General features: G+C 43.4%; 2 protein-coding genes across 6 annotated transcripts in view; one reads left to right on the top strand and one right to left on the bottom strand.

The window, feature by feature from the left end:
- Positions 1–10,931: 10,931 nt before the first annotated feature.
- Positions 10,932–37,710, bottom strand: bub1 (BUB1 mitotic checkpoint serine/threonine kinase). Its single transcript, XM_056294243.1, has 24 exons — positions 37,688–37,710; positions 36,590–36,649; positions 35,802–35,943; positions 35,254–35,450; positions 34,580–34,623; positions 33,862–33,938; positions 33,715–33,764; positions 33,285–33,457; positions 30,288–30,412; positions 29,193–29,656; positions 28,680–28,726; positions 28,425–28,544; positions 26,391–26,477; positions 26,057–26,147; positions 25,107–25,200; positions 22,370–22,538; positions 21,942–22,011; positions 20,574–21,580; positions 19,968–20,068; positions 15,135–15,296; positions 14,386–14,543; positions 12,258–12,435; positions 11,470–11,576; positions 10,932–11,127 (listed from the first exon to the last, which is right to left on the bottom strand). The coding sequence occupies exons 1-24, from the start codon at positions 37,708–37,710 to the stop codon at positions 10,932–10,934; spliced, it is 3,942 nt and encodes a 1,313-aa protein (XP_056150218.1).
- Positions 37,711–50,635: 12,925 nt separating this feature from the next.
- The window catches only part of LOC130124925 (heterogeneous nuclear ribonucleoprotein Q-like), a 33,876-nt gene continuing 19,564 nt past the window's right edge, over positions 50,636–64,947 (top strand). For all 5 annotated transcript variants that reach the window (XM_056294283.1, XM_056294282.1, XM_056294281.1 and 2 more), the window contains exons 1-4: positions 50,636–50,749; positions 51,834–52,008; positions 60,929–61,047; positions 63,417–63,638. In XM_056294283.1, the coding sequence (XP_056150258.1) occupies positions 51,834–52,008; positions 60,929–61,047; positions 63,417–63,638 (516 nt within the window). In that variant the 5' untranslated portion in view covers positions 50,636–50,749. The remainder of the gene's footprint in view (positions 50,750–51,833; positions 52,009–60,928; positions 61,048–63,416; positions 63,639–64,947) is intronic.

Below are 64,947 nucleotides of genomic sequence, written 5' to 3'. Positions count from 1 at the left end.
ATTTGTTTCATATATGTTTGGCCTTTAGGGGGCGCTTTTCCCTCTGTTTCATCAAGACGTTTTCTCCCAGATCACTTCCCACTGAGCATGTAAGACGTTTACAGCGGTGCCGTGCAGGAAGTTTCTCAGAATGGAGAGTGAAGCTGTCGGAGTGACAGCCTGCTGGCACTTACTGGGATGATGATGATGATGATGATGATGATGGAGGTGGGGATGAAGATCAATCAAGTTGCATTATATATATATATATAATGCAACTTGATTGATTGAAGATCACGATGGAAACCATGATGATGATGATGATGAAGATGCATTTCCTGTCTGAAACTAAATCCTCATTAATGACTTCGGTCCTGAAACGACCGTGTCAAATCTCTGTGCCTTGTTTTAACAAATAAGAGTGATTTAACATTTTGCTGTTGACAGAAAAAATAAACACCGTGTTCATCAGATTCTGTCAGGGTTTGTTTGACAGCTGGGGTGTTTTACTCAGGGTGGGGTTGGATTGGATCAGGGTTGGACCAGGTTGGGGTGTTTTACTCAGGGTGGGGTTGGATTGGATCAGGGTTGGACCAGGTGTGGGTGTTTGACTCAGGGTCGGGTTGGATTGGATCAGGATTGGATCAGGTTGGGGTGTTTTACTCAGGGTGGGGTTGGATTGGATCAGGGTTGGATCAGGTGTGAGTGTTTGACTCAGGGTCGGGTTGGGTTGGATCAGGGTTGGATCAGGTTGGGGTGTTTGACTCAGTGTGAGGTTGGATTGGATCAGGTCGGGTTGGATTGGAAAGAGGAGTCCTTACAGAAAACTTCATCGGTGGATGGGACATTTGCCAGAAAGAGAAGGAGATTCATCACAAAATCACTTTTTTTCCAAATTCTTATCCAGAGTATGAAAAACAAACAAAATATAATTATAAAATAACTCAGAGTTGTCCACGAGCTTCTCTCTCATGAACGTTGATCATGAACATTGATCATAAACGTTGGTCATGAACATTGATAATGAACATTGATCATGAACATTGATCATGAACGTTGGTCATGAACATTGTTAATGAACATTGATCATGAACGTTGATCATGAACATTGATAATGAACAGTGATCATGAACGTTGATCATGAACATTGATCATGAACATTGATAATGAACATTGATCATGAACATTGATCATGAACATTGATAACGAACATTGTTAATGAACATTGTTAATGAACATTGATCATGAACATCGATAACGAACCTTGTTAATTAACATTGATCATGAACATTGATAATGAACATTGATCATGAACGTGGTTCATGAACATTGATCATGAACATTGACATTGAACATTGTTTATGAACATTGATCATGAACGTTGATCATGAACGTTGATCATGAACATTGATCATGAACATTGTTAATGAACATTGATCATGAACATTGATAAAGAACATTGTTAATTAACATTGTTAATGAACATTTATCATGAACATCGATAACGAACATTGTTAATTAAGATTGATCATGAACATTGATAATGAACGTTGATCATGAACGTTGATCATGAACATTGATCATGAACGTTGATCATGAACATGGATAATGAACATTGATCATGAACGTTGATCATGAACGTTGATCATGAACATTGACCATGAACATTGTTAATGAACATTGATCATGAACATTGACCATGAACATTGATGTGTCTTGCCACGGTGTTTTCGTAGACCGGCAGTACCAACAGACATGTGACGTTGTTTGTGGATGCACAGAACAAAACATGATGTATTTACATCTCTCACATATTTAGAAGGAACTTGTTGCGCTGGACACCACGTGTGACTCATCACCACCAACCTGTCAACACGTTCTTGTGACACGATGACGTCACTCGTAGACTAAGAGCGTAAAAGCTGCGTTTTCTAAGGATTTGTCAAATGATCCAAAGGAGTTGACTCAAGTGCAACGGGACTTGGTATATATCCGGATATATACCAAGTCCCGTTGCACTTGATTCAACTCCTTTGGATAACCATGACCTGGATGAATGAGAACATTCACAGACATTTGTCAAAGGACTTGAATTTCAGAATCAGAATCAGAATCAGAATCAGAACACTTTAGTCATCCCCGAGGGGAAATTGGGTTCTATTACAGACACTCACACTCACACTCTAATAACTAAAAACTAACAAGATACAACATAAGAAAATAGAAACAGAAACAAATAGAAATAAAGGATAAATAAGAAATAGAAATAAGAAATAGAAATAAGAACAAACAAAGAGCAACAAAAAGAATTTGATTAATTTCTATTGTGGACACTTTCCTTGTAAAAAATAAATGTAGACTACATATTTCCCTCAAATTGCAATGGTTTTGTGATTTTGTTAAATCCACCCATTGACCGCCATTTATTTTATTTTATTATTTAATTAATTCATTTTCTATATTTGTAGTGCGCTTAGAGCTCCCCTGGTGGCTATTTTCTGAATGACATGCCCTTATTCAGGCTACACCCCCCTGTCTGGTTGTGAGTCAGTGAAACCAGCTGGTGTAATGTTGGACTGGGATGAAAACTCTACGTGACACGTGGTGGAGTGTCACCGGTCTAAGAGGTCATGGAGGCCATGCTATTTGGACTTAAAATCTCTGTCCAGTAGCCGTCCGGATCCTGAATGAAGGCCAGGCCTTTTGTCTTGCCTGCATGGAGAGAAATGAAAGACACTTGATAATAAAAAAGAGAAAGTGTGTCCCCATTCCTTTCTCACACATATACGTCATGTCCCTCCATCTCTTTCTATCTTTCTCTCAGAAACACAGCCCATCAAAACGTTTGATCCAGTATTCAGCAAACAAGGAACACAACCTCGCTAAGCATGAGCGCCCCCTACTGCTAAGGATGTGTATAATTCCTTCATCAAGATTAAAGATGACACAAACGTATTTTCTAATGGATAATTCCACCCTTTTCTCAAACACCATGAAGCATTTCAGTATTGCACATGGTGTCCAGTACGATGTACGCTGACAGCAGCTGGCCAGTATGATCGTTGTCAACCAGACTACTGAACACTATACTACTGTCCAGTTAAAACTGTCCCACCAGACTACTGAACACTATACTACTGTCCAGTTAAAACTGTCCCACCAGACTACTGAACACTATACTACTGTCCAGTTAAAACTGTCCAACCAGACTACTGAACATCATACTACTGCCCAGTTAAAACTGTCCAACCAGACTACTGAACACTATACTGCTGTCCAGTTAAAACTGTCCAACCACACCACTGAACACTATACTGCTGTCCAGTTAAAACTGTCCAACCAGACTACTGAACATTATACTGCTGTCCAGTTAAAACTGTCCAACCAGACTACTGAACATTATACTGCTGTCCAGTTAAAACTGTCCAACCAGACTACTGAACATTATACTGCTGTCCAGTTAAAACTGTCCAACCAGACCACTGAACACTATACTACTGTCCAGTTAAAACTGTCCAACCAGACTACTGAACACTATACTACTGTCCAGTTAAAACTGTCCAACCAGACTACTGAACACTATACTGCTGTCCAGTTAAAACTGTCCAACCACACCACTGAACACTATACTACTGTCCAGTTAAAACTGTCCAACCAGACTACTGAACACTATACTACTGTCCAGTTAAAACTGTCCCACCAGACTACTGAACACTATACTACTGTCCAGTTAAAACTGTCCCACCAGACTACTGAACAATATACTACTGTCCAGTTAAAACTGTCCAACCAGACTGCTGAACATTATACTACGGTCCAGTTAAAACTGTCCAACCAGACTACTGAACATCATACTACTGTCCAGTTAAAACTGTCCAACCAGACTACTGAACACTATACTACTGTCCAGTTAAAACTGTCCATCCAGACTACTGAACACTATACTACTGTCCAGTTAACACTGTCCAACCAGACTACTGAACATTATACTGCTGTCCAGTTAAAACTGTCCAACCACACCACTGAACACTATACTGCTGTCCAGTTAAAACTGTCCAACCAGACTACTGAACATCATACTACTGCCCAGTTAAAACTGTCCAACCAGACTACTGAACTCTATACTACTGTCCAGCTAAAACTGTCCAACCACACCACTGAACACTATACTGCTGTCCAGTTAAAACTGTCCAACCAGACTACTGAACATCATACTACTGTCCAGTTAAAACTGTCCAACCAGACTACTGAACATTATACTGCTGTCCAGTTAAAACTGTCCCGCCAGACTACTGAACACTATACTACTGTCCAGTTAAAACTGTCCAACCAGACTACTGAACACTATACTACTGTCCAGTTAAAACTGTCCAACCAGACTACTGAACACTATACTGCTGTCCAGTTAAAACTGTCCAACCAGACTACTGAACATCATACTACTGCCCAGTTAAAACTGTCCCACCAGACTACTGAACACTATACTGCTGTCCAGTTAAAACTGTCCAACCACACCACTGAACACTATACTGCTGTCCAGTTAAAACTGTCCAACCAGACTACTGAACATTATACTGCTGTCCAGTTAAAACTGTCCAACCAGACTACTGAACATCATACTACTGTCCAGTTAAAACTGTCCAACCAGACTACTGAACACTATACTACTGTCCAGTTAAAACTGTCCAACCAGACTACTGAACACTATACTACTGTCCAGTTAAAACTGTCCAACCAGACTACTGAACATCATACTACTGTCCAGTTAAAACTGTCCAACCAGACTACTGAACACTATACTACTGCCCAGTTAAAACTGTCCAACCAGACTACTGAACATCATACTACTGCTCAGTTAAAACTGTCCAACCAGACTACTGAACACTATACTGCTGTCCAGTTAAAACTGTCCAACCACACCACTGAACACTATACTGCTGTCCAGTTAAAACTGTCCAACCAGACTACTGAACATTATACTGCTGTCCAGTTAAAACTGTCCAACCAGAATACTGAACACTATACTGCTGTCCAGTTAAAACTGTCCAACCAGACTACTGAACACTATACTGCTGTCCAGTTAAAACTGTCCAACCAGACTACTGAACACTATACTACTGTCCAGTTAAAACTGTCCAACCAGACTACTGAACACTATACTACTGTCCAGTTAAAACTGTCCAACCAGACTACTGAACATCATACTACTGCCCAGTTAAAACTGTCCAACCAGACTACTGAACACTATACTGCTGTCCAGTTAAAACTGTCCAACCAGACTACTGAACACTATACTACTGTCCAGTTAAAACTGTCCAACCAGACTACTGAACACTATACTACTGTCCAGTTAAAACTGTCCAACCAGACTACTGAACACTATACTGCTGTCCAGTTAAAACTTTCCAACCAGACTACTGACATCATGCTACTGTTCAGTTAAAACTGTCCAACCAGACTACTGAACACTATACTGCTGTCCAGTTAAAACTGTCCAACCAGACTACTGAACACTATACTACTGTCCAGTTAAAACTGTCCAACCAGACTACTGAACACTATACTACTGTCCAGTTAAAACTGTCCAACCAGACTACTGAACACTATACTGCTGTCCAGTTAAAACTGTCCAACCAGACTACTGAACATCATGCTACTGTTCAGTTAAAACTGTCCAACCAGACTATTGAACATTATACTGCTGTCTAGCCAGACTACCGAACATTATACTGCTGTCCAACCAGACTACTGAACATTATACTGCTGTCCAGTTAAAACTGTTCAACCAGACTACTGAACATTATACTGCTGTCCAGCCAGACTACTGAACATTACACTGCTGTCCAGCCAGACTACTGAACATTATACTGCTGTCCAGCCAGACTACTGAACATTACACTGCTGTCCAGCCAGACTACTGAACACTATACTGCTGTCCAGTTAAAACTGTCCAACCAGACTACTGACATCATGCTACTGTTCAGTTAAAACTGTCCAACCAGACTACTGAACACTATACTGCTGTCCAGTTAAAACTGTCCAACCAGACTACTGAACACTATACTACTGTCCAGTTAAAACTGTCCAACCAGACTACTGAACACTATACTACTGTCCAGTTAAAACTGTCCAACCAGACTACTGAACACTATACTGCTGTCCAGTTAAAACTGTCCAACCAGACTACTGAACATCATGCTACTGTTCAGTTAAAACTGTCCAACCAGACTATTGAACATTATACCGCTGTCTAGCCAGACTACCGAACATTATACTGCTGTCCAGCCAGACTACTGAACATTATACTGCTGTCCAGTTAAAACTGTTCAACCAGACTACTGAACATTATACTGCTGTCCAGCCAGACTACTGAACATTACACTGCTGTCCAGCCAGACTACTGAACATTATACTGCTGTCCAGCCAGACTACTGAACATTACACTGCTGTCCAGCCAGACTACTGAATATTATACTGCTGTCCAGTTAAAACTGTTCAACCAGACTACTGAACATTATACTGCTGTCTAGCCAGACGACTGAACATTATACTGCTGTCTAGCCAGACTACTGAACATTATACTGCTGTCTAGCCAGACTACTGAACATTATACTGCTGTCCAGCCAGACTACTGAACATTATACTGCTGTCCAGCCAGACTACTGAACATTATATTGCTGTCTAGTCAGACTACTGAACATTATACTTATGTCCAGCCAGACTACTGAACATTATACTGCTGTCTAGCCAGACTACTGAACATTATACTGCTGTCCAGCCAGACTACTGAACATTATACTGCTGTCCAGCCAGACTACTGAACATTATACTGCTGTCTAGCCAGACTACTGAACATTATACTGCTGTCTAGTCAGACTACTGAACATTATACTTATGTCCAGCCAGACTACTGAACATTATACTGCTGTCTAGCCAGACTACTGAACATTATACTGCTGTCCAGCCAGACTACTGAACATTATACTGCTGTCCAGCCAGACTACTGAACATTATACTGCTGTCTAGCCAGACTACTGAACATTATACTGCTGTCTAGCCAGACTACTGAACATTATACTGCTGTCCAGCCAGACTACTGAACATTATACTGCTGTCTAGCCAGACTACTGAACATTATACTGCTGTCTAGCCAGACTACTGAACATTATACTGCTGTCCAGCCAGACTACTGAACATTATACTGCTGTCTAGCCAGACTACTGAACATTATACTGCTGTCCAGCCAGACTACTGAACATTATACTGCTGTCCAGTTAAAACTGTTCAACCAGACTACTGAACATTATACTGCTGTCTAGCCAGACTACTGAACATTATACTGCTGTCCAGCCAGACTACTGAACATTATACTGCTGTCCAGCCAGACTACTGAACATTATATTGCTGTCTAGTCAGACTACTGAACATTATACTGATGTCCAGCCAGACTACTGAACATTATACTGCTGTCTAGCCAGACTACTGAACATTATACTGCTGTCCAGCCAGACTACTGAACATTATACTGCTGTCCAGCCAGACTACTGAACATTATACTGCTGTCTAGCCAGACTACTGAACATTATACTGCTGTCTAGCCAGACTACTGAACATTATACTGCTGTCCAGCCAGACTACTGAACATTATACTGCTGTCTAGCCAGACTACTGAACATTATACTGCTGTCCAGCCAGACTACTGAACATTATACTGCTGTCTAGCCAGACTACTGAACATTATACTGCTGTCTAGCCAGACTACTGAACATTATACTGCTGTCCAGCCAGACTACTGAACATTATACTGCTGTCCAGCCAGACTACTGAACATTATACTGCTGTCTAGCCAGACTACTGAACATTATACTGATGTCTAGCCAGACTACTGAACATTATACTGCTGTCCAGCCAGACTACTGAACATTATACTGCTGTCTAGCCAGACTACTGAACATTATACTGCTGTCCAGCCAGACTACTGAACATTATACTGCTGTCTAGCCAGACTACTGAACATTATACTGCTGTCCAGCCAGACTACTGAACATTATACTGCTGTCCAGCCAGACTACTGAACATTATACTGCTGTCTAGCCAGACTACTGAACATTATACTGCTGTCCAGCCAGACTACTGAACATTATACTATGTTCAGTTAAAACCGTCCAAACTGAAGACAACACGGTACCAACCTTCAGCGGGTTTCTTGACAAACCTCACTCCTTGTTTTTCAGACAACGTGCAGGCAGTGTGAACATCAGGAACAGCCAGGCCAACAGGTCCTGGAAAGCAGAGGAGGGTTGACCACCGCCACACACCCGTCACACAGACACGCGGCGGTACCCAACACCCAACACTGGAACAAAGCTCACCGACCAGCCGGCGTGGGAGACGAGCCCACGTGAGGTTACGAGACCAGAGACTCAATGTAAAATTACAACTTTATGACTGAAAAGGTGAGAATCCATGAATCCTTCGCCTTGTGTGTTATCCGTTTAAAGCGTGACTGTATAGATGGAACCTGCCAGAACTGAACAAGCTAATTAAAAATAATAACAATACTGGTGGTAGTATATTAATAATAATAGCAACAATAACAATAATAACAATAATAGTAGTAGTAATCAGGCTTTGGGTCATAATCAATAACTTCTTACCAAATCCACGTGGCTCCGAATTCCCGTTGTGGTAAGAAAGACTCTCATCTGACTCGGATCCCCAGTTACTCACACACACACACACACACACACACACACACACACACACACACACACACACACACACACACACACACACACACAGGCAGGGTGGAGTGGGTGGAGAAGAGAGTGCAGGCAGGGTGGAGTGGGTGGAGAAGAGAGTGCAGGCAGGATGGAGTGGGTGAAGGAGAGAGTGCAGGCAGGGTGGAGTGGGTGAAGGAGAGAGTGCAGGCAGGGTGGAGTGGGTGAAGGAGAGAGTGCAGGCAGGGTGGAGTGGGTGGAGAAGAGTGTCAGGAGTGATGTGTGACAGAAGGGTACCAGCAAGAGTTAAAGGGAAGGTTTACAAGATGGTGGTGAGACCAGCTATGGTGTATGGTTTGGAGACAGTGGCACTGATGAAAAGACAGGAGGTGGAGCTGGAGGTGGTGGAGGTGAAGATGATAAGATTTTCATTGGGAGTGATGAAGAAGGACAGGATTAGGAAGGAGTATATTAGAGGGACAGCTCAGGGTGGACGGTTTGGAGACAAAGCAAGAGAGACAAGATGGAGATGGTGTGGACATGTGTGGAGGAGAGATACTGGGTATACTGGGAGAAGGATGCTGAATATGGAGCTGCCAGGGAAGAGGAGAAGAGGGAGGCCAAAGAGGAGGTTTATGGATGTGGTGAGGGAGGACATGCAGGTGGCTGGTGTGACAGAGGAAGATGCAGAGGACAGGAAGAGATGGAGACGGATGATCTGCTGTGGCGCCCCCTAACGGGAGCAGCTGAAGAGAAAACCATGGTCAGTTAACACAGTTGGTCGCTACATCTACAAGTGCAAGTTAAAACTCTACCATGCAAAGCCAAAGCCACATATCAACACCACCCAGAAACACCGCCCGCCGGCTTCTCTGGGCCCGACCTCATCTGAGATGGACTGATGCAAAGTGGACAAGTGTGCTGTGGTCTGACGAGTCCACATTTCACATTGTTTTTGGAAATCATGGACGTGGTGTCCTCCGGGCTAAAGAGGAAAAGGACCATCCAGATTGTTCTCAGCCCAGAGTCCAGAAGCCAGCATCTGTGATGGTATGGGGGGCGTGTTAGTGCCCATGGCATCATGGGTAACTTGCACATCTGTGAAGGCCCCATTAATGCTGAAAGGTACATACAGGTTTTGGAGCAACATGTGCTGCCATCCAAGCGACGTCTTTTTCAGGGACGTCCCTGCTTATTTCAGCAAGACAATGCCAAGCCACATTCTGCAGGTGGTCCACCAGCGGGGCTTCGTAGTAAAAGAGTGCGGGTACTGGACTGGCCTGCCTGCAGTCCAGACCTGTCTCCCATTGATAATGTGTGGTGCATTATGAAGGGCACAATACGACAACGGACACCCCGGACTGTTGAGCAACTGAAGTCGTACATCAAGCAAGAATGGGAAAGAATTCCACCTACAAAGCTTCAACAAGTAGTGTCCTCAGTTCCCAGACGCTTATTGAGTGGTGTTAAAAGGAAAGGTGGTGTAACACAGTGGTGAACATGCCCCTGTCCCAGCTGCTTTGGGATGTGTTGCATGAGGGAATATTTGCAAAAAAAAACAATAAAGTTGATCAGTTTGAACATTAAACATCTTGTCTTTGTAGTGTAAACATATCACGTCACGTTGTGCATCTTGGGAGAGATCCTCCTCTGCTGCCCTCCCTGAGCTTTCTTCCTGGTAAAGGTTTATCAGGGAGTTGTTCCTTATCCGATGAGAGGATGTTGTGTTGCTGTAAAGCCCCCTGAGGCACATTTGTTATTTGTGATATTGGCTATACAAATAACACTGACTTGATTAGTGCAGTGACCAGGACATATACCCACATCCGGCTTCCCACCCGCAGACACGGCCAGTTGTGTCTGTAGGGACGCCCGACCAAGCCGGAGGTAACACGGGGATTCAATCCAGCGATCCCTGTGTTGGTAGGCAACGGAATAGACTACCACGCCACCCGGACGCCAGTTTGGAATTTAAAGTTTTTGTCACTCAAAGATTCAGCCAGAGGATTTATCCAGTAAGTAAGCAAGTAAACTTTATTCTTGAAACATCATTTGAAACAGGACTTGGTACATGCCAACAAAACGTAAACTGTCCGAAACTCCAATCTGATGGAACGATCAGAAGTCAACCAGAGGAAGAAAGAGGGGTGGAGGAATAGTGAAGAGAGGGAAGAGAGTAAGAGAAAAAAGATGTGCATCTTGGAGGCAAGGGGGATAGTGGGGGGGGCAGTGTCATCTCCTGGTCCGCATATTCTCCAGCAGGAGAACCACCAGTCGGTTCTTCAGGGGGGCCAGCTTGGAGCTGTAGTTCTGCTGCAGCACGGAGTTCAGTCTGGCCCGGAGACTCTGCAGGCACGGCAGCGAGCGGCAGTCTGGGATGTTCAGCAGGATATGGAAGAACTCCAGCCACAGATCACTGTGGGGATTCCTGTAGAGACAGGGAACAAGTGAGGACAGCAGGTTTGACCAGACACATTAAAATGAGTTTAAAAAGCAGCTATAGACACCCCCATGGCATGTTACGGCTGTCTTAACAAACTTTGGGACGTGGTCTGCTCAACAAGGAAGAGGTCCCTTAGATAAGTGATGAAACGTTTTAATAAACGCTGTGTCCAGATGAACCGATTCAACTTCCTGTGACAGACCCAGGACTGTCTCTTTCAGGTGTAGGCATGGACAGTTTGTGAATTTTGTTGAGATGAGGGTCTCCATGCTGGTAGAAAAGTTAACTTATACGAGGGGGGAAAAAAAAAGACTTCTTAAAAATTACCTTCTGAACACAGCATTCGTCTTCCACACGCCGTTTTCATGTTGCAGCTGCATGTATGTTCCAAACAGCATGCAGTACACCGTCCCCGCGATCCCGAAGTAGTCGGTCTGAAACACAGGCGGGGTTACACAGCACTCCCATTACCTACTCTGTGAAACACAGCTTTTAATCATGAGGTCAGAAATATGTATAGTCCACTACTGTCAATATGTAGTGATATGTATAGTCTACTGTCTATATGTATAATGTATTGTCTATATGTAGTGATATGTATAGTCCACTACTGTCAATATGTAGTGTAATGTATAGTCTACTGTCAATATGTAGTGATATGTATAGTCTACTGTCTATATGTATAATGTATTGTCTATATGTAGTGATATGTATAGTCCACTACTGTCTATATGTAGTGATATGTATAGTCTACTGTCTATATGTAGTGATATGTATAGTCTACTGTCTATATGTAGTGATATGTATAGTGTAGTCTATATGTAGTGATATGTATAGTCTACTGTCTATATGTAGTGATATGTATAGTGTACTGTCTATATGTAGTGATATACATAGTCTACTGTCTATATGTAGTGATATGTATAGTCTACTGTCTAGATGTAGTGATATGTATAGTGTACGGTGTATAAATTACCCAAGAAAATAATGACTGGTACATCGTTTTTACTGAAACCACATTTAAACCGGTAATGACACTGAACTTTGAAACCCTGAAAGCAGTTCTCGCTGCAGCCTCTCTCTGGGTTTACTGTACGTTGTGGTTCGAACCTCACCTGATAGTTCCACGGTCGCCCGCTGAGCATCTCCGTACACTGGAAGCCTGACGTCATGCACCGGGTGGTGAACGCAGTGTTTTCTGGGAAAAGCTCCATGTCAATGCTCCGACCCATGTCGATGAGGGTCAGGCCATGGTCCAGGTGGTCTGGGTCGAAGTTCCTGCTCTCCAGGAAACTGCCACACGTAGGGGAGGGAAGTGTGTGTTTGTGGTTTAAGTACTTCATTCCTGCTAACTGGAAACGCTAATGTGTTCAGAGGAATATGAAATTATAACAGTCTTTAAGTTTTCTGTAAAATTTCCATATACTTTACTACAATACTTAACTTATTTAATATGTTGATAACAACCACTTATTTAAAATGTTAATAACAACAACTTATTTAATATGCTGATAACAATAACTTATTTAAAATGTTAATAAAAACTTAATATGTTGATAACTTATTTTATATAGTAATAACAATAACTTATTTAACACGTTAATAACAATAACTTATTTAAAATGTTAATAACAACAACTTATTTAATATGTTGATAACAATAACTTATTTAAAATGTTGATAACAACTTATTTAATATGTTGATAACAACAACTTATTTAATATGTTAACAACCACTTATTTAAAATGTTAATAACAACAACTTATTTAATATGTTGATAACAACAACTTATTTAATATGTTGATAACAATAACTTATTTAAAATGTTAATAAAAACTTAATATGTTGATAACTTATTTTATATGTTAATAACAATAACTTATTTAACACGTTAATAACAACTTATTTAATATGTTAATAATAACGTATTTAAAAAGTTAATAACTTATTTAAAAAGTTAATAACAATAACTTATTTAAATATGTTAATAACAACAACTTATTTAATATGCTGATAACAATAACTTATTTAAAATGTTAATAAAAACTTAATATGTTGATAACTTATTTTATATAGTAATAACAATAACTTATTTAACACGTTAATAACAATAACTTATTTAAAATGTTAATAACAACAACTTATTTAATATGTTGATAACAATAACTTATTTAATATGTTGATAACAACAACTTATTTAATATGTTGATAACAACAACTTATTTAATATGTTAACAACCACTTATTTAAAATGTTAATAACAACAACTTATTTAATATGTTGATAACAACAACTTATTTAATATGTTGATAACAATAACTTATTTAAAATGTTAATAAAAACTTAATATGTTGATAACTTATTTTATATGTTAATAACAATAACTTATTTAAAATGTTAACAACAACTTATTTAATATGTTAATAATAACGTATTTAAAATGTTAATAACTTATTTAAAAAGTTAATAACAATAACTTATTTAAATATGTTAATAATTTATTGAACATGTTAATAACAATAACTTAATATGTTAACAATAACTTATTTAGTATGTTAATTACAATAACTTATTTAAAATGTTAATAACAACAACTTATTGAATATGTTGATAACAACTTATTTAATATTTTGATAACAATAACTTATTTAAAATGTTAATAAAAACTTAATGTTGATAACTTATTTTATATGTTAATAACAATAACTTATTTAACATGTTAATAACAATAACTTATTTAAAATGTTAATAACAACTTATTTAATATGTTAATAACGTATTTAAAATGTTAATAACTTATTTAAAAAGTTAATAACAATAACTTATTTAATATGTTAATAACAATAACTTATTTAAAATGTTAATAACAACAAATTATTCAAATATGTTAATAATTTATTGAACATGTTAATAACAATAACTTAATATGTTAACAATAACTTATTTAGTATGTTAATTACAATAACTTATTTAAAATGTTAATAAAAACTTAATAAGTTGATAACTTTTTTAATATGTTAATTACAATAACTTATTTAAAATGTTAATAACAACAACTTATTGAATATGTTAATAACAATAACTTGTCTTGAGGATTTGGGGAACACGTTTCCACTGCAGTATCTTCCTCCTAAATCAACATCTGAACACTTTGTTCGACAGTAAAATCACTGATCTTGCTGTTCTACCTCCAAATGTTGACACCTTTTCTTAACATCTCTCGCCATGTCCTGCCCACTCACCTCTGTCCAAGCAGGAAGTTGTCAGGTTTGATGTCAGCGTGGATGATGTTGACACTGTGCAGCTGCTCCACCATGTGGAGAATACAGGTGGTGAAGTACATGACCAGCGGTTGGGGCATCACCTTGTCACTCAGCATTTTGTACATGTTGATTGCATTCTGGTGGTCAGAACAAAAACACACGTCAGCGAACACCACCGGGTCTCGGTTCCGGGGATGAGCCTTGTTCTGGCTTCAAATGGAGGCCTGCTTCATAAGTTTTAAAGTATATATAAAGTATATCTGCAGTGAAGCGCTTCATCAGGACTTACCATGACTGGAATGCTCTGGAGACACCTGCACCCATGTTATGCTAACCAGTGGCGGCTGGTGCAGCACACCTGACCGCTGCTTTAATGTCCACAGAGTTATTAAGGACGACAATGTAGCCAATAGATTAAAGCAGCGGTCAGGTGTGCTGCACCAGGGTAAATTGCGCCCCCCCCCCCCCCAAAAAAAATTGTTAGCACCAGCCACCACTGATGCTAACCACAAATTTCCAAATACATTTAAAAAGACGCCTCTGAACAAAGGTCAGCACAACTGCTCGTCCTTATCCGAGTCTCAGCGTGTGACACATGTCCAGCTGACTCATCATCTCAGGACAGCGCTGAGCTTGTCAACATGTCACAGCTGTGGCGAGTTCGGGCAACTCTGAGCCACTCTTGGGGAATACGGTCTGTTGGATGATGAGGAAAGATGTCAGCCTACCAGTAGAGTACCACAGCTGTAGAGCTCCCCCAGCATGATGCTTCCGTTCTGGAAGAGGTGAGCAGAGTGGATGTTGTTGTACAGGTGACGGAGGCAAGGCTGCACACGTGCGTCCACCTGAGTGCTGATGTGAAACTCCCAGGGATTGGCTGGTTTCTGAACCTGGAGAATACAAAGTGAAAAATGTGAACCCAAACGTCTCGGACCAGTTCCCGTCATGTTGGAAGCTGTGGTGGTGCCTTCGCCACCAGCAGCCCAGGTTGGAACCGTCTTCTTTTTTGTTTTCCACTTTTACCATTTGTGCCCTTTTGCTGTTTTTAAAGCCGCTTTGCAAATTATCTTGTTTACTTGAAAGAGCAATACTTGTACATTTAGAATTTAATCTTTATTTCTTCATTTAATAACCGGGACGCAGCAGGAAAAGTACTTCAACACATCACATGAACCCTGTATATAATGCGTACAGGGTTGTAGCTAGCTTCTGACACTTCTCTCATCAGGTATTTCACTTGACACAAACAATCTTAAGCACCGTTTAAGAATGAAATAAAAACTCCAGATGTTGGTTTGACGACGACAACGGCGATGATGACAACACTACATATTAGTTAGACAGCCCTTCCATCCATTATCAAAATACTCCAAGACGCTTTACAAATGTAAAAATAAACATAAAAACAACACACCAAAAGCATAAAACACAGACATTCTGAAGAGGGGTTTTGATTAATGATTTGAATAAGGAGGATCATGGCAATCTCTAATGTGTTTGTGGATGGAGCTCCAGAGGAAGGGGGCAGCTATGGAGAAGGCTCTTTCCCCAGGTCCGGTGCTTGGTCCTGTGTGATGGAGACAGGAGGCTGCAGACTACCACATGAATCCTCCAATACATGTGGAGTCACCGGCCGCTTCTTTTCACCTGACAGTGAGGAGTTTCACCAGGGGGACGTAGCACATGGGAGGATCACACTATTCCCTCTCAGTTCCTCCTCCCCCTGAACAGGCGCCCCGACCGACCAGAGGAGGCGCTTATGCGGCGACCAGGACACATACCCACATCCGGCTTCCCACCTGCAGACACGGCCAATTGTGTCTGTAGAGATGCCCGACCAAACCGCAGGTAACATGGGGATTCAAACTGGCGATTCCCGTGTTGATAGGCAACGGAATAGACCGCCATGCCACTCGGCTGCCCCAGAGATGCACGGTTAAACTGGTTTTCTTGTAAAGCCTTTCGAGCTGGCACTTATGGGATTTCATTTGATGGAGTTCAGGAGTACACCAGCGAGCCGAGTGTGTGAACGAGAATGTTTTGGTTTTAATTGGTGCCGGCTGATCAAGACAGGAGGCGAGTGAGTCATTATAATAATTGACAAGATTGGAGGGATTATCAGACGGGGGAGGGGAAGCCGACATTTTACTGACAAGAGAGGCAGTAAGAGCTATGAGGGGGGAAAGATTTGAGATTTCTGAAGGATATTATGCGTTTGACTTTCGGGGTGTGGATCTCAATGTCCATGGTGATTGCCAAGTGGTCAGAGATATCGAGGTTGAGGCTGGAGGGTTTATGTATGGTGAGTCCAGTGCGGCAGACCAAACCCAGGATGTGGCCACGGCTGTGAGTGGGGAAGTTGAAATTAAAGCATTGCAGCAGTTCCAGAAATTCTATAGCAGATTTACAGTCAGTCTCATCAATGTGGATGATAAAGTCCCCCAGGAGAACAGAAGGTGAGATGGCACATAGCTGGGTCAGAACATGAGAAGTCAAAGAGAAAGGAAGGGTAGATAAGGGGTAAGAAAGAGGCAGTTGATAATGGCAGTGGCTGAGGGAGTGGGACCAGAGAGTTTGAAAGTAAAGGTTTTCCAAAGAATGAGTGGCAGGAATGGAAATGGGGGTTATTTTAATGTCCCTTCTATAAACACCAGCAACACCACCTCCCTGCCACTCAAGACGAGGTTTATCAGTGTATGTGAGTCCTGTGGGTGTGGTCCGGTTTAGTGAGATATAGTCCAGGGGCTTATGCCAGGTTTCAGGGAGACAGAGGAAATCAAGGTTACTGTCAGTTATAAATTCATTCAGAATGAGGCTACTGAGTGATGGTGTGTTGAGGAAAACCAGTTTCAGATGACGTTGCTTTAACAGAGGTTGTCAGGACTGAGGAAGGGGACGGAGATCGGACTGACTCATGTGTAATTTGTTGTGGTGAAGGTGAGCGTAATGATGTCTGTTGGTAATACGGTCAGGAATGAGGACAGGTCGAACAGCAGTGTGATCATACAATGGGGGGGGGGGTGAGTGAAGGATGTGACAGTCATTGTTGTGGGCAAAGGGAAGAAGAAGGAAGGCAAGTTTGTGGTGTAAATAGTCAAATCACATGTGGTGGACAGAACAGCTTACTGCAAGTTAGCAGCAAGCACGCGACTACATAGCATGTTCAGGTGAAGACCGTCTCTTCGACAGAGAGCGAAGTGCTCCTAGAACAAGTCAATGTTATGAATGAAACCAGTGGTGTGCTCCACTCATGGACTAGAGCCAGTTACGAAGGCTGAGAATCCTGCTAAAACGCCCCACACCACGACCCAGTGTAGGAACTGGGCCAGAAATAAAAGCGGTTTTCCACAACAGTTGAGGAGATTAAAAAGACGGATAAAATCACCTTTTGTCAGCTTGGACTGCTGACGGGCAGTGTCATTGGCGCCAACGTGGACTATTACTTTCATTATTGTGGGAAATAGATCAAGGAGTCCCGAGAGTTTTTCCAGGGTGTCAGGGACAGAGGCTCCAGGAAAGCAGCGTGTGACCACATTTACGAAACGAATGTTTGTGACTATGGAGTCCCCGATGATCAAGGTAGTGGGAGGGGAGAGAGGAGTGGGTGAGTGATTGACAGTGCTGTCAGGGACAGTTTTGGGAGGGGATATGTGTTGTTGGCCTGAGGAAGCAGCATTGGGACTGGGAATGACCAATCTGCCCGAAAGCCAGGGAGGACGGTGCAGGGGGACCCGTGCAGGAAGGCCCACGGTGGTAGCAGGAGGTGGGTCGGCCACCACAACAGCCAGAGCAGCCGTTGCAGCAGGAGTAGTCCCAGCTGGAGCAGGGACCAGTTCCACATCGGAAGGGGCAACATTGGCCACAGGAACAGCATCGGCCGCAGAGGTATCAACAGGGTGAGCCATGGCATCATTCAGTAGTATGGTAAAATGACGTGAGAGGTTTATGGGTGGAGCCGGGGCAGCTCGGGGTCGTTTCATCTTGCCACATCTGACTACCACCTCCAACCAGGTAGCCTGTGAGCCTGGAGTGGAGCAGGAAGAGGGCCGGCAACAGGATGATGGGTCCCAGGGGATGGTGTCGGAGAAGGCTGAATTCATGACTGAAATCATCTTTTGACTGTGAGGCTGCAGTGCCAATAAAATCAGATAAAAGAGAATCCTCGGGGACTAGATATAGTTGGGCTCACCTTCGCACATAGCATGGGTTCTGGTACCAAACTCCTGGAGAGGGGCTGGACTCATTACTTTTCCAGAGTTGGCCAAGCTGACAAGCACCGGGTGGGTGTGGGGATACTCACAAGCCCCGGTTGAGCACTGCCGTGTTGGGAGTTCTCCCCCGGGGAATGAGAGGGTCGCCTCTATACAACTGCAAGGCGCTGGGGGGAAGGCTCTGACTGTAGTGTGTGCTTATGCACCGTAATTCACCGCGACCCGACCCCGGAGAAGCAGCTGAAGATGGATAAGAATCCTTTTTTCACAGTTCATCTGAGAGCCGTTGGATATCAGCCTTCAGGTGAGTAATGTCATTTGTTCTGTTTAGGCAGTCGTCACAAGGCGTAGTAATATCAACTAGCTGATAGATGATCGCAGAAAAAAAAAGTTAGAAAAAGTCAGAAAAGAAGATCAGCCGTTAGCTCCATCAGCGGAAGGTTGAGTCTTTATGGTTCTCACCAGGAATGCAGGAAGTCAGTGCAGTAATTGATGATCGGGTAAAAAGCCATAAAATAGGCAAACCATAAAATGAATTAAAATAATCCAAAGGTGTCACAGAGTCATTAAAAAGTTGTTAAAAGTTAAGGAGTAGGTAGAGCCACAAACAAACTGGTATATCTATTAAAGAGATACCTTCATGCTGTTTCTGAGCACATTTTTAACACGGGTGGTTTGAATTACAACCGAAAGGTAGGTGTGGTTTTATGATTTCATAGCTATTGGCTATTGCTGGTCGTGTGGGTGTGGCTGGGTGGGCTAAACACTGGGGCTAAACCGCCTGCCATAGAAAAAGGAGAAATCACTGTAGACAGCCCTCTTCCTGCTCTGTCGTCACTTTACCAAAAAAAAAAAGAAGAAAAAAAAGAAAAAAGGCGAGCAACGACAGCAGCTTTGAGGTTGAGGATGTGGAAGACGATTCCTCTTTCTCAGTGGAGGTTGACTACTCGCCTCACCGATATGTTGCTCAGCCAATACAGCCGTATTCCTTCCAGCCAAAAGGGGGCGTCTCTGCTTTTACAGCGTCCCGCTACAGACACAGCCTCTATGCTAATAGTAATTCGTGACGTGGCAAGTTGCCACATTTTTGCCAACCGGAAATCAGTTACTCGATCGCCGATATCTCTCGTCTGGCCATAAATGTGATTTTAGGGCTACCATTTGTCTCATCGATCACATCCACACTCCTTACATCGATTAACAACAGGAAAAGTCGGATTTTGATGCAAGTATCACTTTAAACTACTAGCACAAACCCTAGTTACTGTTACGGACTGATCTTACTTAGAAACAATGCATTTTCCCTTAGAAATACAAAGCCTGAAATCAGAGCCAGAGTTGTCATCTTACCTTTAAAACCACCTTTCTTAAGGTTGTGGGCTCAGTGGCCTCGTAGGCTGTTGCAAAGGCCCCTTCTCCAAGGATGCGGTCAACTCGCAAGGATGCTTTACCTGTAAACAAGCCAACATTTTCAATTTCGGCTCTAGTGGACATTTTTTTTACAGAAACTTGCTGTACAACGTGTGATTGTGTTAGTCGTATGGGGCAAAGGGAAATCATATCAAATTTTACTATAACGTGCATCTCATCTGCTTACATATGCAAAAGTGCCGTATTTAAGAACCCAACCATGGTTCATCACATTGAACTGTTTGGTAACGTAAAGTACAATATAAAACCAAAACTAATTAGTTTTCAAATAATACTTCTTCAAATATTTCAGATCTCCTTGTGCAAGAAATTTCATCAAATAGATTTTTAATTATCATTCATTTATAGTAGATTAACAAAGTTGTGCATCATGGTTCGGCAGTATCTGAATTTCATTTCAATACATTACCATTAAAATATGATAAATGTTAATATTGAGCTGTTGCCCAGTCCTAATTATTAAGTGTGGGTGACCCCAGAGGGACTCATAAGCACAAACGTCTATGCTCTATCCACTGATCTTACCCATTGTGACTGTAGTCTTGGGTGCAATTTTTGGCACTTTGCACTGCCAGGTGAAATAGTTTGGGTTGGCGGTGAGTGGAGAGCTCAGCCTAGACAGCAGGCTGTCAATCATCTCACTGTCCCAGGGATTGGAAATCAGTGGTGCGGTAGTTGGCCCAGGCACTGCTGGACTCGGTTTGTCCATACTGTGGCATGGTGGCGCAGGGCTCATGGGCACATCAGAGCAGAACTTTGGCTGTTGCGGACTTCTGAGGACATCCAATTTCATCTGGGAAAAGGTTTCCTCTCTCGGAGCCTGATGGGGACTTAAGAACGCATCCAGGTCCAGCTCAGCTGCCACCTCAGGACTTTTCATTGGCCTGGGCACTGCTGGACTCATTAGTTTGTCCATACTGTGGCATGGTGGCGCAGGGCTCATGGGCACATCAGAGGAGAACCTCGGCTGTTGTGGACTTCTGAGGACATCCAGGTTCATCTGGGTCTCCTCTCTCGGAGCATGGTGGGGACTCATGAACATGTCCAGGTCCAGCTCAGCTGCCACCTCAGGACTTTTGATCGCCAACCAGTCTGATCTGGGAGCAGATTCTGGGCTCATTGGAATATCAAAGATTGGCTTCTGGGCTTGCTCCGGGCTTGCTGGTTTGCGGCAATCTTCCCTTAAGATGGAAGACTGGGATTTGGAATCAACAGAACCCTTGGGTCTGTGTGAGAGTGGAGAATCTGTTTTGAGTAGATGCTCTGGGCTCACGTACACCTGCCAGCTGGGCCCTGGGGCCTCGTGGGGGCTCTTGAGGATGGTGCTGTTGGGATTAACCAGCGTCTGGTCTCTGAAGGACAGCACAGCAGGAGGAGGAGGCACCATGGTGAGAGAGGCAGTCAGGTTTGGTTGTGCCAGGATGAGTCCCTCTCCCACAATAGTACCCTGCCCTGCAGCACCCAGGACCCTCAAGGGGCCTGCAGCCATGTTAGTGGACACCTCTTCAGGGGGACTCTGCTCCAGGATAGGACTGGAGAAGGAAAGTGACAAATGTCAGATGGTCACTGATGTTGCCAAGAAGGCCTCAAATCCACTAATCATTTTGATGAGACTTTTAAATTTGACTCTGAAGATTTGAGTTAGACTTCTCTGTATGTTGAGAAACTGGCTGAAAAGAAAAAATCCTTCACCTATTGTGGTTTTACTTATTTAATCTAAAAATGTTCTTTATTTAAATCTAGCCAGAGATTATTTATTCATATCTTTTTCCCAGTTCTCGCTCTCCATCTTTACACATTGCTGCTTGGCATTAGAAGCAGTAGTGCTTCTGACCAGTAGTCCTAAGCAGTGGAGGTTAGTCACACCTGTAGTAGGCTAAAAAGGCGAGTTACCTGAGCTTTTGGGGCTGTCGTGAGTAAGATTTTGCCTCAGTGTTGCCAGAGGTTTCAGGACAGTGGTTCTCTAGAAAGGAAAGCATATAACGCATATCCATAATTTGAACACACTCCATAGAAGGTTACTGAAAACTTTGGCTAAAGAAGTCTTGCATGCGAGAATGGCTTCTCTAAATGTCATGAATACTAAAAAAAAAAATTAACTTCAAGTCAGGTACAATGAGATAAGCTCTCCATATAAACTCTTGTTCCATCAATATGAAACCAATATTCTCATATAAACTGTGTGACAGCGGCCTTGAAAAATTGTCAATCAATGCTAAACAACACAATTGTGTCATTTCTGTCAAATCACATTCAGCACGAGAAATTAGAAGAGTTGGCCGGTGCAGCATGCGGTGGGCTGCAGCGAGCTAGCTAGCTACCTTGGTCATGGTAAAAGTCATTGAAGTATGGAGCTTTGTGGGCAAAGGGGGTTGAGACCATCTGGGCTGCCATGGCAAAGTCGCTGGAGCTGTTGGGGCAGGCGGCCAGAAAGTTGTTGTGCGCCCCCCACACGGTGCTTTCATCTGGGATAAACTCTGGTGAGGTCACCTGATCAATAACACACCAAGTCAGCACAAATAGGAGGCGCTGTACTCACAATGTGACTTTACAATGCAGAGGTAGGCGATATTCTCTCTATCTACCCATCTACGCAGATATCCTTCAAAACACCAACTGTTCTTAAAAATGAATCATTACAAGCATTAAATAGTCAAATGAATTATTGGTTACCATCAAAATTCTTTTTATACTCTTTTTTTATTGTTTTCCATTATATAAAGACACACCAACGAAAACAAAATAAAAGCAAAAAAACAAAAACATAAAAAGGTCTGGATTGGACGGTTTCCACGAAGCCTATATATTTCTGTGACATATTCATTCATCCATTATCCAAGCCGCTTATCCTAACTACGGTTGCGGGATGCTGGGGCCTATGCTAGCAGTCATTGGGCGGGAGGCAGGGAGGCACCCTTGACAGGCTGCCAGGCCATCACAGGGTACACACACACACACACACACACACACACACACACACACACTCACACCAAGGGACAATTTAATATGGCTGATTCACCTGACCTACATGTCTTCGGACTGTGGGAAGAAACCGGAGCACCCGGAGGAAACCCATGCAGACACGGGGAGAACATGCACATTCCGCACAGAGGACGACCTGGGACGACCCCCAAGGTTGGACTACCCCGGGGCTCAAAGCCAGGACCTTCTTGCTGTGAGGCGACTGTGCTAACCACTGCGCCGCCCATATATTCAGTGTATCGTTTATTTATCTAGCCGCTGACATGTAAACATCGTCCATTTCTCTCGACATTGTTCCTCTTGAGTTCTCATCCTGTGAGTTAACAGTTCCATATTAATTGCATCCCTATTTTCAGCCATTCGTCGGTGGGCTTTTTTACAAGCTGCCAACAAGATTTTCAGCAAATATCTATCTTCTCTTAACACAATATCTCCTTTCATATTACCAAAGTACAGTACCATACATGACATAGGTATATCATAGCCAGGGGTGCACATAACTGTTTTGGTCTGGCTCACAAGGGAACACCTAGAGATGTTGCTTGGTACCCAGCCTTTACACAGCACAGTTATTCTACAAGCTGTCGTCATCACGACCCTCCTGACTGCTCTCCTCACGGTCTTCCTCTCTTTCAGACATGACAGATGAAGATTTAGGCCTACTTCTTCCTCCCTGGTTCAGTCTGTGATTAGCTGTTTGCATCCATAAATCAACAGCTGGCTTCAGGTCAAAAGTCTCTGTTGTCATCTTAGACAAGTGGATGTGCATCAGGGATGAGAGGCGAGAGTCTGACAGGCGGGATCTGTACTTGCTTTTTATTATATTGAGATGTGAAAATCCCCTCTCCCATGCAGCACTGCTCAAGGGCAATATAAGGGACAACAGAAGGACTTTATGAATGTTGGAGTAACTACCTGGATTACTTATCTTCACTGTGTTGACCAAGTCACACACAGAGGAGGCTGCCACACATTCTCCTGCTTGCTTTAAATGCATCCATTCTCTTACAGTGGCGTCTCTGTCAACAGACAAGCTGGCCTCCTATTTCTGGAGGATGTTAGTAAGTGTTGTGTTGCCAAAACTGTGGAGGTCTTGCTTTTCTTGAGGCCAAGTTGAAGGATCAAAATTAAAAATGGATCACATGACTTAAGGGATTCATATCTGCTTTCAAACTCATGAATTAGACCTCTAAATACATCAGCCTTGTCCCTATCAGCATCAGCATGTGAAACAGTTTCTTTCCTGTACTTGCCTTCACTGTCAAGCAGTAGTGTCAGCTGTTCGGCAGCTGTCCAGCAGCTACCATGAGCTCATGGTATTATTCTGGAGGGAGCTGCTATGCTGAAGCGTGTCCCTGCACTTCAGCAGCTCCCTCACGCCTCTGGGCACACGCGCTTCCGACGACCTCACGGTCTCACCACCCCACTTCTGACACCAATGTAGCGAATTCAGGGGGGGCAGCCGGGAACCGCCACAGCCGGGACGCGAACCCGGGTCTCCCGCACCATGGGCGACTACGTTAGCTAGTCGACTAAAGGGTCAGACGCTTCTTAAAACTGATTCCGAGGAGCTCACCACTACACATCCATCTTGTTGTAGCACTGCCAGAAGTCAGGTTACTGTCAAATTTACGATTCATCTTGAACTGTCATGTTCTGAGCACAGAATCATCTCTGCTTTTGCAATATCAAGTTAGGATTTTCTGGCAGGAGGACCTTTCTAGAATAGATACAAGGATGGAATCAAACCATAGACAGACATCAGTCTTGACAGACTGCACTGTTGAATGCCAGGCGTTGTACCTCTACTGTGACTGTGAGGTCCTACTGGCTCTGTAATATGCATGCTAGGATGTAAAATAATAATTAGATCACCTTTATTCATCCCTGAAGGGAAATTCAGGAAAAAGCCGATGTTTAAAATCCAATGTTTCGAGACAAACTCCTGGAATTCTACTGTGTGGGTGTCAAAGCAACTGACTTTCAACATCAGAACCATTCTTTTTTCCCACTTTTCCTTATTTTCTTCATACACTCACATTTTACGACATGTCATCTATTGGGGTTCGTACTTACATCAGGTCTGCTGGGGTTAGATGCCGAGACCTGAGAAACAGCCGGCTCTGCTTTATCTGTCTCGATCACAGCGCCTGGAGCAGCAGCAGCAGCACTTAAAAGATTTAAAAAAGAGGACAAAGAAGATCAGGAAAAACAGGGATTTCATTCTTTTAAAAGTTATCCAGCATTGTCCCTTTTAATCACATAGAGCACATGTATGAACTTGTTTCTCAGATCAGAACTTATTGGTGGAGACTGTGAAACAAGACGGTAGGTAACCCTTCCCAACATGGCTGATGCCAGCACTGGTGCCGAGTTCTGGAGGGAACGGTACCCCTAATCCTGGCAGTGTTGGTGCCATGGGCTTTGTCCACTCAACTACACAGGACTGCAGGACAATCACTTCAACAACGGTGTCGCAGATGATTGGAGACAGGACTGGAAAACCACATGGTTCATTTTATTAATTTTAGCATTGAGTTGAAACTTGAACAGAGCTGGACTTAATAATAATAATAATAATGAGTCAATGTTGTGAATGTCTTGTGGGAGAGAGTTAAATAGGTGGGGGGCGGAATGACTGAAGCGGGCCGATGGTGTCGTGAGTTGGAGAGCAGAAGAGGATGTGAGCGTGTGGGAGGGCATGTGGATATGTGATGGCTATGCGACATGATGCATATTGATAGTGGCAAGAGAACTGCTACCTAATGCACATCAGCATGAGTGAACATTCCCTCAACATAAAAAAAAGAAAAGATCACTTAGTGAAATGACACAAAATCAGACAGGGTTTTGGGGCTGAGCAGAAACATTTCCCACAATTCTACAGATTTGTTGTGAACAATTCTTACGAGTTTTGAACAGGGAAAACAATTCGAGTCATTTCAGAGTATTCCACATCGTTTCTGACTTCCACAGCACCACCACGGAAAGGGGCTGGGGTGGTGGTTTCAGATGTTAAGTCTTACTAGCAGTTCTCTTTGTCAGCGTTGTCCTGAAAGATAGTGAAAGGTCTCGCAGAAGCAGCTTTGGTCAGAAAAGAGGCTCCTCCTTCACATGCTGTTGAAGACAGGAAGGAACAAAGGTCAAAGAAACACCCTTTATACCAGTCAAGTCAGCATCAACCTTTTTATCTAGAACTTATGCTGGTGTGAGCAACACGCTCAGCTTTCCTATTCCTTAAGATTTTGCAAAGTCCAAAAAAAAATGGATGACAACAGGTAAAGCAAAACGACTTGGAACCAACAATGCATTCTTGCATTCAAACCCCTTGGACCACATGAACATCTTGATGTATGGTACCTTTACCATTTGTCTGGCAGTCATTTTCCTGATTCATCGACAAGTTGTCCAGGAGGGTCGGGGCCTGAAACATGTCCATGATCACATCTGGAGAGCAAAACAAACAAACACAAATAGCAATGTCCTATAACCACATCAGGTTAAACACTTAGTCCTGTTTCCATTCTGCATAATTATTCCTTTACTTACCCAGGGATAATTTACTTACCCGGGGATAATTTCTAAACTTTTGTCATCTCAAATTAATGTTAATCTACAGCCAAGTAAGTTCGGACAGACGACATGAGTTTGGAATTTGTATTTAGACCTAGCCTTCTACACATTCATGCTAAGAGCTGCCCAGTATAAGTCCAGTCTGGTATCGTTAGCCACTAGTAGGGATGGGTAATGAAACCCAGTATTACATGAGCAACGGTGGTAAATTATTAAAGACCATAGTATTGATAAGCTCTGATGTTAATGGTTCTGCTATCGGTATTGGAGAAAATAAGAAAATAATTTTTTTATTTAGGCTACATGAACATTATCTTGCACCTTTTATTTCACTAACTCAGTTTCTACTACTACTACTTTTGGCTGCTCCCGTTAGGGGTTGCCACAGCGGATCATCAGTCTCCATCTCTTCCTGTCCTCTGCATCTTTCTCTGTCACACCAGCCACCTGCATGTCCTCCCTCACCACATCCATAAACCTCCTCTTTGGCCTTCCTCTTCTCCTCTTCCCTGGCAGCTCCATATTCAGCATCCTCCTCCCAGTATACCCAGCATCTCTCCTCCACACATGTCCAAACCATCTCAATCTTGCCTCTCTTGCTTTGTCTTCAAACCATCCAACCTGAGCTGTCCCTCTAATATACTCGTTGCTAATCCTGTCCTTCTTCATCACTCCCAATGAAAATCTTATCTTCAACTCCGCCACCTCCAGCTCCACCTCCTGTCTTTTCATCAGTGCCACTGTCTCCAAACCATACAACATAGCTGGTCTCACAACCATCTTGTAAGCCTTCCCTTTAACTCTTGCTGGTACCCTTCTGTCACAAATCACTCCTGACTCTCTTCTTCACCCACTCCACCCTGCCTGCACTCTCTTCTTCACCTCTCTCCTGCACTCCCCGTTACTTTGCATAGTTGGGGTCACCAACTCCGTTTCTAATTTGCAGTAACATTAAGACATTTGTCTACGATGCATTTTCGCTGTTCTCAATCCAGAAGAGAGATCGCTCTCTTGGAGCCTGTTGTATGTGCAAGCCAAGGGGCGGGACCAGCACTTCTGCCTCTCTCTGACACGTGTACACACACACACACACACACACACACACACACACACACACACACACACAAAGCCTGGTCTTAGTGACAATGGCGGAGAGAGAAGTAAACGGTCAGAAGTCTGGTTGTACTTCACTAGAACGATGCTGACAATGCTCATTGCCACAAATGCAGCAAGTGTGTTTGCATGTAAGGGCGGAAACACAGGCAATCTATCCAAACATCTGGCGAAAGTGCATCAAATATAGGCGGAGAAATGCAGTTTTAGACTGCCTAGCTCATACTTCATCTCCAGTTGCCCCATGTACCTCAGGTGTGCTAGCAGCCTAGACTCCACACGGAGTTAACGAAATTATACAAACACAGGTTGATGATTCAAAGCAACGCTCTGTCCAGACATGAGAAAATAATGCAATGTTAATTCTGTTAATTTACTTTGTTTTGGCTCTTAAAAAAAAAAAAAAAACAATATTAATACCGTTAAAGTACTGGATCGATAAGCAGTATCTGTAACAGTAGTCGTACCGTTAAGATGTTAATGATACCCATCCCTAGTCACTAGCAGCTGCCCAGTACAACAGTTTCCAGGTCATCTTGAAGGGCATCTTCACAGTGGAGGATGAGAATGGGGGGCAGCATTATTCACTCATACTGATCAGAGGATTTGAATCAGCACCCTTTTTAATCACATCTCTAAGCCGTAGTGACCAAGAGCATCCTGGATCAAACCCACGTGCTGAGGAAGGTGTACCGAGTCTGTACTCACCCAGCGCCTCGCGTGTGTTGACGGTGGGTGAGGGGAGCACCCTGGATGGTGTGGCGTGGACCAGTCCCAGAGACGTGTTTGGAGTGATGTAAGACAGGTTACCTATACCTCCCTGTGACACTTAGACAGACAGATAGAGAGAGACGTAAAGAGAGAGCTAGACAGGGACAAAGAAACACAGAGAGAGACAGACAGACACTGAAAATTGTCTATCAGAATGTGTCATTATGGGGAGAAGTAACACCCACTACTTACCATCTGATTTCTCTTCAGGCTCTGGTGCTTGGCTGAGTGAAAGATCACTGGGGGAGGGGAAAACACAGGAAAATCTCTGAAGTGAAGAGGTTTAGGAGGGCAAGATGACAGCAGAAAACAGGAAAAGCAATTCTAGATTATCCGAATGATGGACGCTAACTAAGTATGGGCTTAGCTAGTACTTGGATGGAAGACCTCCCGGGAAAACGGAGTTGCTGCTGGAAGTGGTGTTGGTGGGCCAGGAGGGAGCAGTCTTCCCTCTGGTCCTAATTTAAAAAAAAACAAAAACAAATATCAACTCCCAGTGCCCCAGTGCAGTGACACTGTGCTGTAGATGGCATCCTTTGGATGAGACATTAAACCAAGGTCCTGACTCACTGTGCTCATTAAAGATCCCATGGCATTAATAACAAAAAAGTAGGGGGTCCCCCCCGGTTTCCTGGCAAAATTCCCAACCTGTACAATAACCTCTGTACAATAAGACAGAGAGGAGGCACTGACGAGTCTACTTACCCATCTATGGTGCAGTGCTGGGAGCTGCTAGTCACACAATCAAATGCGCCCCTGAGCTGATCTCTGTCCCCCTCATACCGGCCGTCTCTGTTCATAGAGCCCTGTGGAACTGAGTATGAAGACTCAAAGGACACTGGCTCTTGTGCAGGCTGGTATCGACCTTCTGAGGCCGTAACAGATGCAGCTTGGATGGCAAAAGCCGAGGACGGTGCCAAGTCAGACGAATGAATGCTCCTATCAGCCAGGACAGGAGGATGACGGGATATCTCTGAGCTCTGACTGTCGGAGAAAGGGGTCATAAGGTTGTGGTTCCTGTGAAATGAGGATGCTGCATTGTTCTCTTGGTTGAAGCCCTGTTCAGAGTACACCTTCCAGCCTTCAGAGGGTCTGCTTACGAGGGGTCTCCCTGCAGACTCCTGGAACACAGTAGGATTCAAGTTGCCTGCTGGTTCTGCTCTGTACCCCTGTAAAAATCAACACAACAGGATCAAAGACAAAATCACATCATCAACAATTGAATGAACATATCTTACTGCATCATATAACCAAATTTAAAATGAACTGAGCCATAGCAGATGGAACCCCCAACCGTGGCAGTGTTAATGCAACACTCTACTATACTGAGCTACACAGGAGTTGGAACCATTGCACCTGGTAAGGTATCAGTTACATTCTCAGCGCACTGGACTACATAATGCCATTGCATACTAAGCCAGTACTGGGCAATTGGACAAATATATCAGCAATCGGTGGTTGGTGTTTTTGGGCAATTTTTTTGCGCAAATTGTCCATTTATTTTGCCAATTTATTGGTCTGGCTCCTCAAGATTTCAACTCGTTAAATAAATAATGAACCTGTTAAGCACATGTATCCAATTTTTCCTGTTTTGAGGACTGGGGGTGTGGGTTGGAGAGGGTGAACGAGTTGTCTGTATCTATGTATTTGCAGTTCGTTTGTTATGTAATGCCGTTTTTGTTTGTATGTGTTTTATAATTGTGTTTTTGTCTATAGGACCCCCTTGTAAATGAGATGCTACATCTCAAGGGACTATCCTTCAATAAATTCTATATATTTATGCACTGCTGACTGTCTGACCTGCTGGGTGGAAGGGTCACTGGTTGAACTCCCACAAGCTTCCAGGTTCTGGTTGAGTCCCTCAAGCATCTGTTTTAAGTTTATGATGCCTTTCTCCTGCTCCTGGACCATTGGCTCGTTGGCCTCTGAAAAGTTACCATGACAACAGGTCATTTGAACAAACTACATTAAAAAAATACCTTTATGCATGCTCAATAATCCAGGTAAGAAAATCAAAGAAAGTTGACTCGGTTCATCTGGACACAACATTTATTGAGAGAGAAATGTTACATCACTCATCCAAGTGACCTCTTCAGTCTCAACTGACTGCAGGTGTCCCCACCCTTATAAACAATACAGTAGCATAACGACCGAAAACAACGATCGGTTTCGTGGCATTAACTAGAGTTTCAATGGCCATGTGTACTATTCACTGAGGATTTGGGAATAGTTGCAATCACAGCATTGTAAGATGGTGACAGATGTACTCTTAGCCCCCCCCCCCCCCCCCCGGTTCAGGGACGGTCGTTCCCTCTTCACATAGATGGCCTCTTTGACTCCCCATTCAAACAAGCATTCCTTCCCATCAAGGATGTGCACATCCTCATCCTTGAAAGAGTGGCCACTGGCCTGTAGGTGTGTGTAGACTGCGGAGCCCTGGCCTGACGCGTTAGCTCTTCTGTAGAGCACAGAAGAGCTAGCACGGTACAGAAGAGGAAACACTAATCCGATCATCGTTTTCGGTCGTTATGCCACTGTATTGTTTATAAGGGTGGGGATACCGGCAGTCAGTTGAGACTGAAGAGGTCACTTAGATGATGATGAAATGTTTCTCTCTCAATAAACGTTGTGTCCAGATGAACGGATTCTGCTTTCTTTGATACATTAAAAACATCATTTTCAAATTCTGACATCACAAAGTGCTAGCAGGTAACAGGCTGTGAGCCCTAGCTGCCTCCATCTTAATTTAAATGACTTCATCACATGAAGTACAGTGGCGCTTGGAAGTTTTTGACCCCTTTAGAATTTTCTATATTTCTGCATAAATATGACCTAAAACATCATCAGATTTTCACACAAGTCCAAAAAGTAGATAAAGAGAACCCAATTAAACAAATGCGACAAAAATATTATACTTGGTCATTTATCTATTGAGGAAAATGATCCAATATTACATATTTGTCAGTGGCAAAAGCATGTGAACCTTTGCTTTCAGTATTCGGTGTGACACCCCCCCGTGCAGCAATAACTGCAATTAAACGTTTCTGGTAGCTGTTGATCAGTCCTGCACATCGGCTTGGAGGAATTGTAGCCCATTCCTCCGTACAGAACAGCTTAAATTCTGGGATGTTGGTGGGTTTCCTCACATGAACTGCTCCCTTCAGGTCCTTCCACAACATTTCAGTTGGATTAAGGTCAGGGCTTTGACTTGGCCATTCCAACACATTAACTTTATTCTTCTTTAACCGTTCTTTGGTAGAACGACTTGTATGCTTAGAGTCGTGGTCTTGCTGCATGAGCCAAGTTCTCTTGAGATTCAGTTCATAGACAGATGTCCTGACATTTTCCTTAAGAATTCGCTGGTATAATTCAGAATTCATTGTTCCATCAATGATGGCAAGCCGTGCTGGCCCAGATGCAGCAAAATAGGCCCAAACCATGATACTACCACCATGTTTCACAGATGGGATAAGGTTCTTATGCTGGAATGCAGTGTTTTACTTTCTCCAATCATAACGCTTCTCATTTAAACCAAAAAGTCTACTTTGGTCTCATCTGTCCACAAAACATTTTTCCAATAGTCTTCTGGCTTGTCCACGTGATCTTTAGCAAACTGCAGACGGGCAGCAATGTTCTTTTTGGAGAGCAGTGGCTTTCTCCTTGCAACCCTGCCATGCACACCATTGTTAGTCAGTTTTCTCCTGATGGTGGACTCATGACCATTAGCCAATGTGAGAGAAGCCTTTAGCTTCTTAGAAGTTACCCAAGGTTCCTTTGTAATCTGGCCGACTACTACACGCCTTGCTCTTGGAGTGATCTCTGATGGTCGACCACTCCTGGCGAGGGAAACAATGGTCTTGAATTTCCTCCATTCGTACACAGTCCGTCTGACTGTGAATTGGTGCGGTCCAAACTCTTTAGAGATGGTTTTGTAACCTTTTCCAGCCTGATGAGCATCAACAACGCTTTTTCTGAGGTCTTCAGAAATTTCCTTTGTTCTTGCCATGATACACTTCCACAAACATGTGCTGTGAAGGTCAGACTTTGTTAGATCCCTGTTCCTTAAATGAAACAGGGCGCCCACTCACACCTGATTGTCATCCCAATGATTGAAAACACCTGACTCTAATTTCACCTTCAAATTAACTGCTAATCCCTAGAGGTTCACATACTTTTGCCACTCAAAGATATGTAATATTGGATAATTTTCCTCAATAAATAAATGACCAAGTATAATATTTTGTCTCATTTGTTTAACTGGGTTCTCTTTATCTAATTTTAGGACTTGTGTGAAAATCTGATGATGTTTTAGGTCATATTTATGCAGAAATATAGAAAATTCTAAATGGTTCACAAACCTTCAAGCACCACTGTATGTGATTAGCTCCACTGAGGGAGTTTGGGTTGTATTGTCTTGCTTGAGGGCACTTGGGTAGCAGCTTCTGTGGCCAAAGAAAGTGTTGAGAGAAGTGTGAGCTGAAAAAGCATCAAAACCAAAAATCCCTGAGGAGACGGCCCCAAATCTGGACATGCTGTTGTATTAGTTAGGTTAGGTTAAGACAGACAGAGAGAGAGAGAATTTATTGTCCTCCATTAAAGGAAATTTGTTGCCACAGCCGGTATACACACAAGAACAATTAAGGAATATTTAAATTAATCTTACATAAAACATAGCCACACGAATAACACTTTCAAGAACAGACAATTTAAGTGTTACTGCGTGTTAGGTTGTTAGAAGTGTAATCTCTAAAAACAAGACAAGACTGTTGTTTCTTTAGACTCATTTCATCAGCTTACCAATCTCTCTTTGCTCCTTTTCCTGCTTGAGTTTAAGGAAATATCGTGCTGCTCGCACCTCCTCAAAGGACAGCTCAGACCCCTCGCACACCAGGTCTTCCTTCTTGTACATGGACAGAAACTGTAGGCCCTGCATGGGGGGCTTCACCCCAGAGTTCTCAGAACGAGAGATTCTGTGGGGAAAAGTATCATCATCATCGTCCTCATCATCATCAGTGGGCAAGCTGAAAGCACACATTTTCTCGAGGAAATGAAAATATGACAATACATTCACTGCCATTTGGCGGGTGCTTCTATCTCAGCAGGATCCTGGGTGCTAACAACTTTAAAATGGGTAGAGCCAGAGTGGTGTGCTCCCTCCACCAAAGTCCACAAGGCCGAATAAATACCAATTTAAAATATGAACAAAACTAAACAAATAAAAACTTACATTCTGACGGTTTTATCTGCAGGTGGTTGGGATAAACTGTCCATGGAACCCTGAGATTGACAGAGAATTGGTCATTTTTGTGTTTGGGCAGTAGTTAAGAGATAATTACTAGATAAGTATAGGCAATAAATGACAACACACACACACCTTGCTTTTTTCAACAGGCTCTCTGTGCCATGGCATGTGATTGAGTACATTAGAGTTCTGAAGAGGTCTCGGACCGTCTGCTTCAGAGAACCAAAAATAATCAAATAGTCAATAAGTAAATGCATAGCATAAAACAACATGAAACAATGTTTTGTTCTGGGGGGTTTTTTTGCCCCCCTTTTCTCCCCAATTGTACTTGACCAATTACCCCACTCTTCTGAGCCATCCTGGTCTCTGCTCCACCCCCTCTGCTGATCCACGGAGGGCTGCTGACTACCACATGCCTCCTCCCATACATGTGGAGTCGCCAGCCGCTTCTTTTCACCTGACAGGGAGGAGTTTCACCAGGGGGACGTAGCACGTGGGAGGATCACGCTATTTGCCCCAGTTCCCCCTCCCCCCTGAACAGGCGCCCCGACCGACCAGCGGAGGCGCTAGTGCAGCGACCAGGACACATACCCACATCGGCTTCCCACCCACAGACACGGCCAATTGTGTCTGTAGGGACGCCCGACCAAGCTGGAGGCAACACGGGGATTCGAACCAGCGATCCCCGTGTTGATACGCAATGGAATAGACTACTACGCCACCCAGACGCCCAACATGAAACAATATTAAACAAAAAACAGTAACCAAAAGAAGCTGCTGTCGCACATCACAGACAGATTTTCACAGATGAAATAACAGAAATTGGAAATAAATAAATCTAAAGTGTGACCTGGTGCTGCTGCCTGGTTTGTGGATGTTCTCATTTGAAATAGCCTGTAAAAGAGAACCACTTTAATCACCAAGCACATCACACACACATCGCCTTGGTACTGAGTCACAAAACACAAACAAGAGCTCATACTGAGAGCTAAACTAGTGTTGAAGAAATACTTGTATAGTGGACCGTTTAGCAATCTTGGACTACAGATAACTTCAGTTATACATCCCATATTCTAAAGCCGTCTGAGTATAGTGGCACAGCTGGAGAGGGAGGTTTAAAAACAAAAGTTTCACGGTGAAGAAGTAGATCCACTGTGACTGAGTGATCAGTCGAACTGCTGTCAGTTGAAACCCAATATAAAAATACTTTTGAAACATTAAAAAGCTCCTCTTGGTTAAACTGGTTGTTGGATATGTTCTACAGTCCCTGGGGTAACACATACGTCCCTTATAATAGAGAACCATGTAAACCTGTGTGAAAATATCAGAATCAGAATACTTTATTCATCCCTGAGGGGAAATTGGGTCCTATTACAGACACTCACGCTCTAATAAGAAAACTAAAAACTAACAATATACAAGACAACAAGAAAATAGAAACAAGAAAAACAGAAAATATGAGAATCACTCAAATTTATATAATGACTCTCCCAATCATCAGTTGCTCTAGGGCAAAGGAAGTACCTGTATTCGTGCAGCACGTAGTCTGCTGGCTGGGCCTGGTTCTCCATGGCTTTCATGTACACGGCATCCGCCTGCTCCTTCAGTCCACCCTTTTCAAACTGCTGGGCCCAGGCAACATAGAAGGCTCCGGTCCGTGTTCCGATGCCCTTACCGTGAAAGTAACTGTACAGCGTGATGGGCTCGGCATAATATCTTGACTGCATGAAAGGGATTAATTTTAATGAATACACTCTCATACTTCAATAATAAAAACTGATTTATAAGTGAAAGCTAACAATATGTACGCAAAATATTTCTACGGAAACACTATAGCTTCTAGAGAAAATTTCAGTGAGAAAATAACAATCTTGTCTGACTGTGTTAATTGTTGTTATGTTAAAATTTAAATGGACAAAACTTTTTAAAGCACCACAGTCTGTGCTGTGACCCCTGAGTTAACTTATCGACAGACAACTGCAGAATCAACGGCAGTCACGTCACTACCATGTGTAACATGATTTTACATGTCATTTAACAGTTGATATAATAAAGGTTTTAGCCACACTTACGCATTTAATGCAGTGGTTAATGTATCTGATGTCATCTGAGTATCGCTTATCGTGCATAAATGTTTTTACAAGTCGGTCAAGCACGACTGACATCTCCTGAGCATCACTGGCTGGTAACCTCCCCTCAAGGTATCCAACAAACCTAGGAAAATAGAAACTTTTTCTTACCTTAGCAAGATTTGTAAATTCCCTTAAACAAAACACAATTTTCACCGAAGGGGTTACACAGAAAGAAAGGACAGGAATATGATGACAAATGGGAAACATAAGGTAAATGCCTACATATCAACACTATATGTACATATTAGCTTACTCTATCAGTGCAAGGGCATTATCAAAGGATCACTAACCGTAACACAGGGTTATTAAACAGGTTCAATAACAAAACAGACTCAAACCCTTTGCCATGAACTTCATTACAACAGCCATGGCAATTTTTCTGCAACCATCCAGGCAAGTAGCAGGGGTCCACAACTAGGTTGGACTCAACAAATTTTTACTTGCATAACTTTGAACAAGGAAATAACAGATCAACCTGAGAGGAAGTGAATAGGTCAAAATTTTAGAATGTTGAACAGGGAGGAAGTCGCATATAACCAGTATGTGTAAAAAGACATGTCTCTGTTGTGAACCATTTTAGTGGCACATTAGAACATGTGCCAATGTATCCATATTTAACTTGTGACAGCTGTCCTGTGACAGGTGCCCCAAGTTAAATTGATCTCAGAAGTAAGCAGTTCTAATGTCGGATAATCCAAGTAGATGAAACCCCCAAAATCACTACTAACCTGTCCCATGGATCAAGGGGGTCGTCTCCAGTGTATGTGCTCATTTGGTTTTCAAAACATCTGAAAGGATAAATGTTGGTATTGGACAGGAAAACCAATAAGCTGTTATACTATTTCAATCAATCAAACTGTATTTATATAGCACATTTCATAGATTAATGGAATGTGTTTTATGTCGAGTACAAGTGATTGAATGAAAAGAAGGTAAAGACAGAAGAAGAAAACAGACAAAACGAAAACATCCGGCCAAGCAGGGTTCTCACTAAGTGGACGTCCCTGTCATCTCGGGACAGTGATCCTGCCGCCCCTGGGTTTTTCAGGGAGAATCAAATCCCCGATCACTGGCTGGTGATGGGCCTTAAACCCAATCCGTTGTTTCACACATAATACATGAGATCATGTACCCAGTTTGAGTCAAGCACGGATCATCACTGTGAAAACACCTAGATTGGTGCTTCTTAATCCGGTCCTCGGGTACCACCACTGCTACTAGTTTTCTACACTGGTTGTTCTCAACTCAGTCCTCGGGGGAGGGGTGAGGGGGGGCAGTACTGCTGGTTCTCTATTCCGTCACGTGGTTAATTACCTTCACCTGCTGCGTCAGGAGGTACGCCAACCTTCTACCCACAACAGGTGAGGGTACATATTGGATGGTGGAGCAGAAAACGACAGTGCACGAGGTCCCCTGAGGACTGGGTTCAGAACCACCGTGTTCACCTGCTGTTCCGGGTCTGAACCCTCCCTGACTGGAGGCTGCAGTAACTGGAACCGCAGATAAATATGTCAAACAGCCTGGAAGACTACAGACGACACGCAACGCCGGCGGCACCTGAAGACCCGACTGAGAGTCGCTCCTCCAGCGGGATTACAGACGCGGCTCCCCGTATCATACGAGCTAAGGAGGGGAGGCGAGGAGGGGAGGCGAGGCGAGGGGTGAGTCACATACACGACGATTAAACCCTTGACGGTAAGAACGAAAAGAAGCTAGCTCCGCTTTCTTTAGCTAGCAGCCATCTGACACCCGTCCCGTTTCTTGGCGTTGTCGGCTAACTAACTCGTCGCGCTAGCTGTTGACGGTACATTCAGAACCGGGCTTACTGTAAATGCACAGCGACGTCCATTGTGGCAGGCCGGCTGTTTATTCGCCTCCGCTAAACAAGCCAAAGATAAAACCTGTTGTTTGGTGTCAATGGAGGGCTTCTCTGTCGCCAGCCGCTGCCCCTACCGACCAAATAGTTTTAAATTTCGCCCAGCCAATAGCGTCGCGAGGGCCGCGCGGGGCGCCCAGCCCGATTGGGCGACACGGACCAATCGGCGGCTTCTGTTTCTTTTTTTTTCCCTTTTCGGTGAAGTTGATAAATCAGCTTTAAGGCGCATTACCGTCACCTACTGTTTACGAGTATCGGTTACACCAGTGTTTCTCAACCGGGTCCGTGGTGTAATTGCAAGGGGTCCGTGGAAATAAAATATCTTTTAAAAAAAAAAGATCCTATGACATTTATAGAAATAGGATTATTTTACTCAAATGTGACTGAGACCTTTTATCTACCTAAACTATAAAGGGTAACAGGACTTCTTTCTCTAATTACATCTGTTTCACAAGTGTAATTTATTGTATTTTAATAAGAGATCTCGCTCCCGTTTGCATTGTTAAAAGTTACTGCATAAAAATTCCGTTGTTACATATATCTGAAAGTTACTGAATACATATTCTGTTTTGTTACATATATCTGAAAGTTACTGCATACATATTCTGTGTTGTTACATATATCTGAAAGTTACTGCATACATATTCTGTTTTGTTACATATATCTGAAAGTTACTGAATACATATTCTGTGTTGTTACATATATCTGAAAGTTACTGCATAAGAATTCTGTGTTGTTACATATATCTGAAAGTTACTGAATACATATTCTGTTTTGTTACATATATCTGAAAGTTACTGAATACATATTCTGTGTTACATATATCTGAAAGTTACTGAATACATATTCTGTGTTACATATATCCGAAAGTTACTGAATACATATTCTGTGTTACATATATCTGAAAGTTACTGAATACATATTCTGTGTTGTTACATATATCTGAAAGTTACTGAATACATATTCTGTGTTGTTACATATATCTGAAAGTTACTGAATACATATTCTGTGTTGTTACATATATCTGAAAGTTACTGAATACATATTCTGTTTTGTTACATATATCTGAAAGTTACTGAATACATATTCTGTTTTGTTAACTAAATCTAAGTTACAACTGAAAGCTCTTATTTTTGCCCCAAAGAGTGAATAAATGCTATAATGCAATTCAAAATGCAGTTTCTATCAAATTGCAACCCCCCCTCCCCCAAGATCAGGTGGAGGGGTCCTCAGGGTAGATCAAAAATACGCAGGGGGTCCAGGACCCCAGAAAGGCGGAGAACCACTGTGTTACACTGTATCGTTACACTTTCAATAAAAATCCAGGCTCCTCTTGATAAGTCCCACTAATTTATGCGAGAGCTCCGTTTCATTGCTGTGGCCTGTTCCTTGCTCTGTAACCAAGGTAACGTCTACCGCAATTTATTTGTTTAATTGACACACGTTCAAGAAACATACAATGACTTATAGAGGAAACATAAACCATATAATATAACACAATATTTCCATTATCAGAACAAATGTAGACAGAATACATGAATAAAATAAATTAGGGGGTGCTACAAAAGGCACATATAATTATATAAATAAGAATAATTTCTAAATCACTGGGCAGAGAAGAAGCAAAAGGGGACATAAACCAGAACCACAATAAAGGCGATGCGTATAGCCCATAAATCTTTCTTGCCATTGTTAGAGGTCCCTCTTTTAAGACATGAGAAAAATCATTCATAAACCAAACAAAAGAGGGCTTTACTACTTCTCCATTTACTACAATGGATATGATATTTACCCATAAGAATAATGATATTAATCGTATCAGGAATGGATGAGTTTAGGTTATCCATGTAAAAAAATGTGAGAAGTGTCAAAGTCAGGCATGTCGTTTACCTTATCCAGTTTTTTAAATTCACCCAAAATCTTTTGGTCACAGGGCAGTAGAAGAACATGTGTCGTCTGCTGCAGTACAAAATGTACAAGGATCCACTTCACATTTAAACCTTTTCTTCAGAACATCTGCAACCGGGTAAACCTTATGAATTGTTATAAACCTTATGAATTGTTATAAAGTGAGTTTCTTTTACCTGTGGGGAAATGGGACTTTAATAAATTCAGGATGTGCTTTCACCATAACAGACAAGGTGTCCACATGAGGACCATGTAGACACAGCTCTCTGTTACAGTCATGAAACACTCTGAATAACTCCGATCACCGCGTTATTACGTTTGGTAACCACATAAAGTACACTCGTTAATCGCTACATTTGGCAATGCTGATTTAACATGCGAGTATATGAAGGTGTTTTGGATGAAGTGAATCAGTGGTAAAGGGATGGCTTTGCAATTTAAATTGTTTATTTAAAAAGGCCATAAAATCCAAAAGGTTACCGTTGCAATCCAATAGCTCACGTACAAGCAAAATCCCTTCATCGTACCAATTGCTCTCAAATATTGATTTCCTATTTACCGTAATCGCTCTTTATTGTACCATAAAGTTGAACCATGAGAGAGAGAAATTATGGGTAAATATAATTTTCCAAAACTGAAGAATTTGTCTATGGAACTTTGGCAACTTGATAGGAATCTTGCCTACCTCAAAACCACTTTTTATTTTTTTAAACGAGGACCTTGGTATGTGAAACCACATAGAAGTTGTTGTGTCAAGTTGCTTTTAGTCATTTCATCTTAAGAGTTCCAACCACCGATTCAGATTCTAAATACCACCTTTATCACAACTAGCTGTGATCCTTTAAAATAATGGGTTTTATTTTTCCGTAAGAATTGAAATATTACTGAGATGGCTTTTTTAATATAACTGGAAAAAACATGTGGAATGACACGGATAAATGAAAATGGAGATACCTTCTGCTTTAGATAAAGATGACTCTACCAAACATAGTAAGCTCTCTGGTCAGCCATGCAGTGACTGAGAGAGTTCTTCATATCATTACTTTGTGATTAGCAGTATTAATGTCTTCTCTTCTAGTGGCATTTCTAGATATTGTTATTCCTAGATATCTAACTTCACGCTCAACTCTAATTGAAGCAATTTGAGAATCTGTGCATCAAGGAATGGGAAGTAATTACTCCCCCTCCCCAATTGTATCCGGCCCCACTCCTCCGAGCCGTCCTGGTCTCTGCTTCACCCCCTCTGCCGAGCCAGGAGGGCTGCAGACTACCACATGCCTCCTCCCATACATGTGGAGTCACCAGCCGCTTCTTTTCACCTGACAGTGAGGAGTTTCACCAGGGGGACGTAGCGCGTGGGAGGATCACGCTATTCCCCCCCCCCTCCCCGAAAAGGCGCCCTGACCAGAGGATACGCTAGTGTGGCGACCAGGGCACATACCCACATCCGGCTTCCCACCCGCAGACAAGGCCAATCAACCCTGTGCGTAACTGTAGTCCACTGACTTCCGGTTTCTACGGCAGCGGTCATACCAGTTTCCTGTGTGTTGGCGCGTGCTGTGATGCCTGCAAGATTGACCATGGATAAATGTCAACCACATGCACACAACTGTCGACAAACTTTCACTTGCACCTACCAGCAGACCGGGGGGGGGGGGAGTTTCAAGTTGTACATATCAAGTTACACCCACAATTATGAGGATGAGTCCGGACGGACCCTCATTATTGTGGACGTAACGATCATCTGGAGGAGGGACCCTGAGTATGCTCAGCAGGTATGTACCCTGGTTGCCCCGGGTTACTGTCTAGTTATAAACTAGACTTTGCTCATCAGTTCATGTTTGACCTGATGCTTCACGCCTTCTGTGTTTTTTTTAAAAATTATTATTTTGTACTTATTTCTTCTGTTTGTGCAAGTACCCTGTCTCCAAAGGCTTGCCTTATCCCAGCCTGTGTCTGCTGTCTGCATTTGGGTCCTGTTCCTGCTCTCCCCGTGACAATCCTACATTGTTGACTATCCTTATGGCTCTTTTTGTAGTATACATAATGGTTGTAGGTTGGTTTTGTAGGTGTTACCCCATTCCTCAACACAGTAGTTCAGATACGGTAAATTATTTGTGCTGGGTTTTTTTGTTGGCTTTGTTGTCACTACTTGTTGCATTTATTTGCCTTGTGTTCTGTGGCGTGTTTGTGTTTAAATGTTGCCGCTGCTACACAACAATTGCCCCTCTGGGGACACATGAAACTTGCTTCACTTGACTTAAAATAAGTGAACAATACAGAGTGTACAATGATTTATGAGACAGAATGTGACTTGCTTTTCTCATGACTGCAATGTTCCTTGCCAGCTTTGCTCGCACATGTTATATTACCAAACCACAAACTTTTTGTCCAGATTTAAAGTTAATTTGTTTTTGTCAGACCATCCTTTTAATTTTTCCATTTCTATTGTGGTCACCTAGAAAGCTGCTGTTCTCACCAGAACAAAATACACTGCTCAAAAAAATAAAGGGAACATCTAAAAACACAATATAGACCTCGATGAATGAAATATTTCAGCTGAAAATCTTTATTAGACAGAGGAATGTGTTTAGAGCAAAATAACCTAAGAATGATCAATGGAAATCAAAATCATTAGCCCATTAAGGTCTGGATTCAGAATCATACTCAAAATCAAAGTGGAAAATGAGAACATAGGCTGATCCAACTTCTGTGGAAATTCTTCAAGACGGTTCAAAATGAGGCTCAGTAGTGTGTGTGGCCTCCACGTGCCTGTATGCACTCCCTACAACATCTGGGCATGCTCCTGATGAGACGACGGATGGTCTCCTGAGGGATCTCCTCCCAGACCTGGATCAGGGCATCGGTCAACTCCTGGACAGTCTGTGGTGCGACATGGCGTTGGCGGATGGTACGAGACATGATGTCCCAGAGGTGCTCGATTGGATTCAGGTCTGGGAACGTGCAGGCCAGTCCATAGCATCAATGCCCTCGACATACAGGAACTGCTGACACACTCTGGCCACATGAGGACGAGCATTGTCCTGCATGAGCAGGAACCCAGGGCCCACTGCACCAGCATATGGTCTGACAATGGGTCTGAGGATCTCATCCCGGTACCTAATGGCAGTCATGGTACCTCTGGCTAGCACGTAGAGGTCTGTGCGGCCCTCCAAGGATATGCCTCCCCAGACCATCACTGACCCACCGCCAAACCGGTCATGCTGGAGGATGTTGCAGGCAGCAGAACGTTCTCCACAGCGTCTCCAGACTCTCTCACGTCTGTCACATGTGTTCAGTGTGAACCTGCTCTCATCTGTGAAGAGCACAGGGCGCCAATGGCGAATCTGCCAACCAAGATGTTCTCTGGCAAAGGTCAATCGGGCTGCACGGTGTTGGGCTGTGAGCACAGGCCCCAATTGTGGACGTCGGGCCCTCATACCATCCTCATGCATTCTGTTTCTCACTGTTTGAGCAGAAACCTGCACATTAGTGGCCTGTTGAAGGTCGTTTTGTAGGGCTCTGGCAGTGCTCCTCCTGTTCCTCCTTGCACAAAGGACCAGATAGCGGTCCTGCTGCGGGGTTGTTGTCCTCCTGCGGCCCCCTCCATGTCTCCTGGTGTACTGGCCTGTCTCCTGGTACCTCCTCCATGCCCTTGACACTGTGCTGGGAGACACATCAAATCTTCTTGCCACAGCACGCATTGATGTGCCATCCTGGATGAGCTGCACTACCTGAGCAACTTCTGTAGGTTGCAGATACCGCCTCATGCCACCTAGTGGTGAGGGCACTAGCAAAATGTAAAACTAACCAAAGATCGGCCATAAAAGATAAGGACAGGCAAATGGTCTGTGGCCACCACCTGCAAATCCATTCCTGTTATAGGGGTTGTCTTGCAAATTGTCTAATTTCCACCTGGTGGAAATTAGACAATTTACCAACAGGTGAAATTGATTCACAAATCAGTGTTGCTTCCTAACTGGACAGGTTGATATCTCAAAAGTGTGATTGACTTGGAGCTACATTGCATTGCTTATGTGTTCCCTTTATTTTTTTTGAGCAGTGTATATTCATGTCATCGGCAAATAAAACAAATTTCAATGTTTTGCTATCTTGCATATATCATTTAAGTACAGAATGAATGGTTTTGGGCCTAAAATCGACCCCTGGGGTACACCACGAGTAATATGTGTGATGATGATGATTTATGTTCGCCTATCATTACAAACTGCTGCCTGTTACTTAAATAGCTTCTTAGCCAATTGTGTACCACACCTCTGATACCACACCTTTCCAGTTTATTAATCTGTTGTGGTCAATGGTGGCAAAGGCTTTTTTATTAATCCTATAAATATTCCCACAACAAACTTTTTTTTTTTTGTCTATGCAATGAGTTATTTCTTCAATTAATTCAGTGAGTGCCAGAAATGTGGCTCTGTTTGGTCAAAACCCGAACTGGCTACTGGTCAACAGATTGTGCTTCTCAGTGAATTTGTCTAGTCTAGCAGCAACTAGTTTTTCTAGTATTTTGGAGAATTGTGACAATAATGAAATTGGTCTGTAGTATCTCTGGTTTTATATAGGGGTATAACTTCTGCTTTTTTCATTTTGCTTAGAACTTTACCAGATTGTAAGGACAATCATCGAGTCCGGCCATAGTCGGATCTGACGAGACCGGGGCGCGAACCCCAGTCCCCAGTGGGCAACTGCATCGACACCAAGCCGATGCTTAGACCGCTACGCCACCGCGGACTTTTGAACTTGGATTTCTGTCCCCATAATCACTATCATCCCCCACTGTGATTGTTTCTGTGTCATTGATTTTTTTTCCTGCCAGTTTTGGCCCACATTTACAACGAATCTGTTGAAGCCATTGACCGCGTCTTCCACGTTATTTATAGTCTTATCATAATCTGTAAAGTGTTGAGCTTGGGCTTCTAGACCCGTTTCTAATAATACTATTCAACACATTCATATACCTTTGGTGTTGTTTTTATGGGTCTCTAACTCTTTATTATAGTATTCCTTCTTGCATATCCTCATAATGTTAGTTAGCTTGTTTTTATATTTTTTTTGTATTGTATTTCTGCTTCGATGGGTCTGCGCTTTATGAATTCTTTGGAGAGCTTTTTTTATGACTAGCATTACGTAGTCCCTTTGTGATCCATGGACTATCTTCATATTTCCATTTACTGTTGAACTGTTTTATTGGGCAATTTTTATCATATAAGGACTGAAATATGTTGTGTGTTAGTAATTCCTTTTTGAAAGCATTCATGGATTCCTTTGTTCTTACTCTTATATATTGAATATTGTTGGGAACTTTGTTCTTTCTCAAATTGCAGTCATAGACTAAAAACTGGTCCATGCTCACTGATGTCATTTATCAAAAGCCCACTCTATGTGGCCTTCTATGTTTGGGACTATATTGTCTATTAAGGTGGCACAGTGTGGTGTGATTCTGCAAGTAAATGTGCTATATAAATAAAGCTTGGCTTGACTTATAATTGAAGTTATACTGAGAGTTCGCTATGTGCTGGAGAGAGAGGTTTTGTATTGGCCCAAATATAAGACAATTTTTTTTTTCTGAAACGGAGGTTTAAAAAGAGAGGTTGTCCTGCATTTCAGGACTAGACGGTTAGGTGTTCATTCGTTACAATAGATGGCAAAGAAGAAATGGGATAGTCAGCGAGATGAAGAAAGTAGGAGTACAAGGAGATACAGCGTAAACGGAAGAGAGGTGGCGAAGGAAAAGGCGCATGGTTATACACGAAAAGGACTTGTACTGATTGGCTAGAGTAGACAGAGGGACCAAGCTGGGAAGGATGTGCAGCATGTTAGGACGATGAAGGATAGAGATGGAAATGTGAGGAGAGTGTGTTGAGAAGGAGTACTTTGAGGGGCTGATGAATGAAGAAAATGAGAGAGAGAGAAGGTTGGATGATGTGGGGATAGTGAATCAGGAAGTTCAGTGGATTAGCAAGGAGGAAGTGAGGGCAGCTATGAAGAGGATGAAGAGTGGAAAGGCAGTTGGTCCTGATGACATACCTGTGGAGGCATGGAGATGTTTAGGAGAGATGGCAGTGGGGTTTTTAACTAGATTGTTTAACACAATCTTGGAAAGTGAGAGGAGGCCTGAGGAGTGGAGAAGAAGCATACTGGTACCGATTTTCAAGAACAAGGGTGATGTGCAGAACTGTAACAACTACAGAGGTGTAAAGTTGATCAGCCACAGCATGAAGATTTGGGAAAGAGTAATAGAAGTTAGGTTAAGAGGAGAGGTGATGATCAGCAGCAGCAGCATGGTTGCATGCCAGGAAAGAGCACCACAGATGTGATGTTTGCTTTGAGAATGTTGATGGAGAAGTATAGAGGAGGCCAGAAGGAGTTACATTGTGTCTTTGTAGATTTAGAGAAAGCATATGACAGAGTGCCAAGAGAGGAGGTGCGGTATTGTATGAGGTAGTCGGGAGTTGCAGAGAAGTATGTAGGGGTGGTGCAGGATATGCATGAGGGATGTGTGACAGTGGTGAGGTGTGCAGGAGGAATGGCGGATGGGTTAAAGGTGGAGGAGGGATTACATCAAGGATCAGCTCTGAGCCCTTTCTTGTTTCTAATAGTGATGGACAGGTTGACGGATGAGATCAGGCAGGAGTCTCCGTGGACTATGATGTTTGCAGATGACATTGTGATCTGTAGCGAGAGGAGGGAGCAGGTGGAGGAGAGCCTGGAGGGTGGAGGTATGCACTGGAGAGAAGAGGAATGAAACTCGGTAGGAGCAAGACAGATTACTTATGCGTGAATGAGAGGGAGGACAGTGGAATGGTGAGGATGGGAGGAGTGGAGGTGACAAAGATGGACAAGTTCAAATACTTGGGGTCAACTGAAGAAGAGAGTGCAGGCAGGGTGGAGTGGGTGGAGAAGAGTGTCAGGAGTGATGTGTGACAGAAGGGTACCAGCAAGAGTTAAATGGAAGGTTTACCAGATGGTAGTGAGACCAGCTATGTTATATGGTTTGGAGACAGTGGCACTGACGAAAAGACAGGAGGTGGAGCTGGAGGTGGTGGAGGTGAAGATAAGATTTTCATTGGGAGTGATGAAGAAGGACAGGATTAGGAACGAGTATGTTAGAGGGACAGCTCAGGTTGGACGGTTTGGAGACGAAGCAAGAGAGACAAGATGGAGATGGTTTGGACATGTGTGGAGGAGAGATGCTGGGTATATTGGGAGAAGGATGCTGAATATGGAGCTGCCAGGGAAGAGGAGAAGAGGAAGGCCAAAGAGGAGGTTTATGGATGTGGTGAGGGAGGACATGCAGGTGGCTGGTGTGACAGAGGAAGATGCAGAGGACAGGAAGAGATGGAGACGGATGATCCGCTGTGGCGCCCCCTAACGGGAGCAGCCGAAAGTTTTGAGTGGCGATATTGCCAGCGTAATTACGGTATTTTACGGCGTTGCAGCGCGGGTTGTTTGTGTCCTTGTCCTGCTGCGTTCACGACTCGGGGGGGGGGGGGATGGGGAACTTAAGAGCTAGGAACGTGTGACGTGAACCCTGGTGGGGGGGGGGGGGGTCGGATTGTTCGCTGGGAAACTCGTGCGGGAGTTCAGTGCCCCGACTTCCCCGACTCGACGCCATAACAATCATGGCGTCCTCCGTGGTGACTGGTAAGGGAGTAATATTACAAACGCTATCCGGTTACTTTTAACAGGTCATTTACTGTTGTGTGTGTGATATGTTTGCATTGTTAACATATTAGTGAAGTTGCTAGTGTTACCGTTTATTCAAAGAAGTTTGTAATAGTTGATATTGTAACCGAGGGTTTGTAGGTGTCTCCTATACTGTATGAAACTATAAACTAACAAATAGGGAGGTTCCACTTTCACACGAGGACCACTTTATTTGGATTCTTCCCCCAACAGAACTCCACAGCAACGACACTGCGTACAGCACTTCCGCTCTCTCTGCAGCCTTCAGAATAAGAGCTCGAGGCATATACTGTGGCGACAGCTCATAACAGGAACTTAAAATCACTAACAGGCTAAGTCCAGAATAATAGGTTACATACCTCCCCTCCTACAAAAAGAAACGTCCTCGTCTCAAAACAGTAACACTATAAGTGCAAAAAAACACAGGCTTGTCCAAAACATTATCAACCCGTCCTCCTAAATATACATGTATAAAGCAGAAAACACACACTGAAACCAAAAAAGTGCATATCAATCTGCGAACCCCAGAAGGAACCCACAGCGACAACCCTGCGTACAGCACTTCCGCTCTCTCTGCAGCCTTCAAAATAAGAGCTCACGGCATATACTGTGGCAACAGCTCATAACAGGAACTTAAAATCACTAACAGGCTAAGTCCAGAATAATAGGTTACAATATTAGCCCCCTAGTCTACTCGAGCTTCATTGATGGATGGATGGATGGATGGCATTTATATTGATATGAACATGATTGGCTATTGATGTGATTCAAACTAACAAGAATACTAATGTAACCTTAACTTACACCAGAGGCTATGCATATGAGACGACAGCCATGGAATCAAACATTTCTGTCTCGTTTATTATTGTGTAATATATCGCTTACCGCTTGGACCAGAGTTAATAAGCCTGTCATTTCCATCAGTTTTCCCCTAAGCAGAGTAGATGACATAACGCAGCTCGTTAAACTGTCCTTGTTTCCACTATTTTCTCTTGCATGGCTTTCACTGGTTGCCGTGTATGCAGACAAAAGCATGGGCCTATTTGTTGATGAGGCCAGAGCTCAGCCAGTTGGAAGGTCCCCTCTGTCAAGCCGCTGCTGTGGAGGGCTACTACCTGGATGAGCGCATGACAGTTGCTGTCCACATAGGTCTACGAAACAAGCAGCAGCATAGTCGAGTCGTAGTGTTGTCTTTGTCTTCGCCCGTCACTTACACCTAACAGCACCGCCATACTCGTTCACACCCCTGCCTACATCCCGTATTGACTACTGCGATTCTATTCTCTTTTGTCTTCCCCTCCAGTGTCTTCATAAACTTCAACTGGTCCAGAATCCAGCTGCCCGTATCCTCACCGGAACTCCTTCCATAGATCACATCACCCCTGTTCTGCAGCAGCTCCCTGTTAAACACTGCACTGACTTCAAGATCACGCTTGCTTTGGCAATGTGAACGTATGTTTACCAAACGATTGCTTACTATGGCAATCAAGCCCTTTTGAATTTGAGAGACACAGACAAGAGAGGGGGGGGGGTCCCATGATGACGTCACGCTGCCCACACACACACACCTCTCTCTCACTATAGGGTTTTTTTCCGAAACCGTTAATGGTGTTGTTACAAGTGCTCAACTAATGAGGAGCGGAATATCCATCCATTAGCTGAACCGCTTATCCTGTTCTCAGGGTCACGGGGATGCTGGAGCCTATTCCAGCCGTCATTGGGCGACAGGCGGGGAGACACCCTGGACAAGCCACCAGGCCATCACAGGGCCCACACACACACATATATATATATATATATATATATATATATATATATATAGCAAGGGTTGTAACAAAAACCAGGATGAGAGATCACATGACCCCAGTTTTAGCATCTTTACACCGGCTTCCTGTAGCATTGAGGATTGATTTTAAAATTCTTTTACTTTTGTTTAAAGCTCTACGTGGTTTAGCACCCTCATATCTGTCTGACTGCTTATCTGACGATGTTCCGAGCCACTCTCTCAGATCCTCTGGCGCTGGCCTGTTCAGTGTCCCGAGAATGAACTACAACAAGTGTGGCGAAGCAGCATTTTGTTTTTATGCACGGACGGCTTGGAATAGACTCCCCCAACAAATAAGAGAAGCAACGTCCGTAGATAGTTTTAAGAATCAGCTCAAGACCCATTTTTATGCTCTTGCTTTTAATTAATTCCACTTTATATTTCTTTTACTCTTATTTTTTATCTTGTACTGTGGTTTTATTTCTTGCCTTGTTTTATGTTTTTTGCCTAGGTCTGTGCTTTATTATTTTTAACTTATTTTATCTGTATTGTTGTTGAGTTTTATTGTTTTCAATGTAAAGCACTTTGAGCTGCATTTTATGTGTGAAAGGTGCTGTAAAATAAAGTTTTTTATTATTATTATATATAAAACTTTGTTAAAAGAAACATTCAATGGTAGGGAAAGTGCTCAACAGATAAGTAGCTGATCCAGTGAGTCAAATAAATTCTTTGAGACCGTACAAGCCTGTTTCATGCTCACTGGATTTTATATATTCATTCATTCATCACCAGCCGCCTCTCCGGGGTCGGGTAGCGGTGGCAGCAAGCTAAGTAGGGCACTCCAGACGTCCCTCTCCCCAGCAACGCCCTCCAGCTCCTCCGGGGGGACCCCAAGGCGTTCCCAGGCCAGATCGGACATGTAGTCCCTCCAGCGAGCTCTGGGTCTACCGCGGGGTCTCCTCTCTGGTTAGTGTGTGTGCAACAATGTCATCAAGACTCGTATGGATTCTGACTCAATGGAAACTTGGGAAAGATGCACTGATTTTATCTCCACAATGAAATCTGATGCTGTCAAACTCGTTATTATAATAATAATTATTATTATTACAATGTCAAAACAATGTGGATTTCTTCTTCAAAGAAAGTTGAATGAGTTCATCCGGACACGTGTATTGGCATAAACGTTTGATTTTCTTACCTGGATTATTGCGCATGCATAAAGACTTCTGTTTATTTGACTACAATGCTGCAGTGCAACACGTTCTGTCTACACGTGTCTCCATTCCACTGGAGCTCTACTTACCGTCTACAGTTTTTATTTCACACTTACTTTGGCAGCGTGAACGTATGTTTACCAAACGCACGCCTGCCACGCCGGGAAAGCCCTTTTGAATTTGAGAAAGCGACGGAGGGGGGGCGGCGGGGCGGTCCCGCGGTGACGTCACGCCGCCGGATATCCGTGTAAATTGAGCAGCCCGTGGAGAGCGGCTCGGGAGACCCCGTTCGCCTTCGGGAGAACTCGCGACGTTACGTGTCCGCCATTTTCTTTCACCGGGAGAGAATAGCCGCGTCTAAATACAACAGGTGGACATTTTTGGTCTCTGGAGCTCCTTGAACGCAAAGGTGCTCACGGTAAGTGCTCGTTGATTTGACTAATGATCAAATGAATCGGGCGTATCCGGCGTCTGCTCGCGTTATTGGGCTAAAAGGTGGCGCGGCGGGCGGGCTGGCTGGCTCACGCTCCTCCCGCCCGTCCGCCGGAGCAGCGGCGCGGCGGCGTGCCGCTCGTCTGGCTGCAGCCGGCATTTTGAATACGGCCCAGCTTGACTTGCTAAACATTAGCCGCACACACATGCGGCTTGCCCGCGCCCCCCGAAAGCCGCTATATTCACCCCGTTTGCGCAGGCTTTGCTCTTCGCTCAAGCGTTGCCCCCCGTAACGTGAGATTAGCTACGTACAGGCCGGACCACGGTTAGCTAACAGCGCTAGCTGCCAGCTCTGCCCTGGTAGAGGCGTGGTGGGGCATGTTGTATATGAGAATTAGCTAGCACCTGCTAATCACGGTGATTTAGATATTATATAACGGAAGTCAGCGCCAGCCGTATGCGCCGCCGGGCGCAGCGCTGAGGCAGATCCAGCGCAGCGCAAGTGCGGTGAAGCCGAGACCTCCAGCTTGCGGACGGCGTCTGATCCGTCTCCGTTGGCGCCAATCCAGCGACCCGAGGTAACGCGTGTACGTTCACGCGTCCCAGCAGACGCTCTTCCGAGGCGGCTTCAGCCATGATCAGCCGCTGGCGGACGAGCTCCAGCGTTGACCGTCTGGCGCCGTAGCACATTAAATAGCCGTCATAAGCATTATCAAAGAACGCACGTCGTCTCGAGTGCGTTTTTCCTTATTAAGGGGCAGCGAGTGGGATTATCAACATGCAAAAGAGATTCGCAATGCCACGTGTCAGTGTAATGCTGCACCCGACATGACATCGTCCTAAAAGAGCGTGAAACGTTGCGGGCAAGTAGGAGGGCGAAATAGGAGACGCTGATAATAATGGCGTTTAAGTCGGGGCTCAATAGTGATGGCCAGTATTTGTATTGCATGATGCATGCTGGCTGCCAAGTATTGTTTAGAAACCGCGGACGGGTTAAGGTCACTGAGTTTCCCCCTGTTCTAACCAAGGTGTTGCTGTTTTGTGTCTCTTGCACCATTCCTTTTGGGTAGATGTCGGAAGATACGGCCACAGATCATGTAAACGGGAACGGGACAGAAGAGCCGATGGACACAACCGCGGCGGACACAACCGCTGTGGCGGCTCACTCTGAACATTACCAGGCGTTACTGGAGGCGGGTTTACCACAGAGTGTCGCAGAGAAGCTAGATGAAATTTATATAGCAGGTAAGCTGAGTTTCACAAGTATGGCATTCTGTTTGTACATACTGCTTTCAGCTCAAGAAGGAACTTTTATTTGTCAAGAAAGGTTTCACATTTTGACGCTGTTACTTAAGCACACATCAACGAGCTTAAGGACAGAACTATCAAGCTCAAGTATAAACCGTTATAAAAGGTCATCTTAAAATTAGTTATGCAAATATGCATATACGGTTGTTTTTTTTTTCATCATATTCATTTCCAACTTCCTGGAAAGTGAGAACCGACTTAGCAAGTCATACAGTTCAGTTTCTGATATGGTTGTTATTCTAGTGTTGTAGTATTGTTCATGGCACTAAGGCTCAGACCCTTGTGCTCATGAATGGTTTCTATGCTGGTGATCTGGGAAATAAAGCTCTACTGCTTAGGGCTGCCAAAATTGGCCAGAAATGACGTCTGATTATTCCTTCTAAAAAACATAGGTTCGAACCCATTCGACTATATTTTTACGCGTTATGTCCGTAAGAGGGCAAACCATTACGAGAGACATAACTACTTTTATAGGTGTATTTATTTCAATGTAAACATGTCTTTCAAAAGATCTACATACCTACACATTACAAAATAAACAAAATAATGTCCTATACCGTAGAACTTAATTTGAAGACTGTAGATCTCTCGCTCTCTCTCTGTCCCCCCCGTGGTTGCTGCTGGAGTGAGAAATTAGAACGCGCTGTCTCTTGGAGCGAGATGAATTGTTCGTAATTGATGTGTTATCCAATAGCCTAATTTTTGTACAGATTAGGTAATAGTCATACTAGTTTAAATAAGCAATTTGGTAGTATTTTTGGTAAGCTAACTCTAGTTTACATAGCTTGCATATTACTCAATCTCGAGGTTCCACAATTTTTCCGTTTTCAGACCGAAATCCAAAGTATTTCCAAACAGGGCTTTTTAGATTGTTTGAAGTGAAACTCACACACTCTGCAGCCTAGTTGGGTTGTGAACTCTCTGCCGTCTTTACCACATGGTTGTTGGGTTATTCACTCATTTCAGCTTGACGTTGATTTCATTTTCAACTAATGAAAGTGATGTGTGACTTTTGTCCATCATGCAGCGAATTCACTGCAGCAGCCAAGGCAGATAGCAGCGGTGCTGTTTTTTTTTTTCTCCCACAAACTAATATTAATTTTCACACTCGAATTTCTTTTTTTTTCTTTTTTTTTTTTGCAATTTAGTTATATATTCGAATTTAGAATATTCATTGACAGCCCTGCTACCATTACTGTTTTGGCTTGTTTTTGATTAAGAGCAATCATAAAATGCACAAATGTCCATCCATCCATTATCCAAACCGCTTATCCTGCTCTCAGGGTTACGGGGATGCATGCCGGAGCCTATCCCAGCAGTCATTGGGTGGCAGGCCGGATGACACCCCGGACAGGCCGCCGGGCCATCACAGGGCAACACACAAATGTAAATCTCCTATTTGTGTGGCTAGCCTCATCTTTGCCATACTGAGGACTTGATCTGTTTAAAACTGCATGAACCTTTCGTAGTCATCAGTTGTGTCGGGGCATTGTCTGCTGTCAAGTATAGATGCTGGAATAAATGGGTGAAAGAAGGGGGTTGGACATAATAGATTCAAGGTGGATGGTTGGAGGCCACCTGGTATCCTGACATTTGGAGGAACAATAGAAGCCACTGTCTCTCTAGGTCAGGTGGTGAGAACTTGTTTAACAGGATGAGGAGTGTAATCATTTTTGATTAACCCAAAGTGTGTCCAGCATGCCTCCTCATTAGAAAATGTTTGTCGTGATGTGTTGTCAGTATTTAAGTTGTTTTCCTTATGTTGTTGATTCCTATCATAGCTGCAGAATATGGCATTACTTTTAGTCAGTTGTCAGTATCAACAGCACATCATTGTCATGAAATGTGAAAACATTTTTTTAATAAAAGTTGAAAGTTGTATGGTTAGTACAGCATATTGGTGAATGCCATCAAGGCCATGTGTGTTTTGGATTTGATGTCAGCACTTTACAGTATAATGTCAGCATTTGCTCTGTAAGAAGGATTTCTTGTGCCACACATTAAAGTTGTGATCTGTTATAATTTAAACCTGATGGAATATGCACTAAATTGTCCCAAGGAATGAATGTGTGGGTGTGTGGGCGGGCCCTGTGATGGCCTGGCGGCCTGTCCAGGGTGTCTCCCCGCCTGCTGCCCAATGACTGCTGGAATAGGCTCCAGCATCCCCGTGACCCTGAGAGCAAGATAAGCAGTTACGACAATGGATGGATGGGTTATGCACTTACTCAATGAAATGCTTTCTCCTTCTTATTACCTTCTGGTCACATCATTTAATAAGAAGAAAGTGAAGAGAAGTGCATCCGTTATAGTCAAGTCAATTTTATTTGAATAGCCCATTATTACATATTTGCCTCAGTGGGCTTTACAGCAATACAACATCCTGTCCTTAGACCCTCAAATCGGATAAGGACCAACTCCCTAAAAAAGAAAAAAAAATTAACGGAGAAAAAATAGGAAGAAACCTCAGGGAGAGCGACAGAGGAGGGATCTCTCTCTCCCAAGACAGACAGACAGACTTGCAATGGATGTTGTGCATACAGAATAAAGCAGAATTACAACATTGAAAGAGGATAACAGAATTATGATGGCATTATAAGCTGTCTGAAGAATATGATGAGGAGGATAACAAGCAGTGTCCAGATGACATCGGAACAGCCTAGGACCTGAGCCACACGACCACCATCACCATGTAGACCTGGCAGGAGGACAGACTATACATGCACACAAGAGAGACTCGCATCACACCATTCACATACACAGGCGAAGACATCATTCAGAGAGAGAACAGTTTGCAATAGTCAATAATCTACTCTATAATTTTGTTGGCAGAACATCCATCCATTATCCGAACCACTTATTCAACTCAGGGTTGCGGGATGTTGTAGCCTGTCCCAGCAGTCACTGGGTGGCAGGTGGGGAGACACAGTCGGCAGAACAGTGTTCAGTAAATTCACTGAGACAGAAACCGACCTGCTATGCAGTACAGGTCATGAAGTACTCAATTTAAAGGAAACTAATTGTAGGCTAAGGCAAAAAGACGAGTTTTAAGTTTAGATTTAAAGGACTCAACAGTCTCTGATTGTCTGACGGTAGCAGGCAGGTTATTCCACAAGAACGAGGCCCAATAGGAAAAGGCCCTGCTGTCACCAGCTGACTTTTTAACTTTGGGTACACGCAGGAGCCCTGTATTTTTGAGAGTGGAGAGCTCGAGATGGCATGTACGGTTTAAGGAGATCAGACAGGTATGATGGGGCAAGCCCGTTTAGGATTTTATTAGTCAGCAGAAGCACCTTGAAGTCTGATCTATCATGGATAGGAGGCCAAAGAAGGGAGGCAAGAATTGGTGTAATATGGTCAAATTTTCTAGTTTTTGTTAGGATTCTAGCTGCAGTGTTTTGAACCATTTGAAGACTTTTAGTACTAGAACGTGGCAAACCTGAAAACAGAACATTGCAGTAATCAAGTCTGGATGAAACAAATGCAGTTTTTCTAAATAAAAAAAAGCAGTGCATGTTGCGATGCGTTTAGCTGGTTTTTTCCAATGAAGTTGCAGGAGCAAGTGAAATTTTCAAAAAGGGTTGCGTTTTGTTTTGGGGGTTTTTTTGGCTGTAAAATTCATTAAAAATCGAAGGCAACTTGTTCTAGTGAGAATAAAACCGCGTACTGTTTTAGTGTTATAAGTAACCTTACCAAAACCCCCTTACTTCGCTCTTGCTAACTCGCCACATACTGCTAGCTTTCTCCACCTAGACCAGCCCAATGTTACAACACACAAGAGTGTTTGTCATGCAAACAGGCAAGCACGCGTTACCACTAACCATGCATATTGAATCTAACTCACTTTGATTCTTTCCATGCTTGCAATAGATCTGGATGCAACAGCCTCTATCATGATGATCTTTCTTGTGTGTTTTGCGGTAGAAAAGTGTTTGTGAATCGATGATTTACATTTTGTGTTCCACCACAACGTTGCACGTTGTGCAAAACAGTTTACCCCAGCTTTTGTGCAGAACACCAGGGAATTGCCTTGCACAGTCTTTGGTAGTAATTTTAGTTGGTAAATGTGAGACGTTGGTGGCGCACATGTCTGTATCTTCACAACCAGAAACAAGGAAGTGAGTTTGGTGACGTATGGCTCAATGGTTTGCGTGGGGGACTGCTATGATTGGTGAAACTCACGGTAAACTACGATGATTGGTAAAATTTCCGGAAAAGTTGCAGTAATTAGACAAAATTGCAAGGTCGCGCATAATTCATGGGGAATGGCTGAATTTGCGTTAATTGTTGTGATTGCGAAACCCTGGAGGGCCTGTTTGTGGGTCGACAGTTGTTGATACACAACCCTCTCTCATACTTTAAAAAAGAATGGAAGAGTAGGGACTTGTCGATAAGAGACACTTGATGAAGGTGCTTTTTTTTTAAGTAGAGGTTTGACCGGGGCTGTCTTAAAACTGCTGGGAATAGTGCCAGTAGTAAGTGCTAAACTAAACTATGTCCAGCATAGTAGGTCTCAGGGAAGGCCAGATGTCTTAAAAAGTGTTGCTGATAAAGGGTCAAGTAGGTAAGTAGTTGATTTAGAAGCTGACGCAAACTTAGTCAAAGTATCGAGAGAGAGTTTCAAAAGCTGTAATAACAGGGACTATCAGTGACTCATTGTATAGATATGAATTTGGTAAGATAGGATCTGCAGGAGTAGCTGGAGTTGAATAGCTACTTTATGATGTCATCAACCTTATTGCAGAAAGTCTATAAACTCATGAGCCGTGAATGATGAGCAGCTAATAGACAGCTGCTGTTAAGTAAATTTAGCTACAGTGTCAAAGATAAATATAGGATTATGTTTATTAATATTGATTAACCCTACGAAGGAAACCTTCCTCCGTAAGTTGTCTGGACTCCGCCTTAGAGAGAGGGTGAAGAGCTCAGACGTCTGGAGGGAACTCGGAGTGGAGCCAGTTGAGGTGGTTCGGGCATCTGATTAGAATGCCTCCTGGGCGCCTTCATTTGGAGGTTTACCAGGCACAGCCAACTGGGAGAAACCCCGGGGTAGACCCAGAACTCACTGGAGGGTCTACATGTCCACTCTGGCCTGGGAACCCCTTGGGATCCCCAAGGAGGAGCTGGAGGGCGTTGCTGGGGAGAGGGATGTCTGGAGTGCCCTACTTAGCTTGCTGCCACCGCGACCCTACTGCGGAGAAGCGGCTGAATATTGATTAAGCGAGAGAGATACGCTGCTTTTGTAGCAGCTAAAGCACGCTTGTATTTCAATACACACTCATTCCAAGATAGAAGGTCAAAAACTTGCAATTTTGATTTTTACCATTTACTTTGTAGTTTCCTGCAGGACCACTTAAGAGCACATGTGTTGTCGTTAAACCAGAGTGTGGGCTTCTTTAGTCGCCTAGCGCTGGTAGTGAGAGGTGCAACTGAATAGAGGAGACTAGAGAGGGCCACATTTATTCAGATTCAGACAGCTTTATTTGTCCCAGAAGTGCAATTCAGTTCCCACAATCCACCCAGACATACACGAACTCACAGACAAGCGGCAATCATCACCATGTCAGAGACAATAGACAGATCAGTACATGGGCAAGAGATGCACACTGTCACCCTCACATGGCCTTGCATGCACTCACCCGAGGAGCAGGCGAAGGGCAAAAAAATCCATATAAGTCAAAAGAATAGAACAGAATAAGAATAGAATAAGTAAACAAATGAAGCGTTCCAGGATGCATTGCACGCCACATTTCCCCACTACAGTTAGTGAACGCACAGGCCCACAAGCCATGTGAAAAACAGACAAGGTATAAACCAACTATTGTGGTTTAAAACAGTATAAAGCATGTACTTAAAATGACTAATCTCAACATTTAACAACCTGATAGCAGAAGGAATGAAGGATTTAAGTCACTAGTGAGATTTTCAACAGTGTCTACAGTGAAAGGAGCCAAGACTTCAGGCAGCTGCTGGCCAAATGCAGCTACAGTGGATGGGCCAATGTGGCGAGTGGCAATTACATCTGTGCCGACATTAACAGGACAGACCAAATTATGATTCGTTTTTTTTCTTTTTCTTTTTCTTTTTCTTCTGATTTTTCCCTTTTTCTCCCAATTTAGTGGCTAATCAATCCCTATTTTAATTCAAACTGCATGCGTTCGCCAATTGCATCTCTCCGGCCGGCAGTCTCGAAGGAGACGCCTCGCCACTTTCGTGACAAGGCGAATCCAGGCCAAACCACTGCTTTTTCCGAAACACACAGACGCATTCATGTGACGAACACAAGCCGACTCCGCCCCCTCCCGAAGACCGTTGCCAATTATTGCTGCTTCATCGAGTCCGGCCATAGTCGGATCTGACGAGACTGAGGCGCGAACCCCGGCCCCCAGCGGGCAACTGCATCGACACAGAGCCGATGCTTAGACCGCTACACCACCGCGGACTGATTATGCTTCAGTTTTAACGAGAAAATTATCTGACACAGCAGATGTTGTTGGCAAGACAGATCAAAAACAGCTATCCCTTTATATAAAACCAAATCAAGGGTGTTACCACTGCAAAGAGTCAACTCTTGAACAAACTGAACGAATCCAAAAGAATCTCTTCAGAACGAGTTGCAAGACTTGAGACTACTTCTCCAAATTCATCAAGAAATTCTATAGGCCAGGAGGTTGATAGGGTATAACAATGTGGACTGAGCAGAGTATTTGTGGCTGAGGGAGATGGATTTCGAATAAGAGCCTCAAAAGATTGGAATTTAGTTTCAAGTTTAGAACTTAATTTGAAATAAGGTGACACTCCCACATTGTTTATTTGCCAGAGCTACATGGGCGCAAGTGTTGTCAGGTGGGGAAGCTTCATTAAGGGAAGAAAAACATTTGGTTTCCGCCATGTTTCACATAACCCAATCATATCAAAACTATGTTCAAGAATCAGATCATTTATTAGCGAGACTTTGGTAGACAGAAATCTAATATTTATGAAACCAAATTTAAGTGTCTTGTGAAGTGATCAGTAATAGGCAGAACTTTAGAGCTACCAATTGATAAAATATTAATTTGAATTAGACACCTTGTATTATTAATTGACATTTTTGAAGACCTACACTTTAAACAATGTGTGGTAGCACTTGATCACGTTAGATGTTTGATTCTGTAGATTATTAGGTACTTTGTTGCAGTTTTCACCACCAGCAGTGGTAGGAATAATAATTAGATTTTTGTGATTCACACATTAAGGAGAGGAGAGCTTGGGAGCAATACAGCAGGGTAGGAAGACGGTCTCAGTGTTATAGACCAAGCTATCAGTCTGATAATCTATACTATGAGAAATTCCCTAACTAAACTAGTTGACTCCACATGGGCACTAGGTTTAAACCTAGCAGGCTCTCTAATCACCTGCAGCCTGCTGAACAAGTCCCTAGTGTCAAACATTACCTAGGCAGCTATCTATGTTGCTAGACAAAAGAGTGGCGCCGTCCCCAGTAGGGGGAATGCCATCTGCTTTCAGTAGGTAAGAGCGGTCCCAGAAAGAAGGCCAGTTAAAAAGAAAATTGAATCCCTGCTCATTACAGTAATGAGCCAGCCAGTGATTCATTGAGGTGAGCCTACTGTACATCTCATCATTACTCCTCACAGGTCAGGGATTAGAGACAATCGATGCTGACACATCTTTCTGGCCAACTCAAGCGTCCTGACTAGGCTGGCTATTGTTATCTCTGATTGCTTTGTCCTAGCATTATTGTTGCCAACATGAATGACAATTTTGCTGAAAGTAGCGCTGCTGTGTGCCTGAGTTCCTTGTTTCTCCCTCCGTGATGCCAGCACCCTAAGATTACCCTCTAAGTCGGAGACTCTGGCCCCGGGTAAATGGTGAACCAAAGCTGGCAAAACTAATCTGTATGCGGGTAATAAAGTCTCATATCACTAGCGTGGGTTGCTTTACTCTGTCGACAGGAGCGGGAGTAGCACACTGGCCAGTAGTACTAACAACAGGGCTGGTGAGTGGTGAAAACCGGTTTGCAAATGGGAGAGGTAACTGCAGACCAGGCCACACGACTGGTAGCTTGCTCTTGCAAGCCTTCCCATGCATGTAAACAGAGACAAATTCTGCTGTATCTGCCGACGAAGCTGAGCTAGTGCTAACAATAGCAGGTCTGCTGGGGCTAAGGCTATCTGGATTGCCCATCACATCAAAGCTAATCCTAGCTGAAAGAAGCTGCTCTAACTCACGGACAAGTCTCTCTAATAGAGACAACCTGTCTGTAACTACAGAGCAGTCCCCACAAACCATCGTTTTAACGAGGCTGCTTTGACTGCGAATGCAATAGAGCTAACTGCTAAACTAGGCTAACCTCGAAGCTAGTAAACAAACTAGGAACGAAAGGCTGCCTACTAAACACGAGTCGCTTGAGAAAGAAAACTAGAGAATGAATGAATGAACAAGCTCAAAAAATAGTGAAATCAGTAGGACAAATGAAGACGTTAGGGCAGAATAGAGAAGAGAGTAAGAGAATAAACGGCAGTTATCATCTCACAAAGCCGAATCTCACAAAGGCAGAAGCCAGAAACAGCTTGCAGTGACGAGCAATGAGGAGGATTCTTCCAAAAAAAATCCCAAACACTTCAGAGTTATGGTCTTGGAACTATTATGTCATTAAATTGGAAATTTTACTGCAATATTTCAAAAAAGATTAAAAATTAAGACGAACTTTAAGTTTTATTTCATGTCTGTATGGGTCATCAAGTCTTTTGTCATTCTCATAACCTGTTTAGAGCAAACATAACAGACTGTCCTGTAGAATAGAATTTCCACCCTGAGCTGCTGCTGCTTTTTTTTTTTGGATGTCTCTTGTGTTCAGGCCTGGTAGCACATAGCGACCTTGACGAGAGAGCTATCGAAGCGTTGAAAGAATTCAATGAGGAGGGTGCCCTGCAAGTCTTGCTCCAGTTTAAGGAGAGCAATTTGTCTCATGTGCAAGTAAGTTGACATAGCCTAAGTCCTGCATCGCTTGATTATTATTTTCATATGTTCTTGGCTTCCATATTAATCTATCTTTGTGCATACTCAATAATCCAGGTAAGGAAATCACAGAAAGTTGAATCAGTTCATCAGGAAACGTTTATTGAGAGAAACGTTTCATCACTCGTCTAAGTGATCTCTTAAGTCTCAACTGACGACAGTTGAGATTGCTGTGACTTGTGTATTGGGGAAACCAAACAGACACTGCCTAAGAGGATGGCACAATACAGAAGAGCTAAATGTTTCAGTCCAGGACTCTGCAGTATACACCCATCTACAGGACAGTGGCCACTCTTTCAAGGATGAGGATGTTCACATCTTTTCTTTTTTTTGGGATTTTTTTTCTCTCCAATTGTATGCAGTCAATTACCCCATTCTTGCAAGCCGTCCTGGTCGCTGCTCCACCCCCATTGCTGATCCGGGGAGGGCTGCAGACTACCACATGTCTCCTCCGATACATGTGGAGTCACGAGCCGCTTCTTTTCACCTGACAGTGAGGCATTTTGCAAGGGGGACTTCGCATGTGGGAGAATCACGCTATTCCCCCCAGTTCCCCCTCCTCCCTGAACAGGCGCCTCAACTGACCAGAAGAGGCGCTAGTGCAGCGACCAGGACACGTACCCACATCTGGCTTCCCGCCTGCAGACACGGCCAATTGTCTGTAGGGACGTCCGACCAAGCCGGAGGTAATACGGGGATTCGAACCAGCAATCCCCGTGTTGGCAGGTAATGGAATTGACCGCCACGCCACCCAGACACACAGGATGTGCACTTTTTTGGGGGGGGGGATTTCCCCCCCCCTTTTTTCCAATTGTACTTGGCCAATTCCCCCACTCTTCCGAGCCACCCCATCTACTGAGCCGGGGAGGGCTGCAGACTACTACATGCCTCTTCCGATACATGTGGAGTCACCAGCCGCTTCTTTTTACCTGATAGTGAGGAGTTTTGCCAGGGCGGCGTAGCGCATTGGAAGCCATGGGAGGATAACTCTATTCCCCCCAGTTCCCCCTCCCTCCTGAACAGGCGTCCCAACCAACCAGAGGAGGAAGTGCTAGTGCAACGACCAGGTCACATACCCACATCTGGCTCTCCACCTGCAGACACAGACAATTGTGTCTGTAGGGACGCCCGACCAAACTGGAGGTAATAACTGGGATTTGAACTGGCGATCCCTGTGTTGGTAGGCCACGAAATAGACTGCCACGCCACTCGGACGCCCTAGGATGTGCACATCTTTGATAGGGAGGAGCGCTGGTTTGAACGGGGAGTGAAAGAGGCCGTCTATGTTAAGAGGGAACGACCATCCCCGAACCAGGGTCTAATGCCCCTTTTCCACTACATGGTACCGGCTCGGCTCGACTCGCTTCTGTGTCGTTTTCCATTACCGTAACAGTACCCCCTCAGTGTAGCTGGTCATCGTAGCGATGCCCGGTTTTCAATTTCAAAATTTAATTTTAAGATGACTCCGCTTCGACTGTGTCGGTATTTAAAAATGCCGGGTGACATCCCATGCACGCATTGATGGCACAGTGATGCAAAATGACGCAGTGCTGCGTTTCTCTGACCAATCAGGTCTGCATTAATTTTGGTACCTGCCTCGGTTGTTTTTTTTAACCGCGACAAAGGTGGTACCAGAAAAGTGGTAACAGTTACCAAAATGCCGGTACTTTCCAGTAATGGAAAACAAAAAAGGGGCAAGTCGAATTGAGCCGGTACCGTGTAGTGGAAAAGGGGCATAAGAGTACATATGTCTCCATTTTGCAATATTGTGATTGCAGCTGTTCCCCGATCTTCTCTTAATAGTACACATGGCCATTGTAACTCTAGTTAATGGTCATGGCAATTAGCATATGAAACCAATCGTTTTCAGTCGTTATGCCACTATATTGTTTATAAGGGTGGGGATACCTGCATTCAGTTGAAGAGGTCACTTAGATGCTGATGATGAAATGTTTCTCTCTCAGTAAACGTTGTGTCCAGATGAACTGATTCAACATTCTTTGAGACTGATTAAATAGAAATTTGCTTCTTGAGCCTGTAACAGTTGCTTTAAAAAGTGCATTTCATCGATATTAAAAAATTTGCAAAGAGAATTAAGGAAATTCAATATTTATTCTCACGGAAATGTTTTAACGTGTTAAGTTCTCAACAGAAAATGTTTGTCAATGTGACACAAAGGTAATTTTGATGTAGTTTGTTGGTTAATACTTTTTATTTCCTCAAAGTTGGGTTTTCAAAACTTTGATTATTTGGTGCCGTTTTTCTCCTGGTGCCAAATAGCGTTTCATGACAAACTTTGTTTTTTTTTTTTAACCTCTCTCTTCCAGAACAAAAGTGCCTTCCTCTGTGGAGTGATGAAGACGTACAGGCAGAGGGAGAAACAAGGGACAAAGGTCACAGATGCCACCAAAGGACCCGACGAGGCCAAAATCAAACCCTTGCTGGAGCGAACCGGTTACACACTTGATGTCACAACAGGACAGCGCAAGTATGGTGGCCCACCACCCGAGTCAGTGTACTCAGGACCTCAGCCCGCCATTGGGACAGAGGTAATGCTTCTAAACAGAAGTGGTGATCTAAGTTTATCCAACTAACAGGTGTGTCTGATCATGGCAATTGCTTTGTTTGTTGTATTTTGTAAATTGGCTTTGTTAAGTGGAAAGGGCCCCAACCGCTGAATGGTTACTTTCCAAAGCAGCAGACATCTGTAGAATTTACCAAACAAAGCCTAAACAACTAATATTTGGTAGGTGGTTTTCTGTTTCATACAGTCAAAGGTTCTTGACTTCGGTGTGTTTGAACTAAACTGCTATGGAGCCTCTCGTTTTGATTGCGAGTCTGAAGAAAACCTTTTTTTGACTTAGACATTGTGCCCATATAGATTTATTAACATTTGCAGTTAAAATGCTCCCTCAGTCAGATGTGGAAAACATCTGCCTTTAAAGGTATAATCTGGAATACATCCATTATCCAAACCGCTTGTCCTTACTCAGGGTCGTGGGGATGCTGGAGCGTAATACACATAATAATAATAATAATAATAATAATAATATCACCAATAATGCATAATGCCAAGTGTCTGCTGGAGTGGTGTAAAGCAACCTGCATTGGACTCTGGAGCAGTGGAAACGCGTTCTCTGGAATGGAATCACACTATTTGGCAGTGTGACGGACCAATCTGGATTTGGCAGATGCCAGGAGAACGCTACCTGCCCGCATGCAGTGCCAACTCTAAAGTTGGTGGAGGAGGAATAATTATCTGGGGCTGTTTTCCATGGTTTGGGTTTGGCCCCTCAGTTCCAGTGAAGGTAAATCTTAATGCTACAGCATACGGTGACATTCTAGAGAAACGTGTGCTTCTAGCTTTTTGGGAGCACACAATTTGGGGAAGTTTGAGGAAGGCCCTTTCCTATTTCGGCATGACAGTGTGCCCATGCAAAAAGTGAGGGCCATAAAGACATGGTTTGTCAAGTTTAGACTGGAAGAATTTGATTGGCCTGCACAGAGCTCTGACCTCAACCCCATCCAACACCTTTGGGATGAATTTGAACGCTGACTGCAAGCCATGCCTTCTCCCCAACATCAGTGGCTGACCTCACTGATGCTGTTGGGGCTGAATGGAAGCGAATCCCTGCAGCCATGTTCTAAAATCCAGTGAAAAGCCTCCCCAGAAGAGTGGAAGCTGTTATAGCAGCAAAGGGGGGGACCAACTCCATATTGATGCCCATGGTTTTGGAATGAGATGATCATCAAGTGCATATGGATGTGATGTTTGGTTGTCCACATGCATTTGGACATGTAGTGTATTTAGAGGTAACAAACAAGCCAGCAAATAAAGTCTCCAACACTACCATTGAC

The sequence above is a fragment of the Lampris incognitus genome, chromosome 15 (genome assembly GCF_029633865.1).
Source record: "Lampris incognitus isolate fLamInc1 chromosome 15, fLamInc1.hap2, whole genome shotgun sequence".
In the NCBI taxonomy this organism is placed as follows: domain Eukaryota; kingdom Metazoa; phylum Chordata; class Actinopteri; order Lampriformes; family Lampridae; genus Lampris; species Lampris incognitus.
The sequence above is the reverse complement of the archived record's forward strand: the minus strand, read 5'-3'. Positions and strand labels throughout refer to the sequence as shown.

What these genes read in the sequence shown, in the direction of transcription:
- bub1 (XM_056294243.1), bottom strand. Translation starts at nt 37,710, where the DNA reads ATGGACGTCGCTGTGCATTTACA. An exon ending in GCAGATAAAACCGTCAGAAT is followed by an intron (nt 33,458 to 33,714) that starts GTAAGTTTTTAT and finishes TTTTCCCCACAG; the next exon opens with AATCTCTCGTTCTGAGAACT. An exon ending in CAACACACGCGAGGCGCTGG is followed by an intron (nt 26,478 to 28,424) that starts GTGAGTACAGAC and finishes TTTGCTCTCCAG; the next exon opens with ATGTGATCATGGACATGTTT.